Here is a 72,089-nt window from a genome sequence, read left to right as displayed (position 1 = left end):
CATTTGAGCTCTGTTACCACATGCATCTGTCAGAATACAGAGCAATCAATTGAATCACTTCCCCTTCATCTGTCTCTCCCCACAGCGGCTTACAGAGCTTTGGTGTCTGGTCACCCAAAACCATTTTCTCATTGTGACAAAACAGGAGAACTCTCCGTTAGCAGAGCAAAGGAAGAAAACAGATTAACAAGACCAAACTCAAAGCAAGTGATACTATTAAATGATTACGTCAGGATAGTTCAAGGTTGACAAGTGGGTTGATAAATCACCACGTCATGAAAGGAGAATTTTGTTTGCCTTAGTTAAACACTGAATGTTGGAGAGCAATAGTCATTTAGAATTGTTACCATGACTTCAAACACATCTCTGTGACAAAGTGACCAAGGTAACCAACTTTGCAAATGAATGACTAACAATAGTTTTATCATCAGAGACAAACATATATTGTCTTCCTGCAGATCTAGCTATTTGATATAAAGAAACTAACTTCTTTAAAGTTGATGTGTCTTTCTGCCACCACAAGTGTGTCAAGGTTTTCATTCTCATGATTTCACAAGTGACACATATAGTCAAATGACCCCTGTTTCCATTTGGTACTTTCAAATATTTCATAATCCTACAAATGTCTCAAAGGAGTTGTCTGCCATGGAACCTTTTGAACCAATCAATTGCCAATTCTAATTATGCTTTGGAACCTCATTTACCCATATTGTTGGGTAAATACAATATTGCAAACTAATAATTGTCATTTATTTATTCTTATAGTACAAAAAGTGAAAAGTGTGGAAGTAAGGGACTAAGATGGAGAGCATTTACCAGCAGGCAGTTTTTCATATTTATTTTGAGATCAGGGATCAAATTACCTGAGCAATGATTCGTTGTAGCTGAGACTGGATAGTTTTTATGTCTGTTTGTTGCCATAATTTCATTAAAATATTTTGTTAGAGAGAACTCCTAAACCCTCCTATCACTTTCCATAATACAATGGAGTAGTATGGACAAAAGTTAATCATCATAAGACATTTAAGTGTCTTTTTTTATCCATGGCTGCAAAATTATATTCAAGGTATAAGAAAAAGATGAACAGCTCATGTACTGCTAATATCACCATTTCCATAAAAGTGTGCCAGCAATAGAAAGAGAATGGTTCTTTCTGCAGTATTTGTCAGGTTTGGACAAATACTGTACATAAGCACTTCACATAAATGACTCTTATCCCTTTACTTATGTTTGATTATTTGTCTGTCTTGGTGTCCAGTTGCTTTCATCAACGAGAAGGTGGTAATACCAGGGACAGTAGGAGCAATTGTTTTGGTATTCAGGTGTGACTATAGCTTAGAAAGAGGACAGTTTTGGCTAGAAAATTCTGCCAAGGCAGGTGGGTTGAATGCTGGGATTACTCTGAGATTTAATGAACCTCCCATGCACCAGCGATTATTTTACACAAGAGACAAGCTGTTTGCTAACTCAAGTTAAACAATGTGTGAAATTAATTTATAAATATTAATGGGTTTCGTGAGGAAACACCTATAATCCTCCTGGATTTTGTTTGCATAGGTGATGTAGATTAGGTGTGTTGTGTGGTGGCTCCTTCAGGCTGTATATCTCAGGTGTTTATAATGAGAAGGGGATCAATGCATTGATTAAATAACACAAAAGATATATTTAGCTTTTTATCAGCCTCTTAACTCTGCCATCTAGGCTTTAGGTTGGGTCTCCTAATGAGACATAATTAGAGGCACACAGGAGAAAAATGATCCACAAATGCTGCAGAGGGTGACTAATAATCCAGGCTGTATCTCCCACTTACCAGTCGAAAATGGAATCGGTGGCCGTAGGGAACTGTATTTGGAGAGAATGGTTAATTGGTGATGGAAAATTACAAATTCTAAATGTTAATATTAATATTAACCACCTAAAATTTACACATTGTATACTTACAGTACATTTTACAGAACACTGAATACTGGTTATTCTTTATCATCATATTTAGCTGTTTAATTCTCTAAAATATTGTCTGTTAGCTAAAATAGGGAGGAAACAAATGCAACTTTTATTTGCCCCAATCATCACAGCAAATGAAAGGTAACCATTTTATTAATAAGCTCAGCATTCCCTCAGCGTATCGACCTTCTCCTGTGGCCTTTTCCCATGAAGGATGGAAATGCTGCAAGACAGCAGCTCTTAGCAGGATTAAATTGGTGCTGAGTAAAGCCTATTTTATCCCAACCGCTGCCTCAGGACATGTAGATGCTATCATGAAGCCAAGACTTGGCATTTCTTTCCCTGAACAGCGGGTCTAAGGTACTTCACCATGGAAAAAAAAATATATAATGTACGACTACACACACAATAGCACCTCTTTTAACTGACAGTGAACATTAATGAGGTGAAAATGTGGTTATTTCAAAAAATGAGAAACAGTAATGTTACAGATGATCCGAAAGCATAATATGCTACGTTGTCGATTTCATCTGGCAACGTATGGAATTTGTATGAAGATTTGAGAAGAAAAGAAGGAAAGTGGGAAATACAGAGACATTAAGGCAAACACACTGAATGGAATGAACAATAGAAAGTGACACCATACAAATAGACTAGCAGATGAATAGAGACAGGTAGCAGACCAGCATACAGTCTCTTACTATGTGTACCTGTGCTAATAGTACATAAAACAATCTGGATGGAACAAGTGAACTATTCTCAGTGCAAACCAAAGACCTCTTTTACAATATTACAACAGTCTGTTCTGGTAGTCATCATGATCAGCCTTGAGTTTAACAGTTTTATAATTTCTAAGTGCTCATTCTAAACCCAATTCCACCTCTTTTTAGATGTCATAGATATTCTCCTTTAGTTTTGTAAGATTTTTTTTCAGTTAGAAGAATAGATGACTGTATTTTTTGCCATAATTTTCTTTTTCTGCTTGAATAAGTCCCCATCAAAGTAAGGCCTTGTTTCTTCTTTCTTTGTATTCCTCCAGTTAATACAGGGTCCAACATCGCCTGTAAAACTCTGTCACCTCCTTCTGATGCCAGCTGAAAGGCTCAAAAATCTGACCTTCATTAATAGTGGAGGTCCTGTTTTTGCAACATGTTTCACATTCTTAAGTAAATGTGAGAGAAAGTGTGAAAAAAATTAAAGTAGAAACAGAGGTGAACCCTGCAACATGTCATTGACGCAACAAATGCAGTAAATCCACCAAGGACAGGATGAACTCTGAGACATGGAAAGTCAAGTTGTTTGTCCTTTTCAGATGCTGAGGGGTGACTTGAGATGAGGTGTAAACACAAGAAACCCATCAAACATTTTATAGCTGAATGTGAGGAGTTCGGCAAATGGTTCCTCAGCTTGAGGTTAGAGACTCATAGATTGCTACAAGAAATATCTTACTGAAGTTCAGCCAAACAGAGTAACAGTAGCCATTAATGGTAGGTTCTCATCCTAAAATATTGCTTTGTTTAAGTGAGCATTGCTTAAGAAATGACTGTCCCAGCTTTTTATTTATTTAACTGCACTTGTATTTTTAATTAGCCACCCACCTTCAAATAAATATACTAAAATTATAAACTGACTTTTTCAAATTTCTTCAGTGTGGTGTTGGCTACTACTTAAAAGTTATTTTATTCTGAAGATTTTAACTTATCTTTACAAGAGGTTGCCAGTAACTGAGCATAGTTTTGTGTTAATGAAAAAACAAAACTTACTATTCAAATTATTAAGTCTATTCTTTTGATTTTTGTAATCCATTCTTAGTGGGGATAGAGGATATGGAAATGTGATCATTTAAGGAGCAGCTCTGAAAACAAGTAACATATTTCATCAAAGTATTTTTGGAAATCTATTGTTCTGCAGCAGGTCCAAACACATCAAGATGCAAACAGGTAGGCTGTGATTATTTTAACAGAATAAAGATGATACATTTTATTGATTAAAAAAACTGCATGTTTGTTTATCTTTTCCGCTACTTGAAGTGGAGAATGCTTTTAATGTTTGAGATTCAAAACATCAACTTTGTTCATCACTCATGAATAATGAGTCTAATTAATTCTTTGTACAAGACAGCCAGCATATGGTGTTTTACACATCTAATGCCGTAAGAAATATTAATCTAGAGAATTCATTTAACACTCCAAATGACAATTCCTGCCTTGTGCAGGTGACGTGAGCAAGGAAAGGAGACAAAGTGTAACTATAAGTTCCATTCTAACATTTTGAGGTAAATTTATTTTATGTGAACTGCATTGCTTAGAACATTGAGCAGCACATAGTTTGACTCTGCCCCACCTAAGCAGATGCCTTGTTGTAATGAACTAACCTCTATTCAGACTTTGAATCCAAGTCAACTGATGTTCCAAAATGGCTGAATAATAAGGCAGTTGTATTTTCTGGCTCACCTAATTGTTGAGGTGTCTACAAGTTCTGTAGGCTCACATTGCTTTTCATGTCACTCTTGCTGTTTAATTTCCCACTACAGAATAAACTGGATTTATTTGCTTCCAAGGTTATTTTGTATTGCACCAGATGCTTCTGCAACTCTCATTGTAAATCTTCCAGCTTGCTGAGCTAACATGCTTTGTCATACCAATAACATCACCCAATGGCTTCAGTAATTTGCTATGCATTGCTATTTGTTTGTTTCCCAGCTTTGTGTAAATGGTTCGTATTCCAGTCCTACCATTTTATTGTGGAGTAACTCTGACAGGAACCAATGTGAGACACATTGAGAGCATTAAGCCCCCAGCTGCACCTCTTTGTGGTCTTAGTTCACCCCCCCCAAAGCATCAGCTTGTGATGATCACTTTTTGTGGATTGGCCTGGGATGCTGCGAGGCATCATATAGATGGAGCAGTAATGAGGATTGCTTTCCAAAGTCCATCACCTGAACTGGAAAACATGTGTAAAGAGGAGGAGAGAAGCAAAAGGATTGAACTAAAAAAGGATGGAGATAAGTAGAAGAGAAGTGAAGTGAAGGAGGATATGATGGTGTTTGTGTGTTGCCACTGTGTCCCTAGGCTCTGTCTGGACCCAGAGGCAACAAAAGTACCATCTGCTCTGAGCTACTAGAGAAGCGGGGTATAATGCATCGGAGATAGAAGAACACGCTTCATTAAATCCATCAGTTAATCCTGTTTTTCCAAAGAGTAACCATGATACTGATGAAGCTACAGGAAAATTTTGAGACAACGAAAGAGACAAGAAATGTAATTTTATTGAATATTTCTAATATAACAACATAATTATAAGATCTGTTTATGTTTATGCATTTGGCAGGCACTTTTTTCTAAAGTGACTCACAAATGAAGATGTAACAATGCAGTAAATATCAAAGCTAACAATAAAATACTTGGAAGGAAGACCAGCTGTCAGGCTCTACCATAGGCAGGGTTCCCACATGCCCTTGAAGTTCTAGAAAGTTTGTAACTTTGAAAAGATAAACTCAAAGTCCTGGAGAGTTTTGACAAGAGCTGCCAAAAAAAAAACACCTATTCTTGAAGGTCCTTTAATGCTTTTTGGCATTTGTAATTTCACACGGATGGTCAATTTTTTTGTTTTATCCACCATTGCTACCCAATGTCTAAAGTTGAACTAGCCAAAAGACACATACATTACATGTTAATGGTGATTGTAGGGATGGACCTCTGCACCCACATTTGAAATCTGAAAGAAAACTGCTGTAACCTTTGTCAAAAATGTAAACATAGAAAATGATGCAATCATAAAAACAATGGGCAGACTAAAATGAAGCCGAAAGGTAATGTGGATGTCATCAATTATTTAGACAGTTCTTTTTCAACTCTAGCAGAATATGCAATTGTTATTATTCAATAAGGCTAAAATTTGTAGAGAGTTTAATTTTCTTTATTTAACAAAAAAATGATTGCTACAAAAATAAGCCGAAGCTCACAGCATTGTCAAGTGTTAAGTAAAACATTTGTCTTCACATCTGCGGGAGGTATTAATTACTTAAACACATTCTTACAGCGTGAAACATGCTGAGACTAGGAACACATGATAAAACGAACATTGGAAATACTGTAATCACCAGTGCCTACAGGGACTCAGTCTGTCAGCATGTCCAGAACCTGTAACATAAGCACCAATGGCAAAATTAATCTCCTAGAATGAACTAAAATCTGTGTTTTCTCTATATCATTTTTCAAAATGACACAAAGAAAACAAGACCAGCCTTGATGATTAAGCACATGGAATCCAACTCCTAATAACACTGACATCTGGTGGATGTTTGAGAGAGAGATAGAGGGCAGAGCGGGCAGAGCAAGTAAAAATGATGCAAAAAGAGAGCATAATGCCAAAGGCTGGTGGAGGTTTTGATCTCGTTTTTTTGTTTGGGAACTGTTCAGTCATGACTACCAAGTGCTTCACAGGCTGCCCTCTCCATCTCCCTCGCTCTCTTGTCTGATTTTTGGTAGTTGTATCATGTCTATGTCCCCTAAAGCACCTCACCAGCTGCCCTGGTCAGAAGTTCTTTATGTCTTGATTGCACTATATCATGCATAATCGAAATGAAATCCTTGAATAAGGGAATCTGTAGAATAAATATCAATTATTCTGATTGCACTATGATTAAATCTTAATCTTACCATTTTTGTCACCATTGAGTTTAATTTTGTGAGTTAGAAATCTCAAATGATACGCTTTTAATAACACATGCTACGAAAGAGATGCAAAACATTTAAAAAAGTAATGCATGAATAGAATTTCATAGTTTTGTCTGCAGCTCGTTTGCATTTGTACTTTTACTGGTAGCATCTTTCATGTAGTGGTGGATTTCTTCTTTTAGCTTTTACATTTAGGTCAACAATTGTTGGTGGCAAGACAAAGTCATTGTTCTACTTAAGGAACTTGAGCCTTTTAGCAGTAACAGTCAGTTTACTCCTTAATAATAATTTCATTTTATATCCATTTGAATGCACACAATTAGATTAATGTCAGAGGCTACAGACGTATAGATAATGTAAAAATTAATAAACCACTATAGAAATACAGCTTAAATTTATGACTAACTTGAGGACAATTGAAGCCCTTAAGACTTGTGACTTGACCCCTGGTCTGAGATAAGTTTTAGTTAACAGTTTTACATTTAATGAAGATTGAAAGTTAGCTGCTATCTGAGCTGCAGACTACATGTTTGCTATGTATTTTTACTACAAAAGGATGATTTTGAACTAGCCAATGCAGTTTAGATTATAGGCTTGTTAATCAAGACAATCTGCAAATATTAACTCTAGTCACTCAATAATTAGATATAAATGCCTGTATTAAACACCTTTTCACAAGAACAGTTTGGGCTGAAAATGTCAGTCATATTTTTCATTGCTTTAGGAAGTTTAACATTTATTTACTTAATGAACATGGTCTCATTCACTATGTTGTAATTTCTATTTTAAATTTCAACATGTTTAGAATTGGGTAGCGCAGTTGGTAGCACTGTTGCCTTGCAGCAAGAAGGTCCTGGGTTCGATTCCCGGCCCAGGGTCTTTCTGCATGGAGTTTGCATGTTCTCCCTGTGCATGCGTGGGTTCTCTCTGGCTTCGTCCCACAGTCCAAAAACATGACTGTCAGGTTAATTGGGCTCTCTAAATTTTCCCTAGGTGTGAGTGTGTGTGCGCATGGTTGTTAGTCCTGTATGTCTCTGTGTTGCCTTGAAACAGACTGGCGACCTGTCCAGTTTGTACCCCACCTCTCGTCCAGAAAGTAGCTGGAGATAGGCACCGGCAACCCTCCCGACCCCATTAGGGACAAGGGTGAACAGAAAATGGATGGATGGATGGATATTTAGAATTGAGAATAGTATAGAAGTAAATATATGAAAAAATCCTGGTGACACATATTTACTTCCATTGGTTGCTTCTTACCGGGAGCAGTGTATTTCTGCAATTGGCAGAAATAATAATAAACAAATTATATTAAAGGGAAAAATTAGCTTTGAATTTTATTATTATTACTTGATTAGTGAACTGGTTCCTTGGGTGAGTTCCTGCTTTAACATAAAGGACTGAAACAGACCTTAAATTTCAGAGAACAACCATAAAAGAGAAACTGCCTCCAACAGATATTCTTTTTAGGTTTCTCCAGTATAGAAGCTTACTGTCATCAGTCTTCCTTCTCTGCTGCTTCAGGCACAAGAAGAATTTGTCACTAAGGTGCAATAAAGCTTCTCTGCACTGTAAGGGAGTCTAGTCTCTGTTTGAGCTGTCTATTGGTGAAGAATAGCAGTATATTTAAAGTTGTCCTTAATCTCAACTCATGTCTTCTTTATGTCAGGATTCTGTATCGTTGATTTAAATAAAAGAGCAGACACTTATGCAGACAGTACTTTTATCGACTGATTTAAATTTCATAATTACCAAGAAAATTAAGACAAAAATAGATTGTGTCTTTACCTAACAAATGTTATCTCAGTTGATTCATGCGGCACTGCTCTCAGATTCTTTGTTTTGTGAAAATGACTATATCACAAAAAAGCACCTAAGGTTAATTTTGTGAAAGGACTGACCTACACTGATGAACTATTCAGGCTGTCTTTGGAAGAATTAAAATAGATCTATGCAAATAATGTACCAAGTCTGGCAGAACCATATATGACTCAGACACAAGGCTAATAATAACATTGCCTAAAAATTGAGTTGTTTTCCCTTTCTGTCATCACAGCTTCAATCTTAGTTTTTTTTGTCTTGTAGCTTGCTCACCAGGTTTGTGATTACAACTTGCTTTTAATATAGAATGAGACAGAGGTCATGTTAAATATTAATTCTTACCTCTGATTATCTTAGAGTGCTTAACCTTTTAATCTCTTTGCACAAGCCCTGTTTAGGATTGTATTCCTGCTGCTAAAACAACAAAATGTGGTTTAGTTTAGTTTTTCAGGCAATGCAACATTTTGTGGCCATGGAACAGTGGACCACATCCTTACTCTCATAATATTTAGACCTTGAGCAAAGAACAAGACCAGGGATACTAGTAGCTAAAACAGCCTTTCTGCTTTGAGTAGCCAGACTTAGATTTAGATTTAGTCTGCTTTTACTACAGTATAGTCCAGAGAACATGGTTTGAATGGGCTAGGAAACTGAAAAAATCCACACTTTCATTTAGTTTGGTTTACTTTCGCACTACTCCTTTGAAAACAACCAAACCACCTGGACAATATTCAACAAGTGCAAATAAATAGCTCTGAAGACCTCAAGGCAGCTGCCAATCCAAGAACATCAGTGGCAGAATTATTGGCAGGTGTTTAGTACGGGGAAAAACATTGCCTAAAACAATTTTAAAAAGACAAAAGAAAACAGAAAGGAATATAAATGGTGGATCAGGTGCACCATATGCTGAGGCCACAATCTTTGACATATCTCTCCTGAGTGTGAGCCCTGGGGCCATTTTCTGCACATCTTTCCATTTTCTCTCAGCTCTTCTTCCCATCCAGCTACTAACAAAGATCACTTCTGACAAAAATCTCTTTAAAAAAATAAAATTGCTGCAGGCCACAAAGAAAAAACAAAAACAACAGAATCACCAATAAATTAGAGGAAATGCTAATTCTGTATAGTAGATAAAGTGACCGTTGAGGGAAAATAGCCAAGTTTTAGCATGTAAAGCCAGTCTTTATTCTGCAACTGTTACTTTTAAGGAAGATGACATATTGTATTATTTTGGCAGTCCTTTTGGCTGTTCCAACCAGCCAATTATACAGGTTTTTTAAGAAAAAAATGTTCTTCAGTGTCCTTCCAACAGATGATTAAAACCATGCTACAGTCTGGTCTGTTGTTTAGTTCTGGATTTTTTAAATTGTACTTAAACACTAAAATTGGCTTCATTCAGCTCAAATCTCACCTCCTCAGTCTGTAAACAATACTGTATTTATTTATGAACTTATAGTCTATATTGTGTAACTACTTTTGATTGTGCTGCTGTACATATTGGTCCTTTAGCCAAGAGATTTTGGCAAGCAGTTTAAATACCAAGAGGTTTATTTGGTAGATAAATGCAGGTTAAGCAAACTATTCTTTAGAGGGGAACAAGGCATACATTTTTTATACTGTCTGGTCCGTGCCAATTGCCCATTTGTTTCCTCGCTGTAGACAATTATCTTAAACCTCTATTTGCTGACTAATACATTTCACATGGTTACAATGTTTCAGTAGTTATTAAGCCTATAAAACTGCCCATTTTTCTTTTCTTTTAATAGAAAATATCCTTAAAAAAATACATCAATGCTGTCTGTTTCCAAGTTAACTGGAAACCTCTTCCATTTTCCATTCAGAAAATGGACGAAGTACTCTTTTCGGAACATTTTGTTCAATTGTCAATTTTTTTGAAGGGCTTTATTTCAGAGAAAATCTCACAGTAAACAAATCTCAGTCCGCATCAACTTCCTGTGCAGCTCTTGATTTGCTGTTAAGAGCTATACAACATTATTCCATTATTATTCTGATATTTATCACATAAAATGAATACAGTAATTCCAACTAATTTAAAACAAGAAAAGTTTAGTCTGATTCAATGTCAGTGAAAACGTTAGATTTCAACTTCAGATTGCTGCATTATTCAAACCCCTGTTCTTTTCTCAAAGTTGCTATCTAAAATGGTAAATGATAAAAGTTTTTAACTAGTTTCAAACATTATCAGATGGTCAGAATCTGTTTTTAATCTATAATTTACAAAAGTGTATTACACTGCAAGTCTTTGTACAAATTTTTTCCATTTTGACTTAATTTTGAAGCTCCATTCACAGTCATTGATGTTGAGAACCAGAGGAGCTGTCTGAAAAAAGTGACTTATCTCTATAGACGGGCAGGAACAGATCAGATCTCACATTCTGCCTGTTGGATCTCTATCACCTGAGGGGAAAAAAGACAAATAAAGTCAGACAGCAAGAACATTACTGATAGAGACTGATTGATCAACATAAAGACGTGAAGGTAATGGAAACCAGAGGGGCAGAAATAGCTCTGAAGAAATTAATCAGGAGTTTGAGGGACTACTTTATATTCACTGTAAATTGAAACAATGAAAGCAACCGTCACGAGTCCAGATCATTCACACAGCGATATATATGTGCGCCCTGTTTTAAAGGCAGAGGGAGGAACTCTGGTAGTAGTCTACAGAATTTATAACTATTTAGTTTGTACAAAATTTAGTGGCCCTAAGTTCAATTGTATATATTAGTGATGTTACGTGATGTGCCGAGGCTTCGAGGCGTGTGTCGAGTAATGGAGGGGGCGTTTCCGTAAAGTGGGTATCGAAGCTTGCTACATTTAGGGGAGGAGCCGAAAACGATGACGTCCGAAGCCTCGCTGCCCGGCTGTACCACGTGACTGCTTCGGGAAGTGGCTCAGATTTCGGCGCGGGGTTTGACAGCTTTAGAAACCCCACAGGCTCCATTCAAAATGTGGGTTGTTGTAGGCGAGTTGCGGTCAGTTGAGAGAGTGGATAGAGTTTTGATAGTTTGGATAGCAGAGTTTGGATAGTGGTTATTTAGTTTGAGACAGTTAGTTTGGTGTTTGGAGAGTTTAGGAGAGAGATAGATAGATAGGAGATTTAGGAGCGCGAGGACAGGATAGGAGTAGGATGGAGCCGGCGAGAAAGAGGAGGATTTCCGCTATGTGGGAACATTTTGATTTGATAAGCCCTAACAAGGCAAGGTGAACTGAACATTTGCAGATGCATTAGGTTTGCTTATGAGGAACTGTATTTTTCACAGTTTCTTATTTTATGTAAAGGTGAGGTGTTTATTGTGCTCCAAGGAGTTGGGGTACAATAATAACACCTCATCCATGTAGTGTCAAAAAAGAGAAATTGTTTGAAACCAAAAACTGTGGAGAAATTGTTGTTTCTTAATAAAAATGCATGAAATCATCCAAGTTACACAAGCATTAGCCTATTCACTACCCCCTCCCTAGTTCCACAAGCACTTTCACTGTGCTCTGCCTGATTAAGCCCATGCCATTTTTCTAGAGTCACAGAAAAACATTATTACACAACATGCCATATCACATGACACTACTATTTTGGGAATAATTACACACAGAGAATACATTCAAACAATATTTTATTATACACATATGTGTATACATAATTTATGTAGACAAATGATTTCGTCCTACACGTTTTGTGAAGTCATTCCCAAGAGCCATAATAGACAAAAATTCAATGCATCACACGTGTTAAGATACAGCTGGCTGTGATTATACACCTGGCCAGTAGGTGGTTTCGTGTGCACATGAAGCTTCAAGAAATGAACCCTTTCTCGAACCAGTTGGCTCAAGTGGTTCAATGCCTCATGAGGCTTCATCTCACCATCACTAGTATATATGGATAAAATATATAAATAGATAATACAGATATTCAGTGGTTACCAAGAATTTTTTGAGTAAAAATCTGGAAAGCCTCTCAGTATTTGAATTACTCTACACAGTGATCTAAAACCGTGTTTCTCAATCCTGGCCCTCAGGGACTACTGCCCTGCATGTTTAAGGTGCTCCCCTTCTGCCACACACCTGCCCTGAATAAATGGGTGATTAACAGGCTTCTACAGTCCTTATAGCATGCAGGCGCTAATGCTATCATTCAAATCAGGTGTGTGGAGCAGAGCCACGTTAAAATATCCAGGGCAGTGGTCCCTCAGGACCAGTAGTGAGAAACACTGGTCTAAAACATTTCAAAATCTCAAGTAAAGTTGAAATATGTTCTAATTTATGCAATTATACTCCTCATAATTTGAAAGTAACTCTCTTTTTATCTTCTTGCTTTGGTCTTTATGTTGAAAAAGAGCAACCATTTGACCTTGACAGCAGAGTGAATAAAGGCCAACATCTTTGCATCGTTTTTTTTAGGCTTGTTCTGTCCTTAGAAACTTATTTCGGTGGAATTCATTGCAATTTTCTTCTTCTGGGTTACTGGAATTCAACTGTATCTGTGTAAGTACCTGCTGCAGTATGATTCCCGACGGCAAACCCTCAGGGTAGCCTAGTTTTGGAGTGAACATTTTTACCTGGCTTCGGCATTAAGCTCCTGCAATGCATGAATAAGGCTATTTGACAATGGTACAAACATTCAACATGCATTCATTTTGGCAAAGTAAAGCAAGTCATACTTTTGCTTCTTTTGTTTTAAATATAGTTCTTTACGTTTTTTGAATGTTTAACAAAAGTGGGTTAATTCAGATCAAGTCTTCTGTCCTGTACACATGAAGGTTTCTGTGAGTGCTCTTCTTTGAGCTGAGAATCCTCCTTCAAACTGAACCAAAAGGTAGACAAGAAGCACAAGAAGTGTTTCAACCAAGTGCTGATTGTGGAAGTTCTTATAGCTGGTAAATTATTAGACTATAATGTAAATTATAGATAAAAACAGATTCTGACCAACTGATAACATTTGAAACTAGTTAAAAACTTTTGTCATTTACCATTTTAGATAGCAACTTTCAGAACAGATAAAGGGTTGACTAATGCAGTAATCTGAACTGAGTTGAAAGCTAATGTTTCACTGACATTGAATCAGACTAAACTTTTCTTGTTTTATATTAGTTAGGAATACTGTATTCATTTTCTGTGCTAAATATGAGAATAATAATGATTTTGTAAATACTAGAGAACATAATATGGGATGCATTAAATTGAATTGTTGATTAGATTAAAGGACACTCTGTGAAAGTAACACAATATATAAAAGTCTTGATCTCACACAAAATTGTCATGTAAATAAATGGAGTAGGTTGAGGGTAGAGGATTGGTTTGATTAGCTCTGGATTACCTAAACTCTTACGACTCAAGTTATTTATCAGGTTTGCATTCACATATGGTTTTTGTTAATCATGTATTTTGTATCTTCTCATCTACTTCAAAATGTACATATAGCTGTTGGTTTTTTGTGGCTTGTTGATGACTCATAATGGTACTCTTTACATGTTAGTTCTTTTATGATCTTTGCCATAAGGAAGTTTTCATTCTACTGTTTTGTTTTAGTTATCTTTGGAGACCGGCAGCTTCGGCTATATTGTCAAGTTGTGTTCAGTGAAGTAGTTTTTCTTCAAGCCAGCTGTCTTTTTTTCTGTGCCAACTGCTTCCTGGGGCTTTATGTTTAGGATGTGGTCTCTCAAGTGCCTGGCTTCTCTCTTGCTTTGCCCCAAACGTTCATTCAGCTCTTCCTCTTTCTTCTTTCTCTCTTCTTATTCTTATTTCTTTACAATGCCAAAAAAAAAAAAACAATAGGAAAGATATTTCAAACATTCTTACACTGCAACTAATAGTTGTGTAATGGGGGTGAAAAGAGGAATTGCCTCAGCTTTTTCATAAACTGTGAGAAGCTTTTTCTGCTTTAACACCAGTTAGCTGTTTTTCTTTGTCTCTACTAAAACAAAACCAAAACAATTGTTTGCCTTTTTTTCAGGAACAATACAAAAGCTTACACACAAACTTAAAGGTGACAATTTTCTCCATACCAAACAAATCAATCATAAAATAATCTTGAAGTTTGCAGAGGCAATTCAACTGTATAATATCTAGGCATAGTCAAAAATCTGTGGAAATTGTTGTTTGAGTGGAACAAAGTGTTTACGAATGTTGATAATGACTCAGGATTTCTTCATATCTTTGCACATGCGTTCTGTGCATATCATATTTTGAATTCTATGCCTCAGCTTAACTTCATTGTGATCTCCATTAACAGAACAATCTGAGACTGACGATCAATGATGAAAAAAATAAAACAAAACAAAACAGAGAAATCAATTGGTATTTTTCTTCTAAGAGCACGAGCATGCAAATCGGATTTTTCATGAAGTCACAATATCACAAACTAAGAAATATATGCTAAACTGGATTAATCTCTTATTATTATCATCATGCAAACTTCATCATCGGCTTGTTGTGCAGCTCCTGAACAATTTCTGTGAACATTTATGATTTCCATGCTGGTTAAATATAGATTATATCAAGATACAAATTCAGACCTAAACACGAGTCTGTTGCTTACTAATTTATTTATCTATTACAAGTGGTTCTTAAATGGTCTGCCACAGCTAGTCTAAACATGAAACCATTGAGCTCTTTGAAGCATAAATATTTGTGAGCCACTCCAAAGTACGATGAAACTAAGTCTGAGTACAGACATGACTGCAGAGAAATTTAGGTCGGGTGTGATGGGTTATGTTTTGGGTGCCCAGTAAACAGGCTTTTTTTATTTAAAAACATAAATGAACATTTATGTAACCTTTCGAATGAAATAGGTCATCAATGATGATGTAAACAGTGACATGTAACTGTGCATGAGTCACGAGAAAATGCTAAGTAGTTATGCTCAGATTAGCATAAAAGTTGCAGAAACCTAAGAAACTAATATTTGCAGTCTTTGAAGTCTATATCTTTAAATGCAAAATCACACAATGATGTGTGAGGAAAAAACAGTCTGCGAAGAAAATGGTATAGTGGCCATGCCAGCTTTTATTTTGGAGTGTGTATCTAAGTGACTTTGAAATATCCTGATCCCACACCTCAAACTCTACTGATGTGTGGTCTTGTAAATGTTAGGAAAAATCCACCCTGTTGGAAATTTACTAATTTGAACAGAAATTTAAAAATAATTAGACTTACCACTTGTCAAAAGGAAGTAAACGTAGCTAAATAGTCTTATATACTGACTTGTTGTTGGTTCAAACTTTGCTCTAATTGAACTGTGAGTCCTTGACTTTTTTCCGCTGCTCTTTGGTGTGAAGAGGTTTCTGATGGAGCAAGAATGAGTGTGATTGAACAATTTATCTTTCTGCTTGTTGTAGCTCATTAGCTCTACTTTGCAGTTAATTTGTTTGCATAAAGCTTGAAAGTCATCCACCATGAATCAGCTAAAACCAATTGTTTTAGTTTGAGAATCGTGGCGCTAAGGTATGATAATTGGTTTAGTGTCGTCATCCATTCCCCTTCTCTCCGTTATTTTAATGGTTATACCATCTTGGGATTTGAGGTCTGAGTCTGCCGCCTCCTTGCCTTCCCCCCTTCAGTCGCTGACTCCCTTCTTGTGCTCCAACAATCCCACCAGCAACTTTGCTTACAAGATAATGAGGTGTGCAGTGCCAGGGTTGGACACATAGTTGCCATCTCCTACACTTGTCTGCTCAGTGTTTGGGATTATGTTAATTGCTTTTCTGCATCTTCGTCTCATGCAGATATGGGACACACATGGACATGCAGACAGAGTTAGCAGTGCTGCTGAAAATCACCACTGCACTCACACATTGATTTGACCAAAAAAAAAAAAAAAAAAAAGAAATAGAAGAAGAAAAAAAACATCCACATTCATGTCATTTCCATAGGGAAATTATTGATTCAGACTTGGATAGTAATCCAGAATGTATAAGTTTTCGCAATAGCAAAGTGGCTCAATACTTAGATGACCCAGCAGAAATACGCATCTGTTCACTGGCAGTGGTTTTAATGCCAGCAATGACTCTCTCCTGAGGTCCTTGATGCAGCCACTGGAGCTTGGCTTTGCTTTTTGTTTCATTGAAGTATTTACCCAACCTGTGCAATACCCTTGTCACCTTCACTGATTTTCTGTCACTTTCACAGTTATTTAAGGGACCACTATTGCATCAACTCTCCAAAATAAAAACTGCAATTTATTTAATTGTATAATTAGTTTTGGGGTCTCTTTTTAAATTTCATTTGAATTATTTGTCAACTTCCTTTTGGTTGTTTAAAGCTTAAGTGATGAGGAATGATGGGAGGATAGACTCTTTATCTAAAAAAGTTGTAAGTGTTCAAATTTGTTGCTTGTAGATCCAAAGAAGGTTGTCAGTTAAATATCAAAAATTAATAAAAAATTAAGAATATAATAATATGTATGGCACTTTTTTTTTTTTTTTACCTCAAACTAACATCCATTTGTAAACCTTTTTTGCCTCCATTTTGAAGAAGAATTGAATAAAGGCTCTCAAATGTTATTTTGGTTCTATTTTCAGTGATTTGTCTGCAAAAAAGAAAAAAAATCCACTTTGCTACTGACTTTTAGAGAGCAGGAGAGTTTGATAGAACAGACTTGTGATGACTCAGACTTGCCTGAGTAAAATGATGCCACACTACTTGCTTGGGTTATGGCCAACACAAAATCTGACAAAACATCAGGGGTAGAGTTTAATCACGGACTCTAAAATTGATTATTTAAAATTGAGATCTGAAGACCCACCTGTTTTTAATGACTTTAATAACTTAATAACCGAGAAAAAAGAAGAAAAAAAAAACATTTATTGTAACTAACAACTCATTTTAGGAAATGTACTTGAGGTTCAAGAAAAAGTTCTTGCTTGGAATTATTTGATGAAAGACCTGTAGTCCTAAAAAAGTGATGTTCATGAATAGATTTATGATGACAGTAAAATGTCTCTATTATAACTTTGTGTTAAGGAACTTTTATGTTGGACTAATTGCCCCTATTAAGTCAAACTATATAATGAAGATACTATATTAAATGCCATAAAACTTGTTCTGACATTAAATCAGACTGAACTTTTCCTGTTTTAGGTTAGGTAGGATTATGAGAATTATTTTTGTTTGCATTCTTGCTAGACATGAACTGAAGATGTTACTTTAGAGATTTAAAAAATATATATATATTTTTCCAAAATATTTCTTTTTTAATATTTTATAAACTTTCACTTGAAACTGTTTCACATAAGTTGCTGGAATATTGGCCCCTTTCTATGGAAGCCCACAATTGTCTTCTTGATATCTTATTTGACATCTTTAGATTTTTCATTGTGTTTTAGGTGTTGCTTTAAAATACATTTGCGTGTGTGATTTTATTTAACTGGAATGTTGAATTAAGAAAGGCAAAACACTACCATCAAACATTTTTTGCAATCGCTTAAAGACAAAGAGATTTTAATGTATGTAAACTTCTAACTTTGAAGAAAGTGATTTTATCGCAGCAATAGATAATTGATGATAATAACCCTAATGGATGAAACACTTTGATTTAAAAAATTATGTCTTTTTAAATACAATGTATGGAAATAATTTATTTCGGCTGTGTGTTTCTAAGATTTTTCATAAATCTCTATATTACAATCATTTTTTTCCACTACATAGCTTTTCCTGTGTTTTATGTTTCTGACTATTTCAATATACTGTATTTTATTTATTTATTATTTTCTTGACATTGTGCCGGTGGCTTTCGAAATATGCTTGTACATTGAAAAACAAAATATTTATAATTTCATAACAAATGTAGATTTCTTTCCATGTTCATATCAGGTTTTTCAATAATCAATAATTTCCATGTCATGGTGTTGAAAAATCATTATGGAAGAGAGGGAGTGCCATGAGTGAGGCTGCTGAACTAAATGTGCTGTCAGGATGTTGTCTCCAGGCAGTTGGTGAGAATTGCTGATCTGACACTAAAGTCTCACACAATATCCCCCAGTCCTGAGCCAAGATAAATATGAAATACAAAGCCCTGCATGCTACAGGCAATGCTGACAGAGGATCAAGTGTAGCATATTGACCGAGCATGAGCTGCTCCGTCATTTAAAATCACACCAATATAATCTGGAACTACTATTCATTTGTGATTGTTGAGGGGGGGGTTGAACCATAGTGAGAAGGTTCATGTATCGCCTCAGTGTTTTCAAATAATTGGGTTTAGTTTTTCAATTCAACTTGCTACAAGATGCTTTGTGCCCCCGCCCCCCAAGTGCTTCTCCTTCCTATTCCCTGCCAAGTTTGTGAAGATTTTTCAACCCTTTTCCAACAAATTAGAACAGTTATGGAAGACTCAAGAAATTAAAGGGGAGTCTTAATCCCATGTGATTATGATTTCACATAAAAGTAGCTTTCTCCACATTGATTTTAATGTTCTAAATTAAGCTAATGATTCAACAACAATACCTTTCTCCAGTGATGATCTCAAGATCGTCTCTGTAGATAATAGTAAAGGAAACTTTAGGATCTCTTTCTGGGTTTATATCTTAAGTTTTTTAAGTTCATTGTCACAACATATAAAAGTTCCAGTGTGAGGTGAAATAGACTGTTATATAGCTCCAATAATTACTCTATAAATTCAGAGTTAAAACTCTTGGCTGCATTTTAAAGCTGCAGAGTTCCTATGGAGAATACTTACAAACATTATCTATGGCAACCTCATGTATATACAAGCAATGAGAGATTATACAAGACTAAACAGTACATAGAGGCACAGACAATTAAATAGTTGTAGGAACAATGACTTTTATGGATATAACTAATACTGGAAAGAGTAACTTTAGTGAGTTTACAATTAGTTGTCTAATAGTTCTTTTACCGTATATTGCATCTGCATGGCTATAAAGATGGCTGTTATGCTACACATTAGAATAAAAACTCCACTGGCCTTCCATCTTTGGGAATGTCTGTGTTTATCTACATATTCTATTCAGTTTTAAAACCAAAAATATGTCAAATGAGAATCAGTGACATTGAGATTGATGGTTTTATTGGAAACAAACTGATTAGAGTTTTGGAGCTCCATTCTGTTCCTCAGTTTCGCAAAGTTTTGATCTGCTGATGCCAATTTTTGTGACTACTAATTTAAAACAAATTAAAACATTCATTTATATTAGGACCAGAGAAAACATCAAACTGAATTCTCTATAAAATACAATTTTACCATAATTTAAACACAAAAACAAAATTGTTATGAAATTGACATTTTATGACATCTTTGGCATCTTTTTATCACAATTAGGACGGCTAGCATCAGTAACCTTAAGAGAAAGTATTTTGATATTCAGCTTATCCTCCAAGACTGTGTATTGAAGAAGAATATTTGAATACTGTATACAAAAAAAGTTATGACTCCTGGTCACTGATTGTTTTTACTAACCAAAAAAATTATAAAAAATGTTCAAAAACTTACAATGAATCCATCCTTCTATTGTTTATGAAAAGAAAAATCTGCATCTCCTTCACAATTGCAGCCAAGTTGGGTGAACAGAAAAACATAATCCTGGCCTTTATATATCACTTAATTTACAGTTCATTGAAAGTATATTTCCATCTTCATGAAAAATGACAGAAAAAATATGGGGGCAATTGTTTATGCACCATCTTAAGGATGAGTTGATTTATTTGGAATACACACGTCATTTTAACACCATTTTGTAAAAGTGTTCCTCTGCAAATGTCGAAATATAATAATGTACTTTTTGCATGATTTACTGTTCTAATATAAGAAAAGAGGCTTGTGCATTATTGAAACCTTCAGAATAAGTGGAACTATCAGAGCCTGGGTCTTTTGCTCAACTGATCCTGGATAGCTCGTTCACAAACAAGCAAGTAGACATGCGTGCAAACTCACACACACACCCACATATACACACAGGTTGCTTTGAGAGGGAAATGAAGTGAAGCAGAAAATTGGCAGAAATGTGAGAGGTTTGCTCTGATATGATCTATGAGATGAAGCAGTGGAGCTTGTCGCTCCATATAATCCAACATGACAGCAGCATCTCTAGCCACCTATAATCCATTAATCACACAAAAAAAGCTCTCATGCATCCGCACGTAGTTATATACCCAATCATGCACTAATACGAAAACAAAGAGGCACATAGTTACTCCAGTGAGACATCACAAAATCGTCCACGAAAACTGTACCGTCACCTGTCAACAGGCATTTATTTTGTTCAAACTATTTCACTTTCTTTTATTCCACATTACCTTTCTTCAGATGTTAATAAACTAAATTATGTTTACGTTTTTGAGAGCTGACCAAAATCCTATAGTCAATGTACTTGTAGAAAACCTTCATGCCCGTTCTAACTAGTGGTGAAATATACACAAAATAACATACTGCATGAGCTCAGTACAAAGTAACAAATATAAAAGAATTAATTTTGGCTGAATTATCAAATCACCAGTAGTAAATGCTTAATATCGACATGTTTTCCCCACAGTTACACAAAACGGTTGAAGCTGTACGTGTCTTACAGATTTGCACATTTCTAGCCATAAATGTTTTTCTTCTTCTTCTTTGCTTAAGTATGAGCCAAACCATGGGATTGTAGCTCTGCTTTTTTTCTTTTTTCAATAGATCCACTAAAAGTTGACATGAATTAATGCCTTGTGCTGCATATCTCTGCAGTAACCCCAGAGTTGCAAACTTGATCCATTTCCATCTTCGGAAGGCTTCATTTGGGTCGATGTACACTGATACCAGCAAAATGACAGATTATGTGATTTTTGTGTTTTATTTGTAGGTCTCTTCATTCCAGGCTTATTCACTTTGCTAAAAGGTACAATCAAAATCAGATTCTCATTCAAATTACAAAGACAGAATTTACATTTGAAGGATGAATTTTTTCAGTGAGAAAACTAAAATGACACAAAGGGCTGCATCTAATCTTGGAAACCTGTCAGACAGATTTAATATTGCCACTATAACCTGAAAACATATTTTTTTCAGATTACAACTGTAATATCAAATCAAACAAAAAGGCTAAACATTTTGATGCTGCTAAATTGACTGGCATTCAGTGGTTTAATCACCTTCTGAGTGACAGCCCTCTTTTTGATCACACATGAAGATTTCAGTCCTCTCTTTGAAGGATGCAAGAAGAGATTATAGAGTCCTCGCAACTCAAGATTTCAGAGCCAGAGTGCATAGTTGCTTTCTTTGTCAAGTGAAGCAATTTTTCTAACTTGCAAGCTATGAGAATTGAATTTTATGTGAAGGAAATTTATAGACGCTAACAGAAAAAAAAACAAAAAAAACTTCCCAAACCCCCAGTTTTCTAACTCTCTAAGGAAATGAACAATGGGCATTCAAAAAGAATACACATAACTGAATTAAACTGCAGAGCAGCTGCCCAGGTTATTTGCATATAGTTACAGTAAAGGAAATAGCTACAGTCTTCCAAAGGGGCTGTTCCTGTACAGTACTAATTAAATACTGAATGACTCATTGCTTATAAAAAAAAGGAGCAACTCAATCACCTCGTTTTCTGTTAGTAAAAGTAACTGAGGATTTATACAATAAGATCACATTTTGATTTGACTCTATTGTAATTGTGTCCCTTTTTGTCTCACTTAGCCATGGTTGCTACTGTTGTAAAGTAATAAAACAACACACATGTTGTGACATATTGATTATTTGGAGAAAAAATGGATGATGAAGCTCATTATGCTGTTTTGCTGATTTTGGTAGGAGTTTAATTTTTTGGTTTGACATTTGATCTATTCCACAAAAGATTGTGGAGTAGATCAAATGATCAATGATTGTCAACCACTTGAAATGACAATCGCTTGTCATTTTCAAAAGAATAAGGCGAACAACCAAATGTCAATCAATCAATCAATCAAATTTTATTTGTATAGCACATTTCAGCAGCAAGACATTTCAAAGTGCTTTACATCATTACAAATACAGAAACACAATGCAACATAGAATCAATAATCAAAACAAAGCATTAAGTCAAGTTCCATCAATAAATTTGTAATTGATTACATTTCAAATACAATTCTAAACAGGTGGGTTTTTAGTTGAGATTTAAATTTAAATTTATGTCCACATTAGGATAGTGATATACACACTATCAACTATCAACAAGTGATACTTAACGTATTATAGTTTTGCAGTTCCTGATTTACTCATTTGTATATAATTTATTGTATTATGTTTGTAAAATAAAACGTCTGTTGAGAGCTTAGATTGATATAATGATTAAAAAGATTGTTTAGTCAGAATCACAGATGCAGCAAAATAAACAGGCAGCTGTGTTTGTGTTTTTTACGAAATGGAAGTACAAGGGAGCTAACAGATAACATTTCACTATAAGACCTTAAACCTGTGGCACACATCAAACCCAAAACCTGAAGTGGTAATGAAAGTTGTAAGGACTCCCATCAGCTATCAGCAAGCACAGTAGACTGGACTCAGAATCGTAAATGGATACTTCTGACCAAGGGAGAACGGCGGTAAATCTCCCTGTCGCTTTGGTGACTGGAGATGTGAAAAGTGTCGACCCCAATATAATGATTGTCTGAACAAATTAAGGGATTTTATTTGTAGATATGTGCAAAGAAAATTTCATGTTTTTAAATAAGAGAGAGGCAAATATGTATGCAGCCATTGCTCTGGTTACTGACTTCAAAATGTTCATCAGAGTGCCACTGCAAGAAACAATTTCTGTGTTGGTTGTTGGGAAGTTTCGTTACTGACCGCAAATTATCCAGGAATATTGTGGCACCAATGTCTTTGAATACGCTTAGATGATATCAAACCATACTACCTCAAAGTTAAGCTCCAATTTAACTGAAAAGCTCACCTCTTATACTACTACAGATAAAGCTTGGCATTTATCAAGTCAAAAACCCTACCCCTGTAAACAGTCACAGTTAATCCAAATGGGACATTGGTGGACAGACACACTGAGAATGCAGCGAGTAAAATAAAATGTTTTATGTATTCCGATGTTGACCGAAGTGTTCGGAATGGCTGTGCTGGTTCACAAAGGTGCAGTTGTGCAAGACTGAATAAAGGAGATGAATGTGACAGCCTCTCTAGCAGTCAGCAGCCCCAGAATATAAACAGCAATAAGCAAATAGGATCAGAGTCATAATAAATCCTTTGCATGTATCATTATGCACTTAGTAACTCAGTGTCATCGCAATGTAGACGTGTTTGGGAATTTGTATTTTCACTCTGGCGAGAGTGAAATAATTGGAATCATGACTTGGCGCCACATGAAATCATTTAATTTTAGAAAGTGGAAAAGTGCTGTTTTTTTTATTTTCTAGTAGCAGGCATAATAAAACTTTTATATAGACTCTTTAATGGTGGACAGTATTTGAAGGCAACAATTTTGAGTGCAGATATCATGTGGCTCAAAACAACCAGGAAAAATGTCTCTCAAAACCTGGAATCACTGTGGGTATGATGCAACATTTTGTAGGCAGGCAAAGACTTTCCAAATACTTAAAGGTAAAATCTACTGGCTATAATCCTTGTTCTATTGGTCAGTTCAATCTTTCAAAATCATTTGAGCAAAGCTGACGGTTTCTTATGTTCACAGAACTTTTGTTTTAATTAAATTCTGTTTAATGTCCTGCATTTGCTGTGTAAAATCCATGAGGTTTCAGTTAAGACAGTTTGACAAATGCATTGATGTTGCTTGTTGCTTCTGGAAGTCTTCTTAGAACCTGGTTGTTATAACATTGTATTTTAGTGTTGCCAATTTAAGAAATAGCCTTGTTTTTGAATCTCCTAAAGGAAGTACAGGGAAAACTTGGACAGAAAATCCATTGAAATTACAGCCTGCAAATTCCTCAACTTCATGCCAACACTGCTAACCACTTTTTCATAACTGTAAACAAAATAAATTTGAAGGCTAAACTTCACCATGTTCTTGTTGATGTCTAAATCTGACCAAACAGCAAAGGCTTTCAAAAATCATGGCGCTACAAACAGCTTCGGGTTTCACCTCGAGGTGTTGTCAGAAGACAAGAGGTCCATTATCAACACTTTTAAAATGTTGAATAAAGCCGAAGTCACAAGGAGTTTATTGCACTTAAAACATTCAAGTGTGTCCTTCAAATTGTTCAACTTTGGGATGGTTATTTTCTAATCAAGACTTCATTTCCACTTATTAACAGATTTGTGGAGAGCTAAAGAGGCTAGAGATATGCTTGTCAGGATCCATCCCCTTGAGTGATTGGTGTTGTGTGTGTATATTAGCGTGTGAGTGACTGTAAATGTGCATGAGTGTACTGGGGCATAGATCATAATCCTTTAATAAATATTTGTGTCACTGTGACTGACATTCCCCGCCAGTGCTCCGATAAAAGTCTCTGTTTGGTGCTGTCCTTTTGTGTCCCAACATCTCTCTATCTCAGAGAGACTGTTTGTTTCAGTCAGAAACAATAGAAAGCAGTGTTGGCAAGAAATGTAGTGGAAAGGGTGCAGAACCAGAATGCTGTGCTTTTCATCCCACATTCCGAGGGGAAAATAATGTGGCAAAACGTTGGGGTTTAATTTTTATTTTGTTTTTTTATGTAGAAAATGTTTCACTTATCTTTTTCATGCAAGAATACAAATGTGGTGACTCTTTTGGTTAATAAGCCTTTATTTGTTATGAATTATAAAATAAAGTCAGAACTCATAGGAGAAAAATGTTTAAACTGAAATGAAAAAGTCTTCATAGAGCAAACAATATTTTTTTGTTTTCTTTCCTCAATAAACAACGTTACTAGTGAATGTGAGTCTCTATAAAGAGCTTTTCATATTTTATGTGTTTTTAAAGGTAATTTTACATGTCTAAATGTGAAAACATCAAGTCCTGTTAGATCTTTGAAGCATGTCTGGTGCTTATGATGTATCCCTGTTTTGTACAATAGTTATAAAGTTTCTTTTTTCATGACATCAGGGTTGCATCTTCTTGTTTTTGCTATTTAATAATCACTCTACAGTCTTGGGATGAAAGTTCTGGGCTCAAAATGTTGTCTAAGAGTTAATCAAACAGGTCAAATAATTACTTGGTGAATTAATCAGGTAATAAGATTGCCATGTCTTTTGAACTTCTTTTGCACTCTGAGGTGAGAAACTTCATCCTTATGAGATAGAGTGAGATTAGGAAACAGTATTAATGGGTCATTGCCATATGGAATTCACACATCTGCTACTTGCGCTATATTGCAGCAGTGTTGCATATTTTTATTTTATACTGAGAGTCTTTGTGTTGCTCTTGAACTCTTTTGGAAATTCTTAGGGCGTTGGTAAACTGTCATTTACTTTGAGCACATTATTTTTGAAATGCAAGGTTGATACACAACAGTGTTACAGGTGTAGAAAAATATGTACATAAAACCTTTTGTTTTATTAAATTACATGCCACTCAAAATGAAAATGAGTAAGCAATAGTGATGTAACTTTGCTTATAATTAAGCCTTAGTTTGCTGGCAAGCCAGAAAACATTTTACAGAGATTTCATGAGTTTGAAATTGTGATTGTATGTAGTTTGCTCGTAATCTGAGCAAACTACATAATACACTTAATAACCCTTAGAACTGTTGGTATTTCTATGACAGAGAAACAAATATGCAAGGACTGATGAGCTGCATTACCCAATGCAATTTGTATCCTGGAAGGTAGTATTATACTGTTAAACATTTCATATATACTAATTTGTTGACAATAGCTGTAGTATTTATGATCTTACATGTGTTTAACAGTTTGTAAAAGGTACTTTGAACTTAGAGAAGAATTCCAAATGCATATTGTGTAACAAACTCTAATAAAATGTAAAAAAAAATATCAAGGTTTGAAAGTTTTACCACATCACAATTTGAAACTATCCTTTAATTAACAAGGTCTTTCTTAACAGTTAGTAGAGTCAGCTGTCTTTATATAAAACAATACTCAAATCACTGATGGATTCCAAGCCTCCCTAAATACCTCCTCCTTATTAGATGTACACACGTGCTCCTGTTTTCAAATATATGCTGATGTACCCTGCTTTTGCAGTGGCTCAGCACCAGACTGCATTCATTCTCTTCTAACTAACAATGTGTTACCACGCTGACTTTCTGCACTGTCTTGCCCTTGCATAGCATGAGATCTAAAAGCATAGGCTTTGAGCATCACTAATGCTGCAGCCAACACTTTAAATTAGGCACTCTGAGACCAGGAAAACTTTCAAAGTTCTGGCAATTTGGGAAGAGGGTAGATCCCAGGCCTATTTTGAGGACTATACTGGAGCACTCAAGTACAGCTGTACTTTATACTTTATGTAGTGACGTCAAGACCGCCATTCTGAACATCACCAGTGTTTTCTTGACCAGATGTTGACACTTGAAGGCAATCTCCCAACATTTGGTTGTTTTATTCTTCCTCCTATAAAACCCCTGCAATTTGAGCGACCGTAAGTATAAGTTTGGTATGCTTTGATTTGTTAACTCATGGATCTTAAACAGTTGTACATGTACCACTGGCTCTATTGTAGATGGTCTTCAGTGAAAATAATTCTGATTTCAAAAGTGCTTTAATGAAGAAACAAAAACACCCGAGGAAAAGTATGTTTTCATCATTTAAAATGTTTCTCCGTATCCTGGTTCTTGGACTATTCTCCAAAGGTAAGACATGGATGTGAAATTTTGTGTGGGACAGATGCCTACTTCAAGGTGGAACATAAAAAATTACTCATTGTTGAATTTCAAAAAACAACAATAAAATACTGATGATCCTTGGCTCTTGCTGTTGAGACAATAAAGAATAGATTCCTTCCTTCAGCAGTATTTGAAAAAGTTGTTGAAGCCTATTGATACAACAATAGACTTCAATGATTCTCCATTGCTCCATCGTTGCTAATATTTGCTTAAGGCAATACTGGAGGGTGATGTTTTAGAGCTCAGTATATGTGCCTGGGAGATTTTTTTTCTCAGTATTCTTTTGTCTTACAATCATATGGGTAAACAGAAGCAAAGTACTGTATGAATGTGTCTTTGTTTATTTTAAGTTAATACATTTATTCAAGAGAAAGTTTACTTCATTCAAAGTTTAGACATTTGTAAGGAAAGTTAAACTCTTCCCCTTCAACTGCTTTATTGAAATTCTGCTGGCGACTCTCTGACTCTTTCAGGTAAATTGAATTGTGAATGTGTTTCAAGACCTTGTCACTCAGCAAAGCAGACTTATCCTGAAGTCAGCTAATAGCCTGTCTTTAAAGCTACCCTACTTCAGTTCTTACCCTGTACACATGGAGATTTGATGTTTAGCCCTCCAGCAAAGCAAGTTATTTTTCTTTCTGTCTCAGCTGTAGAAAATATCCCAAAACTTTTCTCTGTGCTAAAGATGCGCTCCATGTTCTTGTTCTGGAAACTCACTTTTACATTCTATTATCATTAAAGGCTGCAACATTTTAATCAACCAAAAGTTATAGACTGCATTTGATGTTATGTCAAAACACACCAATTAATCAGTGTCTATACAGTTAGTATTTGCTCCAATTATACATGAGCAACATAAAGAGCCAGATTAAAGTTTGTTAATGGACACAGGGATGAAGACCTTAATTTTTGGAGAAATATCCTTTGGTCTGATGAAATGTAGCTGAAGTATTCATCCATAAGGATCACATTAGAATTGGACAAGAGAAAGGGAAGCTGGCAAGTCTGAGAACCCCATCCTGGCTGTGGCACGAACAAGTTATGTAAATATTTTGTTGCAAAGGGGAGTTTCGTGCTTCACAAAATAGCTGTCATCATTAGAAACAAATAATATGTGGAAATACTAAAGCAATATTTCAAGATATTAGCCAGCAAATTAAGTTTTAGGTGAAAATGGGTCTGGCAAACGATTACTGAATCTAAGCTAAAACACTTGCAACGTGTGCTTTGGAATAGTCATCACACAGCCATGATCCCTCAGAAAATATATGGGCAGAGGTGAAAAGGAGCAAACAAGGCGACCTATAAACCGGACTCCATCTGTGTTTATTCAGAAAATTGCGCCAAAGTTCAAGCAACTTTTGGGGAACCACAAAAGTCAACCTTTGGAGAACAAAGGAGTAAAAACTCTGAATCCTATGTTTCACAACTACAAACCCTGTGACATCACAGAGTTAAAATATCACTTTTTAATTTTGATAATCCTCATTGATCTAAAACAGTTTCATTTGTAAAATATTTTGTGAAGGGCACTTCTTATGTGACATTTCTGCCATTTTTATACACCCTGTTAGGCAGAGCAAATTTCTTTGAATCATTTTAATTAAGGATTGTTTTTTAAATTGTTATTATTATTCCAGTAAATAAGTCAGGCAGTTGAAGGCACTATTTAATTTCTAACTCCTCAATTGTTTTATCATTAACCTTTAAGCTCTTGTTCATGAAATGGATCTGCAGCGGGCATTTTTCTTTTTGTATTCATGCTGGCCTCTTGGTTTAGGTCCTACTACAGATGGTCCAGAAGCTTTTTTTTTTTTTTTTTAAATGGTGTTATTTGTCACACTTCCCAGACCTTCTTCTCGAGTGTCGGAGCGGTGGCTCCTCTGCGCTCTTTTAAGGAGTGAGAGGTTATTTAAATTCTCTTCTTCATAAAAACTGCACATTTGGATGAACGGAATACAAATGAGTATTATTCTCCTCTGTTTTCACTTACCCTCCTCTCTGCCCCTACCATCTATCAAAGGTACGTGACGTGACGACGACAAACACAGACTCCATATGACCTGGGACGTGAGTCAGACTCTGAACAGATTCTTTCAGAGGGATTCTCCATTCATGTGTAGTCATCTTCAGTTTTGTTGTTTTATAAAGATTTGGTGAAATGGGATTTCATCTCTCTGTCCCTTTTCTATCCAACATTAATTCTCTGTCTGTGTTGTTTCCGTCTGCCTTTGCCTCTGTCATTTTGCTGCAGGCAAAATGAATAAAATATGGGAGACTAGTGGAAAACATAAAATGAGATCATTAAAAGTTGAAATAATACAGGAAAAGGGTTATCCTTAGAGGTTGAAGCTTAATGATTTTTCATCTAACTGCATAATCAGGTCATAATCTCTCTAAGTCCAGTTCACTGGTTTGTGTACAGAAGTGTTGATGCAAATTTTTTTCTAAAGCATTTAACAAGGGTCTAAAACCACTTAAAAATCCAGGTAAGGGGTATTTTTTTAAGACCTACAATTATTACAGTTCTATGAATATAAAATGGTGTTTTCATACACACTTCAGGATATATAAATACAATAAAAGGGGGAGTTACTTTCTATCTATAAATTCAAACGACGATCCAGTCAGAAAGAGTCAGTATTTAACTACATTTACTCAGTGATGAAAATATCACATTAAGAAATAATTGTTTTTATTGAAATCACTGGAGCCACAATCATTGAAATCCCTTTTTCTTAAGACAGTTAGTAGTCTCCAATAAAATTATTCAACGTTGGATCATGAAGAGAAAGTGTCCTGGGTCCTGTCATGATCTCTATTCTTTAATAATTCAAAATTGTAACTGACGTTAATTTTCTTATTCACAAGTTTGTGACTATGCTGCCCATATTTCTTTAGGTATCTCTTTCTGTCATTGAGGAACTTTGACAGAAAAACCTTTTTCAACTGTGTGCTTTAAAGTATCACCAGCCTGAGGATCTTATACTTACTGACTCATAAGATAATAGAAGAAAAATGTGATAAATCAAAAATTGAAGAGAAGCTTTTAAAGACAATTGTAAGAATAAAGATGATTGATATCCATCACAGAAAGTGTAAAACAGAATTGGTGAGCTATCAACTCCTTGTTTCTTGTTAAAAGCCTGCCAGCTGAGTTCTGTACAACTCGATACGATTAATGGGTTTTGGCTCAGGCAGGTGAAGAGGCAGCTGCTGCAGGAAAGGAATGGGGAGATAGAAGTGCATAAAGTGATTTCCATTTCTTTAAAATCCCACTTCAGCACTCAATAAGTCCTTTTAAACTTGCTCTGTAATATTGAAAGTCATAACTTTTAAAGTTTAGCCTCAAATTACATCAACCTGTGTCTTTAGTCTTTGTTGTTTAATCTTACACATGACAGTAATTCAAGACACAGCCAGACACCATCAGTCCAAACCGATCTGTTGTGTTTACCATTGAACCACCAATCCTTGAAAGCAATAACGTTTTGATGGGGTTCAGCAGGAGGAAGACTCTGTTTCAATTAGCATCACAAAATGAGAGTAAGCTGCAACAATGACATTAATTGGTGTTGGTTAAACTTCAGCGTTTCCACACATAAAAGCTAAGAATACACGTTTACATAAAAAGGAGCTGACGCTCTTCACACAACACTGCCATCTAGTGGCCACAGCTTTCACTAAATTGATGTAACATTGTCAACAAATTGAAAGCCCATGGTTTCTTTTTTGAAACCACAACTTTTAATAAACAATTTACATATTGCCTTCAATTTGTCATTGAAGAGGATTTTATAGCTGTAAACCTGCTAAGATATGGACATGCAAATAAACAGACTGGTTTGGCGAGTGTAGCATTAATCAGAGAAGAGGACAAAACTTAGGTGGGAGAATATGCTGACAAGACAACTATGAGTTGTACCCTACACAAATGTTGCATAAATCCACTAGTGGTGATGTTTTGCTTCTTTAGAGAAAGGAAAGCTTCGGAAAGTTGAAGGATGGAGCTAATGCAATCCAGCAAGAAAAACTCTGAGGCTGCAGAAGTTCGCCTTCAACCTGGACATGGACACCAGTGCAAAAGCAGTAACAACGAAACTGGTTTAGAGCAAAGCATGGCTGTGTTTTAAATTGATGATACAAAAGAAATCTGTATAGCATTTGAGATCATTTTATGTACAGGAAAATGCCTGTATCATATTCAAACATTATTACTTCTGAGTAAACTTATATTTATTTTATTTGATAAGATGACATTTCAGAGTCAATTTTGATATAATAAACTTTTGTATTTTATTACTTTAATTGCAAATCTTTACATTTAATATAAAAATCCATGCAGAGGTGGTGCAGACATAGTTAAATTAGATGTCAAAAACTTGCGAAAAGCAGCCTTGGGTTCTTTTAGTAAACTATCTTCAAATCTGAAAACGAAATCATTTGTAACAACAGATTTTTACAAAAAAATTCAAATAAACTGCAGAGTGTCAGTTTAGTAAGAATTTTATTGGCAATCTACCAGCTTTCATAGATATTGTTTTATATTTTTCTTTGAACAGCTACACCTAAAATATGTTTTGACTAATGCAGAAAATACAGTGTTCCTCACCATGCAGAGCAGATTATTTTAATTTAATTCTCATTCTCATCAACTTTTTAGTTTTACTTTGGCCTTGATTCACTATGATCCAGCAGCAAGTGAAGTTCAACTTTAGTGAATCTACCTTATATCTGCTATTCTTGATTGTCAGAGGAACTTTCTGTTACACTCTTTAGCTTCCAGTCGCCATTTTGCTTCATCCCTAAATAAGTAGCAGTTCATCTTAGGGCATAAAATGGATTAGTCATGCTTTGTGAATGAGCATATAATTATGAAACTCTCTTGCTACATACACAGTGGCATTTGTGTGACTTATCCAAAGAGAGCACAATATAATAAAACCAGAGATTTGGTTTTGAATAATGAGATTTAGAGCCAGTTTGTCCTCTGAGGGTTCATCAGCCAGAAGTTTTAAGTCTCTTGAGTGGGCCATAATGACACACAGTGATTTACTGTGGAGCTATAATCTGTCTATGAAAAATTAATTTATGACTAGCCTTTTCCACGAAAGGATCCTATTGTCTGTTAATTAACCCTTTTTTCCACAATGGAAGTGTATATGTGGACTTGCGAAGTGTATGGAAGTCTCTTGCAAAAGTATTAATTCTTAAAATATTTCAAATTTTGTATTATTCATTGTCAAGAGGAAGGTGAGAGATACCAGACCCAAGAATGCAGATAACCTACAAGATGCTGTCAAAGGAATAATGTCAGAACCTTAAGCTGATCACTCAACCAAATATTGTGTATAGAAATTAGCATTCTTTTCAGAAGCCTGACATTTCTGTTTAAAATACAATTTTTATATTAATCTTATAAATACTGAATTTTGGGTTTTTGTTACCTGTAAGGCATATTCATCAAAATTAAGAGAAATAAAGGCACTCTATGTGTAATGAATGTGCATAATAGGAGTTTCATTCTTTAAAATAAGTGACAGCACTGTGTTATATTAATAATTTGATATAATAATTTGATATATTATTATTTGCATGTTCTCCCTGTGCATGCGTGGGTTCTCTCCGGGTACTCCGGCTTCCTCCCACAGTCCAAAAACATGACTGTCAGGTGTAAAGAAAATAATTATTGTTTGGTGCTTAATATAGCTAATCCACGACATGTGTAAAGGTATAGCCAACACTTTAATTTGGAATAGTTTTCTGTTGAACATTTGGGAATTCAGCTGAAGAAGCAGGCCAAAGCAGGGCCTTTTTTCCTCCCCCGCTGACAGACACAAAGCTATAAAATTTACACTCTGATAGGAGTTACAGACTCTTTGGCGCCTCTCTCCGTACCTGGCGCGGCCCAGGACGAAGTCGTCCGCCCTTTTCGCCTAGACAAAAACCAGACATCGGGGCTGTGATGAGGGGAGTTTCTAAGTTTCTAATTGGTCAAAGAACGAAACGCCTTGACTGCATATATTAAATAGGGAAACTCCTCTTTCATTAAAAAGTACAAGTCAGCAAGCCAACGGAGAGTTTTTTACCATCTTTTCTCCACGTTGGGCGCCTTTGTCTGTCTCTGTGTTCGTTTGTCTTCCCTTGTGTGTTTTTATTTTCATGAGAAAATGCATATCTCTGTTCCTCTGCAGCTTTGTTGTTCATTGCTTTGTATGAGATTAAACTCTGTGATCTGTGACGTCAACACGTTGTGTTGTTTCGTTTTACCAGCACGCCGTCGCTCCACGTCGCCCACTGAGAGCGTCACTCGCCAAGGACTCGGAAGATCCCGGGCAAGATTAAAGAGGAAAAGAGCCAAACGTTTTGTCCAAAGCTAGCATAAGATGATACTCTTTTTTAATACAGGTTAATTGGTCTCTCTAAATTCTCCCTAGGTGTGAGTGTGTGTGTGCATGGTTGTTTGCCCTGTATGTCTTTGTGTTGCCCTGAAACAGACTGGCGACCTGTCCAGGGTGTACCCCGCCTTTTGCCCGGAACGTAGCTGGAGATATGCACCGGCAACCCTCCCGACCCCATTAGGGACAAAGGGTGAACAGAAAATGGATGGATGGATATTATTATATTGATATAATGCTATTGTATTATATTATTAATTTTCATTAGATGCACCTGTGCTCATGTCCAAGAATTGAGACAAAAAAAGTTAAAGTCAGATCAGTTTACATTCAATTTGAATGTTTTGCAGACATCTGTTTTCTTAAGTAGTATTTGTGCCTTCTGAGCCTGCTTGTATCACATGTCCTACACTCATTCACTCATACAATGAGTGAATGAGTGTAGGACATGACAGAACAAAACAAAATGGCAGCTTAATTAATACACATTGACATGCTTTGGTCTTTTATTCCAAAGAATTGATCTTTGAAGGGTTAGCACCACTCTAGATTTTGTGTAATGAATGGCATAAAGAGAATATGAATACATTTTGAAGGTGGCTCATTCATTATTGTCCACATGGCACAAAGAGGAGACTTAGGTTTCAGTTAGTTCGACTGACTAATCTGCCAAACACTAATTTTCAATTTGATGTCTGGACCGAATCACATTGGGCAGAGCTGTTAGCTGGACTGAATGGAAAAATGGGATTTCCATGAAGCATTTCCAGTAATTTAAAAGCTCATAATTTCATACAGTGACTGATACAGTTCGGCACCATTATATTGGTTGTGAATGCATTCATAAAATGAGCATTCATGGAGCTCTTTCATGTTGGTTGCTTGTAGAATTGACCAGTTGACATTTTTATATGATTTTGCACCTACTATATGTGATGGGATGAGTATGTACAAGAAAACTAAAAGAAAAAACATCTTTAAAAATTTTTCTTGAAGGGAGATGAAAACTGAGTAGAATACAAAATAATAATAAAAAAAAACAGTAAATAAAGGTTAATAAATAAAGGTTGAATCTCCCAATTTTATAGCCACTGAAGAAACCCCTTTGTGTCCTGCACTTTGGAGGATCTTGCTATATAAGCTCAAAGCAGTCTTGTCCAATTAATTGCTTTATTGGTGTTGCTGAACTGCTTATGTTGTCTTCATGAATATTTCATCTATGTTTAAGATAAGAGCAATATAGACTAAAAGTGTTTATTTGGTATTTAGCTACTGTAGTGGAGTTTATTTGTTACTGTCAGTTTAATTCTTTAGTATTCTGAACCAAGTCTGTGCTTTTAAAATTTATTTTTTTAATAATGGTAAATGTCATACATTAGACCCTGATTGTAAACAAAACAGATGGAGATGTGTATCATTTGTTCATTACAGTAAGCATTTGCTTCCAGGATGACTTCCTACATAGAAACTACAAGTTTTGTCAAAAAAGAAGTTATTGTGAGAAACAGGAAGTTAATGACTGAGGCAAACATGAGAACATGCACCACAAAACAACACATTCTGGAATAACACTGATGAAAAGTGGACCAGGAACTATGATTTTTGAAACCTGATTCCAGAGTGGATACAGAACGTAGGTTCCATGTTTCTGTTTCTAAGAGTCACATCGTAACTCTGGTGGAGGTTTTGTGGAGATGCACTGTTCATGTGGGAGAACTTGAAGAGTGGATGACATAGTTGTGAACAATTCACACAAGTAGTAATGGACTCTTATGCAAGATCTGCAAGAAGAAAGCCGTAAGACCTGCTTAAAGTGTGCTTGGAGCAATATATGTATGCTACATTTATATTAGTACATGCCAATGCTATAGCTATATATATATATATATATATATATATATATATATATCAACTGGACACACCCCTGTTGCATCCCTGCACCTGCCTCACCGGGGGCTCATCATCAGCGAAGTAGCAAAATTGCTTCCCAGCTGCCTGCCTGTCTGCCTACTCCTGGGTGTACCACTCTGTGAAATCACTGCTAAGCACCGCTGAGCCTGCCAGCAAGCATGTATTATTGATTTATATTGAAAACTGTTAACAAGATAAAGTGTGGACTTGTACTGCTTTTGCCAAAAATCGCGGCAACAGAAAGTGCCAGGTCTGCCTTTACTTTCTGCTGCAGGTTATACATTCTGAAAAGTTACTTTTGTTTACATTTTTTTGTCTTCTGTAACAAACATAATTGATCTCATATTCATATGATGCATTGATTTATATTAACTTATAAAGGTTTGTTGCACGCTATTGGACATTTCAGTTCCAGGTAGGATTTTTTAACTTTTCTCAATAACGTAAACTCCTCATTCAGTGTTTTAACAGATGAAACAAAATGTCATTAACTTCCATAAAGTTTAGAGTGTAAGCACAGTTCTTTCACTGTTATCCTGTCACAAAACTATCAGGAAAAGGCAGAAACATGCGAGCTGTCTACAAGGGCTGGGGTAATAGCAGGGTGCCACAATTATAAGCACCCCTGCTGTTAATATTGTTTAAAGGCCCCTTTTGCCAGTAAAAAGAGAACTTAGTCTTTTCCTATTGTATTTCAAAACAAAGATGGGTCTTTGATCATCCCTCTTCACACAATCTCTCTAGATCATTCATTATCCTCTCATGCTCTTCAGCTCAACCCACAGGCTTTCTGAAGGATTCAGGTGTTGGAAATTAGGTATTTATGGAAAAAGGTTGCTTTTGTTTATCTTAATTTTTATTAATTTAGACCAAGTTTGAATTATTTTTATCTGTTAAAATTTACAATTATCAGTTTTTGGTTAGTGGTCACCATATTTCTGTTTAAATGTCCTGCTACTTCAAGGAACTCTTGACTGTTTACTTTAAGCAGGAACTTTTAAAGTGAAACAGGTTCTTATTATACTTAAGGTGAGCATGAGATGTTTTACCACATATTTAGTCTTTGTTTGACACCAAACCAACCAGAAGTGTTTGTTCCTGACCAGCTCAATGTCAAACTAATCTAACCAAAGCACACAGTTGCAAATAATTTTCTGGTATAATTTGCAAACGCCCTTCCAAACAACCACTACTCATATAAATGTCATTTAGTAGTTGCAATGAAGACTTACTGACCTAAAGATGTCACACTTTGCCAACAACAATGTCCATCTTAGTTTGTCACAGTCCCAGTTATTTCAAATATTTTTTTCATTATTACATATATGGGTGCATCTGCCTCAATTCAATTGCATTTTCTCTATTATTTCATATTTTGAAAAGTTTTTTTTTTTTTTAAATAGGCCTCTGTGTCACATCGATTGAGTCTCAAGTTGATTAACAACTTAAAAAAAATATATATATGAAAATGCATTGCAATTTGATAGAAATTATTAAGTTGCCAATAAACAGTTTAGTAAAAAAAAATTGTTTTTAAGTCAAATTCATGTACAAGTTCAAATTAAAGAATGTTTTCAGTTGTTTAGTGTGAGGATATGCCACTGAAAAAACTTATAGTCACATCTGAATAAACTGCTTAGAAGTTGATCAATACAACAACTGATTGAAAATTGGAATAACATTCATTAAAACTAAGCTGCAGGGATAAAGCCCTGATTTAGTAATGTTCAAGCTACCTCTAGTGGTCAAAAGATGTACTTACATGCATACCTAATAATAAAATTCTAAATACTGAGACAGTAAAGACTTGTGTGTGTGTGTGAGTGTGTTTGTGAAAATACAATAATCTGTGTTTCTGTGTGCTTTATTGCATTTTCTGACAACAAAAGAGATTGGAGAGCATTGCATTGTTTTATTTGTATATTTGTCTCACAAAGCCTGACAAAGTGTTAAAATAAATATTTAAAAAGACAACCATTTTGAGGGTTTAGAGTCCTCTACAAAAGTTTAGCTAAATGACAGAAACGGTTAAAGGTGGGTTTTTTTGTAAAGTAAATTTAGTCACCGGCTTCTGTTGCTCCAAATTCTGCGTTCCAAAAAGAATTTGAAGCAGTTTGGAGAAACTGCAGGTTTATTGTACTACAAAAAAAATTTAAATAGCGTTCAACTGAACTCACTCTTGCTGCAGTTGCAGGTTGAAAAAAAGCAAAGATGAAAGAATAAAAGATGTACTGTAGCATTCTTTGAGGCTAATAATACGGTTCTTTATTCACTTTAGCATATTATTATAAACCAAGATGTCTATAAACATTGTCTATGCAATTAAAAAACTAAGAATTTAGTTACACAGTAACAAGAAACAAAAACATTTCACGATTACTTTGTTTCATTCTGGTAAAAAGTTTCACTGTTGGGCTTTTAAATAAATATATTTTTTCTTTTTCATTATTTGAGGCTGAAACACACAAACTTATCCTCAGCTCTTCGAAACAACAGAGCAACCCTCAGGACCTGGTTAGACATAAACTGCAGTAGATACATCAGATACTGTTACGGAAAACGAGTACATTTACAGCTTTGATCAACGATTTCCTGGCTCGAGAATTATTAATCGCTGCGATTACGAGAGCTTGCCACTTTGTACACATCAAATTCGTTTTAATGGCTGCACCTGTGTCCCTCCTGCCTCCACCCTGCTGTGATAAAAGGTTTGCCAAATGTGCAGTGACACAAAAGTGAAGGCAGTAATGGCAATTTGTCAGCTGAGAAAGAGCATGGACAGATCGTTTTTGGCCTTCTGTACGTTGCAGAATTTTTTTAATTACTTTTTCTGCATGAAATAATTCTGTCTTTCGTAAAATAATTTAAGGTGAAGCACAGTAACGACACTGGAATTAAACACAAGACAGGAATAGAGGACTACAAATCTTTATAATTCAGTTATTTCAATAAATGTAATAATGATCATTAATACACTACCACATTCTACTTAGGGGTATAACTATTGCAAATATTTTTGTTGCATTTTGTTTTGTCCTACATGAATTTTTACCTTAGATACATTTTGGGGACTTTTTTTTTTTAATAGGTTTAAATAGATCTGTTCTTCTGACACTAAATGAGAGGTTTGTAAGTGAACTTTTTTATGTCATCTTAATACTGAAGGTTAAAAAAATTGTGTTAAAATACTCAGACATCTAGAGAAAAATCAAACCTTCTAAACTGGAAGATTTAATACAATTTTCATATATTTCTTGTTTAATTAAGAAAAATGTACTATAATCTCTAACCAAGAAAAAAACCTCCCAGGTTTTTTTTTTTTTGCCTGCTTTCTCCCTGTAATTATTCTGTTCAAACTATTGAGAATTTAGTTTTGCACTCTAGATTTCCTGCTTTTGAAACCTACTTCTGCATGTAAACAACTACTGTGGCCATGGTAATAACACTGTTAAAAATGACAAACAATGCTAGAATTGCACAGAACATCAATAATATACAACAGTAATGTTGTAACTAAATTACAATTACAAAACAAGCAATAAAAGAAAACAATTTTAAAAGCATCAACTTGCAACTGGAGTATTCTAGAACAATAAATGAAAACAAATAACCAGACTGTTGCTAAGATATTTTCAAATTTCAAATATGCCTTGTTTTCCAATCAGATAACAACAAATTTAACTTCAGCTTCAACATTAACTGGGGTCTCCACCTGAACAAACTAAAGAGTAAGTGAGACTTTCCAAGAGGTTGTGCTATTTATGTTTAATCTTACTCATAGTGTTGTACATAGGTTTTAACAAAATTGACATGCAACTTTCAAATATTTAGTAAACTTCTGAACGAGTAGTATATCCGTGTACAAGACATGTCAGGTGTATGGGTCATGTAAATATGTTAGGTTCTATTCAGAAATATAATGGCCATTTTATGCTTGTTTCAATGAGCTTGAAGCCTCGTTCTTGTGTACAAAAAACAGCTGTTTGTCTATTTGCATTTTTGTCACATCAGGGAGTTTAGGCTTAAAGGTTTTTAATTATATAGAAAAAAAAATTGTGAATGTGACTCCAGATGCCCACTGTGCATCTAAATCAAAGTTGTTGTTTTTTTATGTTTGTTTTTTTATTTTAGGAGGCACATTTTAGCTTAGTATTGTATGAACAAACACTACAATATCAGTATAGTTTAGATAAAACTGTTTCTCCTTAGATTTTTTTTTACATCATGTGTGGTTTCTCAAGTTTAAACATCCATTTCTTAATAAAGGAAGTGAGACATTAACACAGACACACAGCCTAGAATTGAAAAAAAATATGTCTATTTTTTTCCCTTGTTTAACCAGAAAAAATGGATGAAGCTGAGGATCTGCAACTGAAGTCTGAAACACAATCAGGGGAGAGAGAACCAGGTGGCCAGGACCCAACCTTCTTATATACTAAAGTAGAGATAGCAATACAAGTCAAAAAAAATATTTTGTCTTGTCATAAGAGGGCAAAGTCATTTCAGAAATTCAAGAATAAACGGTAATCAATTGAAACATTACAATTATTCAAGGTTTATCAAGAAAAAACATCTATTAATTATAGTCATGTTTAAACATTTGACATCCTACAGGCATGTAGGACGTCAAATGACTAACTCATGTCAAATAATGAGTTAGTCACTGAGACCTTCTATTATCATTTTCTGACAGATTAACAGGATAAATACTGATACTATTATTAATGTATTTAAAGCTTTCATTTTATTCACTCATATTTCAATATAACCTTTGAACTATTGGCAAAGATTGGAGATCAAATAAAATGAATACTCAATATGCTACCAAAATCATAGATACATTTGGCAGTGCAGATGTAGCACAATGATCACATGTATTTTATTACCTTGCCATCTACACAGGCTTGAAGAAACCTTCAAACAATATAAACTCAGAATGACTTCAAGACACTGTGCACTGAAAAAGAAAAAATCTGTCTCTGTGAAAGAAAATGAGGTAAGACCAAGCTAAGTAACTTTAACAACTTTATTTTTTTAAAGCACTGGTTTAATCCTTCAATACTAATAAAATTATCAATACTAATCAAATTATTATCACAATTTGCAAATTGTGATTACCTACAAATCCTTCTTAACTCATGAAGCTAAAAAGAAAGATTGGAGATAAACATCTTACAATTTTATTGAACTATTCCATTCTTCAGAAACTGAGACATTAATTATCACAAACACAAACCGACTTTACTGGCTTTCAAAAAAAAAAAAAGTATTTAATAAATCTAATCCCGTTTAATCAGAAAAAAATGGATGAAGCTGTGGATCTGCCATCAACATTAGAGAGAGCATCAAGTGACCAGAACCCAACCGTCTTATTTACTGAAGAAGAGATGGCAACACTAGCCCAACAAAACATCCTGCTTCGTCAGAAGAAGGCAAAGTCATTTCAGGAATACAAGAATAAATGGTAAGCAGTTGAACCATAAGAAATATTTGAAGTTAAGCATGTAAACAATATACTAATTGTTATCATTGTTACCTGGCTGGACATCTATCACTGTTGCGTCGGATGAACTGAAGGTAAGATGGTTACTTTGTCCTTTCCACATGTGATGGTGCAATATAGAAAAGATGAGACACAAACATGGAGATTCCATTAGCATTTAACAGGAAGGTTAAATGCTAATTCTTCTTCTGTGTAATGAACATACTGCGTATTCAATACTTCAGGTACCAAATACTTCAGGTATCACTAAGTAATTGCAATAAATAACCCTGAGATGACATCACAAATAGCCATAATATCCATTTAAATCGAACGATTTAAAAGAACATTCATAAAGACATTATGAATATCCTTTTCATTCATAAGGACATTAGGAATGTTACAAGTGGCTTGAAAACAATATTATTTTTTTAGTTAGTGCTTTAACTCAAATACCTTGTCCCTTTTTCCCAGACCTTCTGTATTTTTAACTGGCAAACTTAAAATATATGACTTTGCTTTTAACTATTTTTAATAGCTTTTACAAGTTTTATTCTGCACAAATAAAACATGCTTTAATATTTAAGCATTTCAGCTTTTAACTGTATTCATTGCTTTAAAAGAATAAGAGTATTTTATCTCTTACATTAAAAAAAGTAACTACAAAACCATAATGCTCCTTTAATGCTGTCTCTTTACTAAGCTTTAAACATAGGCAACCATTACTTACTCATCAAATGTCATAACAATATGGTTTCTCTGGCTTTTGCAATAACCCACAAAGAAATGTCCAAATGGCAAATAAAAAGACCAAAATTATGTCCTTTGTGGGAGAACCGTTTCGAAAAGTGCAAAAATACAGAATGAATTCTGTAATCATTTAGCTGTTTGTCAGCTAGCTTAACACACGTACGAAGTCCGCTAGCATTAGTATTTAGCCTGAAAAAATATGTCCTGTTTTACACGATACTGATCACAAACTGCATAACATGACTCACTTTTTGACTCTCGGCTCAAGAACTTCTTCAACTCTAAAAGGTAAATAACATAAGTGCATCAAAATACAGTTTTACTGACCTGTGATATAGAAAAGATGACACATACTTCTTCTTCTTCTTCTTCTTTTCCTTTTTTATGGCGGTTGGCAAGCAACTTTTAGATGTGCATTACCGCCATCTACTGGAATGCTGACACATACTTTGAACTTACATTAGCGTATAACAGGAAGGCTTATTCTTCTTCTGTGTTGCCACCCTGCTCTATGCCACCAATGCGACAGGCGCCCCTAGTGGCTATATGTGGTATTGCACTGAATGACTGAAATAACACTAAAGAACATGTCACAATGAAAAATTAAGGATAGAAAAAGAAAAATAATGTTGGGGTGCCTATTTTTATACTTTACGTTTTATTTACTGATTACTGTACCTGTTTTTCACCCCTCTACATCATGTTCAAGCATTTATCTCCATAACCAATCAAGAATTGGTCAGACAGACTTTCTATTATAACGTTCTGACAGATACACGGAATTAATACTGCTGATTATTTATAATATATTAAATGTTCTTTTTTTTCCTTTGCATATTTTAATCCAATATTTGTGCCCCTGGCTCACCATAGATTAGAGGACAAATATAGCAAATTCTCAATCTGCTAGCAAAATTATGGATAGCTTTGGCAGTGCATTTATAGCATGTTGATCAAATGTCTTTTTTTCACCTTGCCATCTACACAGGGTTGAAGAAACCTTCAAAAAATATAAACTCAGAACTACTTCAAGACTTTATGAAGAGAGGGACAAAAAATCTGTTACTGTGACAGAAAACAAGGTGAGACCAAACTGCGTAACTTGAATAATTCTTAAGTATGAGTTATTTTTTAACTGTAAGGTTTTTTAAAAAATCACACAGCATGGACACTGTCTCCCTCCCTTGGTGACCAATCGTTACTATGTTCTATGTGCTGTATTAAATGTCTATGGCTTTGTATTTTAAGGCATTAGTTTAATCCTTCAAGGAACATTTCAAAATTGATCATAATAATCTAAATAATCATACAGCATCAGTCAGTTCTGATTACCTGGAAGTCCTTATTAACTCATAAAGCTAAAAAGAAAAGTTGGACAAAAACACCTTACAATTTTAATAAACTATTCCTTTCTTACTTCAGAAACAGATACATTAATTGTCAAACACAAAAACACTACTGCCTTTCAAAAAAGTATTTATTAAATCTACTCTTTACCTTGTTCACCCAGAAAGAAGTGGATGAAGCTGAGAATCTGCAACTGAACTCTGATACTCAAACAGGAGAGAGAACATCAGGTGGCCAGGACCCAACCCTCTTATTTACTGAACAGTTGGCACAAGCACACCAAGGCATGTTGCATTGTCAAAAGATGGCAAAATCATTTCAGGAATACAAGAACAAACGGTAAACAGTTGAATCATCAGAATTATTTGGAGTTCAGCATGAAAATAATCTAGTAATTGTTGTCATGTTTAAGCAATCAGGTCCATATGCAATCAATAATTAGTCAGACAGACATTTTATTATAATGTTCTGACAGATTTATGAGATTAACACTTATTAATTGATAATGTAGTAAAGGCTCTTCTTTTTTCCCTTGCATATTTCAATACAATCTTTGCTCTCTTGGCTCTCCACAGACTAGAGGCAAAATAAAATGAACTCTCAGTATGCTAGCAAAATTTGGATATATCTGGCTGTGCAGTTGTAGCATGATGATCAGATTATTTTTTTTTACCTTGCTATCTACACAGGGGTGAAGAAAACTTCATAAAATATCAGCTCAAAGTGAATTCCAGATCTTGTGAAGAGGAGAAAAATTATGTCTCTGTGACAGAAAATGAGGTGAGACCAAGCTGAGTAACTTCAATAATTAGTATGATTTCGTATGTTAAATCATTAATCTTCCCAGGAACATTTCAATTTACATTAATGAGATAATCATATTGAATTAGTCTATTCTAAATGTCTAGAAATCCTTCTTAACTCATAAAGCTGAAACAAAAGTCTGGACATAAACATTTTACAATTTTATTTTAATGTCACTTTCTTTCTGAAGTCTGATACACAAACAGGAGAGAGAGCATCCGGTGACCAGAAACCAACTCGCTTATTTACTGAAGAAGAGATGGCAACACTAGCCCAACAAAACATCTCGCTTCGTAAAAAGATGGCAAAGTCATTTCAGCGATACAAGAATAAATGGTAAATGGTTGAAACATTAGAAATATTTGAAGTTCAGCATGAAAATTAAATCTACTAATTATTATCATGTTCAAAGATTTAATAAAATAAGCTATCAATAATTAGTCAAACAGGCTTTGTATTATAATCTTCTGACAAATGAATGGGATTAATACTGATGTTATTAATTATAATGTATTGAAGTTTTTAATTTTTTTTCTTGCACCCTTGTTTCACCACAGATAAAAGGAATACTCAAGCAAAATTCTGAAATTAAATAAAATGTATTTTTAACATGTAAAACAAAAAATGTCATGATAATAATCAAACTCACAAAAATGTTGTATTATGGATTTCTTTGGTAGTGCAGTTGAATTACCAAGTGTTTTGTTTTATTTTTACGTTGACATCTCACAGGATTGAACCAACCTTCCAAAAATGTCAAGTTAGTGTGACTTCAAATCCTTATGCAGAGAAGGAGAAAATTTCGATCACTGTGACAGAAAATGAGGTGAGACCAAGCTAATTAACTTCAACAATTCTTATGTATCACTTAAATACTAGCTTAATCCTCCCAAGAACATTTAAATGAATATGGCACTGATCGCTAATAACGTCACTGTTGCCTGGATGTTTGGGTGACAGTGCAGGAATCTTGCCAAGTTTTTGCTCAGCAGTTGGTGTAGGTGAAATTATTGATTCATCAATGCTCAGCAGTTCATTTTTCTAATTAGATATCAATTTGGAAAAGCAAATGAGTGCAGTGAGCAACACTTGTGAGCAACTCGTACCACTATATTAGCGCGGTGTCATATAAAACAGTTTTTCATCTTGAGTTTACTTGTGGTTAGCAAGCAACAATTTGGTGGGCATTAAATTTGACATATTTATAACCTAAATCAGCCAATCACAAACAAAATTAGCTTTTCAGACACACATATGTTTCCCCAAAAACACCGCTCTTGTTTGTACGAAATGAAAATGGTTAAGGTGCAGTGATATAGATTTGGTAGTTTAATGTAATTTGTGATCAGTGCCATTGAATCTGTCAATTATGCACAGGCTCAACATTTAGATATTTATGAATTATGCCATTCATCCTTTTTATTGCAGTTGTTAATGATTTTACAATTGTTCTTTACATAAATATGTGCTTTCCTGTGACTGGTAGTATTGCAGTTATTTTGTGGGATGTTCTTTCTGACAGAAATTTGTGCCGTTGCGCATACAAAACACAGGTGTCAAACGGGTGTATTTCACCTTTAAGACCTTTGATTTTGTGAAAAACATTTTCACTGTCAAAAGTCAGGATGGAAACATTATCAAAACCATCAAAGACCACCTTCTCAGGCCAGGTATGTAAACCTCTGACACAAAGCATTAATTCCACATCAGTCATTCACATACCGTAATTTTTACTCTGAAATCATAAAATAAGTGGACCCAAACTTATCACAAGCTGAGCTAATGAAATGAAAAAATGTTTCCCTACATTTTGGCTCCAGGAGAATCATACAGAATGAAAATTCATTTCTCCTCCGACCACTCCGGCCTCTATGAGCAGCTGCTAGTCTTTAAGTTTAAAAGAGACTGTCAGCATTCAGAAACATTTGACATTATGCGCCTCTTGGAGGTCATCCGTCAAACACCTCAGAATGAGGACTCTCAAGCCAGGTCAGAAGTAGAGAAGAACTTTCAGACTGCAAAGAAGACATCTCTGACAGGGTAAGTAGTGAAACATTTAGCAGTTTGTTACTATTATTTCATGTTGCCCAATGTAACTTGTTTGTTTTTCACTTCTGCAGATGTGAGGTCTTTCTCAGACCCGTGGTGTATCTCAAGAAATATCCATTGCCTAAGAACGTTGCAAACATCAAAGACATAGATATGTCTGTTCAATTTTTGATCTCTCACATTTTTTTGTTGTTCTCAAATGTTTAAACATGGGGGTGATTTGATTATATTAATCCAATACCATGGACTTATATTACAACTAAGACTTTTGCCTGCTATTAATTGTCGTCACTGAAAGCTATATGGCTCTAAATGTACCGTCACTTTTACCATATCAATGATTTTTTTCAGAGATTTGGAGAAAAAGCCACTTAAGTGGGGGAACTACTCTTGGCGATTTCACTTGCTTCTTTATCTAGAGGAGTACGCATTTTCTACCGCTCTTGAGAAATGCAACCAAGAAGATATACTTGTTGTCACTCATCAAAGTGAAAAACGTATACTGATTTTAAAGGTGACACGTCCATCTGAGACACAAAGTCTAATAAATTACAACCTTGTGTCACATTAACAATAAACTTAAATCTTTTTGCTAATGTTGCATCAGGCAGAAGATGTCTCAAACATGTCTAATGTTGTTCTGACTGGATGCAAGGCACTGGTGACTCCTTTGAAGCAGGGTGACAGGATATACAAAGGATGGGTCGATGACGTGGATGAGGAGCAAATCTACATTAGATTTGAGAAAATGTAAGAATGCAACAAAAGTAATTGGAAAGTAACCTATTTTTTTCTTTATAACCTTGTCTATTTTAAGACTATTAATTTAGTCTCCCTATGCAAAAAGAAGTATCAAGTTAATAAAATTAGTTCAAACTATTTTCCAACAAACGAGTGAGTTTACATTTTAAATGTAGGCTTGAATGTGCAGACACTCTATACCGTTTGATTGAGGTTAAGATATTTTCCATAGCACAAAAATCATAAATTTCTGTAAATAAACGTTCGTAGAGAGACACCCCAAAGGACTCGTATCTGCAAAGTACAGTAAAAGATGGCTCTAAAGTGCTGGCTAATGGTAGCTGAATATATTGCATATGTGCGCCACAATTTTCAGATTTCCGAGTCATGAAAAAAAAAACTGAATTCCTTTCAGTTTATGGTACTTTTCATTGGTTTATCATATAAAATACTGATAAAATAAATAGCAGTTTGTTGTTCTAATATGTCAACAGTGGAGAATTTCCACAGATGTGAACATGTTTGCAAGCTACAGCATATTTTAACTTTTTTGTCGTGTTCTTGTTTGGTACTGACTCAGTTGCTTTGAATTTAAACTCAGCTTTCCAAAAGAATACAACGTAGGCATGAGGTGCAGTGTTGTGTTTTCACTTCAAAGAATACCACTACGTATGCAACACAGAGCAGCAGCACTAGCGCGCAAGCATTTACTAAGGGACTTACTCTTCCCTGTTGGGCTATGTTCTGCATACAATTCATGCCTTGCACCTGTAATCCCAAAATGCACCAGGTCAGTATGTAATAAAGTTAACACTACCTTGAAAATCAAGTTGCTTTGCCTGCTTTGCCACTGAAGTAACTACAAATGGTTTCTCCATCTCCAGTCCACCAATGATTGTAAACAACCCAGAGCAACAAAAGGCTATTAAACACATTTTAGCCCGTTCTGCAAAACCTGCCCCTTACCTCATATTTGGTCCACCTGGCACAGGTACGGTATGAGGTTTTGTATGCCAAGACCAAACTGATTGGCATGTAATACAATATGCATTTCTCTTATCTGTGGGTCAGGCAAAACAGTAACTTTGGTTGAAGTCATCAAGCAGATTGTGTCAACTCAAGACTCCAAAATCCTGGTTTGTGCACCCTCCAACAGCGCAACAGACTACCTCTGTGAGAAGATCCTGGAAGAAAACATTGTACCCCACAAAGTGTTTCGCCTTTACTCCATAAGCTACAAAGTGGAAAAGATCCCTCAACATGTGAAGGTCTGGATTCTGTCTGTTTTTATTTTGTTTATTACGACTACAATGAAGGAGAGAAAAGACAGCATGACTAACAATGTTCAATATTTTAGAGGGACAAATACCATAAAGCATTTTTTTGTAAAAGTTAACTTCTATTACATTCATATTAATGTGTACTAGACATGCTTGTATGTGCCGTCTGTTTTAACTACAGATGCACTGTAGCTTTAATGTTGCAACAAACTCTTTTGAGATACCGACCAAAGGGGAGCTGATGACATACCAGATCATGGTCACCACCCTTCAAACTGCTGGAAGGTATTATATTCTACTGGAGATGTCACAATCAGAATACTTCTTTGTCCCAAATACTAATCAAATGATACCAAACATTTATAAAAAAATACTTCACAAGTATGCTGAGCCCCACTTGTTACTGAAATTGTAAAATATTTCAGTATTTTTTTTGCCAACTTTCTGCTTCAGAGAAATTATTTCTTTGATGATGGCACAATTTTTACACAAATTCTCACATATTCAGAAAGAGTCAGAAAGGCTAAATTGATTTAATGAGTTGATGTTCAGATCTGTGGTATCTCTAGCTGATCTCAAATTTGTCATCTTTGCCATGTTCATTCTGAAGGTTCTTATTGTAATTTATTTGATCCATCTGAAGGCATCAAAGAAAGTGGGCCCATTTGCAGCAGGTTGAAATCTTCTGTGAGAAATTCCTTGTTGAAACAAATTAAATATGATGTTTATCCAAGCTGCAACGTGTGCAATGATTAACCTTAAATTACTGTATGTAAACATACACTTCTTTTTTTACAGGCTGGTGACAGGTGGCATTCCTCCAGACCATTACAGTTACATCATTGTGGATGAAGCAGGCCAGGCTATAGAAACAGAGTGTTTAATTCCAATAGCTGGTGAGCAAGGTGACTTTGTTTAAAATACTATATACTAAGCACATATTTTATAGTGTATTCAATGGATTTCTGACAGGATTGCTGAAACCACATAGTGGCCAAGTGGTTCTGGCAGGTGACCCGAAACAGTTGGGACCTATTATTTTATCAAAGATAGCAGAGAGAAACGGCTTGGGTGAGCACCATGCATACAGTGTTATCGATATGTAAAGGTCTAAGTGAATTAATCGAAATACGATTCAAAACATGCCAAACATTTCTGGATTAAAAAAACTTGATAAGCTGCTTTGGTAATTAGATAATCTGACTACCTTAAGAAAATGGAATGAAACATATTATCTTAGCTGTAGATGCTGCAAACTATAATTTCTAAGCTCAGTTTTGCCTTTTTTAAGTGTGTGAAACAGTCAGAAAACTGTGACTATTCACATGTTTCGAGTAGGAAAATAGTGTTCACTATTTTCAGGTGTGTCCATGCTGGAGAGACTAATGACGGATATCAGACTGTACAAACAACACAAGATCAACGGCTTCAACAGTCGCTATATGACTAAACTGCTGAGGAACTATAGGTTTGCTTTTTGTGACATAAATTAGTTCATCTCTTTGCCAATTTGAATCTGGTTCATTCCTAATTCATCCCAAACTTTTACCATTTTCAAGAAAACCTTTTGTATCAGTTTATGGGGATACATAAAAGGCTCAGTCTTAAGGTACTTTTACACTATACAATATAGATTTACCAATCCACATTGTTTCTAATCATTTCAGGTCTAATATCTGTTTTGAACCAATCACATTTCCTTGTTCTAGAAAAACAAGTAGATTATAATTACTTTTAGATCAGTGGTTACCAGAGTGGGTAAGCAATAATTCCAAAGTTTGTGCAAATTATTAGTGTGAAACATCCAATATGACCAAAACTGCAGAAGTAAAGTGGCACAGGGGTCAAATGATCATCACTGTCTTCTTTGTCACTACTGTATATCCTATCAACAAAAAGCTTCCTTCCTCAATTCTCTCCAAATGTTTCCACATCTTTGCTTTTTCTTAGGTCTCATCCTGCAATTCTGAAAATACCCAATGAGTTGTTCTATGACTCCGAACTCCAGTTTTGCAGTTCCCTTGAGGATTGTTTATATAGTAACTGGGAACTTCTGCCAAGGAAGGTAATTAGAACCAAGAGAAAATATCTTGCCATCAATTTCTCTTCATCTCTAATCTTATCTTGTTTCTCTGAGGATCAGGATTTTCCTCTAATGTTCCATGGGGTTGCAGGCATGAAAGAACAAGACCTCAACAGCCCATCTGTTTACAATATGGCTGAAGTGGATGTATTGAAGGAATACTTAAAATCCCTAATCAAATATCGCCGCAGAAATGGTCTAGACAAAATTGGACCAAAGGAAATTGGTATTGTTACTCCATACACAAAACAAGTAAGTATTTAATCTTTATGTTCATTATTAACCCTCTGATGCATAAGTGGGTTCTTTTGGACCCGGTGAGATCATCTTTTTGCAGTATCTTTTTAATGAAAAGTTTTCATCACTCATATTCCAGGTATTCCTCAACAAACATGCCATTGATATCATGCAATTCGAATTTCTAATTTACTTTTTATACATTTTAAGAAATAGCATGTTTTATATTACTACCCTATTCTTCCATAAGTGGGTCCAAAATGACCCGCATTCATTTCCTATGGAATTTAATCGGAATCTTTGCTTCTTACCAACTGTGACTATCAGGAAAAATTTTTTTTGTGAATCATACACACTGAGTCCTAAGTCTCACCCCTGAAGGATAATATTTCACAAAGCAAGAAGTTTTACATATAATTATCTTTATTTTTACCTCACAAATGTGTGTGTGTGTGTCAATCATCAGTGCTGTGACAGTGTTATTGTCACAAATCAACCTATTAGCCTTCTTTGAAGTTAGCTAATACTAGTTATCTAATCAAGCTAGCTAACATTACTGCCTATACTTTATTGTGCATGTGTATTATTTGTGTGCATGTGTTTTATGTGTGTCTGTGTCTCTCTCTGTGTGTCTGACACCCTGGATAAGAAAACCAAAAGAGAAAATGTGGCCCCCGGGGAAGACCCAGGACATGCTGGAGGGACTATGTTTCTCAGCTGGCCTAGGAACGCCTTGGGATTTCCTCAGAGGAGCTGGAACAAGTGGCTGGGGAGAGCAAACTGTGGGCCTCCCTTCTTAGGCTGCTACCCCGCAACCTGACCCCAGATAAACAGAGGATGGATGGATGGATGGATGGATGGATGGATGGATGGATGGATGGACGGACGCATCCATGATACACAGCATAATAGAATGCAGACAGTAATGTTAGCTAGCAAGAAATGGGCTCTTTCTACCCCCCCCCCCCACCACACACACACACACACACACACATACATAATGGACGCTGACATTGTTCCAACACAGTATCATATTAAACATGATTTTGAATCCAAATGACAAAAGCAGCATAAAAACACGTTGATTTCAACTCGGGTCCAAAAAGACCCACTCATGGAAAACTGTATAGTCAATATGTCATGCATCAGAGGGTTAATGTTTTCATGACTTCTATAACTGAGGGAAAGCTCTGCAAATTATTTGTGTCAAATACTGTAAAGACTTTTTATAAGGACAGTCTTTATTACCAAAGCAGCAGAATGTGTAATTCTCTTTGCCCTCATTGTCCTGTTTTATGTTCTGACAGGTGGAGAAGATTAATGCAGCCTTTCACAAAGACAAGGATCTAGTCAAAGAGGACTTGGAGAATGTCCTGGTATGACACTTTTCAGAAATTACTACAATTTTGCTAATATATTAAATAAACTCTAAATTTGTTTCCTTTTTCTGAAGGTTGGCACAGTTGAGATCTTTCAGGGTAAAGAGTCAGATGTAATCCTGATGTCCACGGTGCGCAGCAATCCCGGCCTGACTGCACCTAATCAACATTTCAGCTTGGGCTTTGTAAAGGATGAGAAGGTGAGAAATATCTCATTGTTCTTAGATGTGTACTCCTCACATGTTTTTTAACTCATTGCCAGAGTGGTGGTAGTATATATAATGCAGGAGCATCACCAACCTTTACTCTACTAAAATTATTTTTCTCTTCATTTTTCTCTCATTGTAATAGCACAATCTTACAATTTCTTTGACACCATCAGAACTACTGGAAAAACTTTAAAATACTTCTCATATGTGCAACTTTTTTTCTTTAGTCTTGAAAATGATGTTTATAAGTCTTTTAATAGGATGTATTTGATTTTCTTCTGAATCTTCCTCAAGATTTGTTTGAAAAGAAGATCTTGTTTTAACATTTATTTTTACTTTTCAGCCTAGTGAGCAATTTACTTCCAACACAATCATTAGAGTTCCCTCTACATTTATTTGCACTCAATCTAAAGACGTGCAAAAGCCTGAAAATAGTTGCATTTTTTATCGCAGTTACATAATCTCACCCTGTAGCAAATTTAAGGACCATAAAATAAATCTACATTTATTCCGATTCTTTTTTAAGTTTATACTACTTTGATAAAAGATACATTTATTAGAAGACCTTTGTCATTGGGCTGTCAATATATTAGACCCTATGTATTTACAATCTGAATCTCTTCAGAGATTCAACGTGGCAATGACGCGAGCCAGAAGCCTGCTGGTTGTGGTTGGAGACCCCAGAGTTCTGGAAATAGATCCAGTGTGGAACAAGTATGGCTCTGTATTTTCTTACAAGTACAAGTAAAAAGATTTGGCAGAAATCAGTCTGACATGCCTTGTGTTCTAATCTTTCTCTCTTAGGCTTATCCATTACTGTTTAAGAGAAAGAGCATACCGTGGCATCAATATTTATGATCTGAAGGCAGGCACAGAGGTCGCTTACCCCTCGTCAAGCTCCGGGTAAATGGCAGATTTGCAGATCCAGAGACACTGTTGTCTGCCAATTATTTTAATAATAAATGTTTGTGTTACAGCCCTCAGCAGAAAGTGAAACCAAAGGTCGCATTCAGCTGGTAGAATCAAAAGCATTCAACACAGAAATAAACTTCATCCAAAGCATGTTTCACTATTTCATTCTGACTTAAGGTAATCAAGAATCTGAAGTTTGGTGCATATTTAATGTAGCATATGCAAGACATACAAAACAATGTACCATTCAGACAACACAGCCGATCATACAAGTACAAAACCTTCATACAAAATCATTAATAACATTTCATGTCACGGAGACTTTCAGACCCCAAAGTGAGTATATTCTTCAGTTATCCAACATTGAGGTTTTTACCTGCCTTCCTATCCTTCTCACTATGTGAGATGTTAAATTAAACCCACATCCTGGAAAGAAATGAAAGAAGCTATTATCTTGTGGCTTTTTTTAATCTCCCTATTAGCCCATTTTGAATTTTAAATAGGCCATGTCAGATGCACAGTTCAGGTAAATACAAAGACATGGAATAACTGAAAGTTAAACATTCAGATCAATTTAAAAGAAGTTATGCAGTGGAGTAGTAAATTATTTAAACCCAAAAATGCTTCAATTACATTTATTTTTAATTGTATAAAAATATACTTTATTGTTAAGGAGTATGGATGCTTTTACCAAGATTAGAACAAACCAGAGAAAAGATTAAACAGAAAAAACTACCTCAGGGTAAAATTACCTCAGTATTCCTAACTCTTTTTTCGCTTGCTGGTGTTTTATATAAATAGAAAAGAAGAGGTAACAGTCCGGAATATTTTTTATTTTTTTAAGAAAAAAGTTTTTTTTAAGTATTGTCTTGTTGCTTTGGTTATTTTGGTTTTTTGTTGTTGTTGTTGTTTGTTTTGTTTTGTTTATAAGGCACCAGAGGATTTACTGGGTGATTTACGCACCGAGTAAATCAAAAGAAACAATTCAATTGAATTTATCTATCAACAATTTCCCCAATGATATAAAAATAACAACAACTTTAGAGCGGCTAAAATTGGTGGAATACGGGCTACTCAATTTGACTTTAATAATCATATATTGTACAGTTTACAAGTACTCTTATTATTGTACAAAGTCGCCCTTGCAGAGGTCATGGAGAGACAGGGTGCGCCCCTTTACTTCTCCAGAAAGCAGAACTGTCCACCGAGTAGGTGGAGTTTATAGCCATTTTACATTTGAAGCAACTCGTAATTATCAACTACAGACTTACTCATATGAAAACAATACGATAGCTTGGTTGCATACATAACGACATCGTCTCAAACAATGAATAAATTCAATGATTCGGCGTAACATGTGCCACCTGTTACACATGGCAGTCAGTGGTTGTGACTTACGGAACTCAAATCCCTCTAACAAGCTGGTCTCGACGCTACACCTTCGGCAAAAACTCGTTTTCCTCAGGAAAACTCCTCTTTCATATTTTGGTCATCACTTATTCGTAGGTTGTTCGGCGGCTGACTGTTATGAACTCACCCAGAAGTTGTGACTCTCGTCTTCTTATTGGTTAATCCGGCTGTTTACAGGTGTGTCACTGTTTCAAAGTAACCAATCCGAAAACGGGAACCAGCTTCATATTAACGGAAAACTCTGTAAGCGTTTGCGTTTTTGTTAACATTTCTCTACACTTTTTCGCAATAGGCGTAAAGCTTGGCGATAAATATCCATAACTTCGTTTTAATATATACAGTCATTTTCTGTTTAACCATGGCTTGAAGACAGGTGGCTTGCTGAAGCTCTTTGTTTGTTTAGACGGGAACGCGCCTGCGTGCCCACGCCCTTTATTACAGGTGCCTTCGATGACCTCATCCCCCAGGAGGACGGACAGACTTCAGGTGAGGTCGAGTCTTATTGTGAATCCCGTGGGTGACCTGACTGTTAATAGTGTAGTATTTTGTAGCTGTGACAAATTCCACCGAAGTGGAGTTAAAAACCGTATTTCATACAAAGCTTTAGAAGAGAACAGGAGCTAGTTTTGTGTGCAGCGAAGCACTTTTTATTTATGCCAAAACATTAAAGTGGCGTAGTAAATTTCCACTCGCTTTTTTTAGTCTCGCCAAACGGATACTATGAGCAATTCAACAGCGATAGGAGCCGAAATGGAGGAATTTTTTAAAACGGTAAGTTTGCACCTAAAACTGAGTTAGTCACAACATCATTGAGACCAGAAGCTTTGGCCACATTCTGGTTGCAGTCATTGTCATTTGTTAGACTTAGCAACAGCTGCTTCATAAAGCACATGATTAAAGTTACATTTTACAACAGTAAAACTTAAATGGCCTGCACGGTTGCCTCGCAGCAAAAGCTCCATGGTTTGAATCTTGGGCAGTGGTCATTGTGGATGGCTTTTGCATGGTTCTTTCTGGTTACTCTGTAGCTCCCACACAAAAACATGGCAATGGTTTGTTGGTTACTCAAAATGATCCTTTGGTGTGAGTGCGTGTGTGTAAGGTTGTTTTGGGTATTGGCAAGCTGTCCAGACCATGGTGGTTTTTGATATAAGAATTGGGGGCAGTTGTATAGGGCGGCATTTAAGAGGGGAACAGTGACCAAGAACTACAAAATAAAATGTATGTTATGAATCTGTTGTGCCCTGAAAAGTTTACTACTTGTATTCATTTGCACATTATATTCTGCTAAGTATTAGGAGACTATAGGCTACCTACTTTCTGCTTGAAAAAAATTCTAATTGCTTGCATTTTAATTGATTGGGTGCATTGGAGTCTCAAATGTGTCAAACCTATTCCTTTTGCAGCTTAAATATGTCATAATTTTATATATAATTTTCAGGTTGCTAATGTCAGCTGATCTACTTTAAGTTCCTAATGTGAAGTGATGGACCACCATACACAAAACTAATTTTAGCTATTTGTTTTCTTTTACTGTCACAGATTCAATGTAGTTTACCAAGAATGAACACTTGCAAAAAGAAATGAGGAAATGCAAGTTTGTATATGTATAACGTCATTTACATAAACAGTAATTTAAAGTTCTCTACAGAAAAAACAAAGAACAGAAATGAAAACATTGCCAACATTGGTGTTTGTTTTTTGGCTTGTTCTGACATTTCAAGTAGCCTAATGGTGGTGGGATTTTTGTGTGTAGGTGGGTGAGATAAGAAACCTCATTGAAAAAATTTCCAGCCAAACAGAGGACATGGAAAAAATACACTGCTGCATCCTTTCCTCTTCGCACAAAGGTAAGACTTTCTGGAATATTTAGTGAAGCATTTAAATTGTGTAGCAACTCAGTGTTCTGTTAAGCTCCCTAAAGATACACACACAAAAAAACAACAAGAGCAACAGAAATATGAGAAGTTTAACAGAGCTTTATTTGTTTACAGAAGGGATGCAGAAACCAGTATAGCAATGCCCTGTACGCATATCTGTGCTATTTGGAGATGAAAAAGATTATGTAGCACATGCTTCCAGAATTTAAGATGTGAACAACCAGTGTTTTTGGGATATTTCTATACATTTTCTTTGCATTGGCTAGATTTTGCTTAAATACACTGTTTTGTGTTGTTACACAAAATTACTGAATTACAGTTCTACCATAAAGAGAAATGTAGTCTAAGCTTTTTAGACTGGTTTAGACACAGAAAATGCTGAAAAAAAGAGTTCTTCACTTTATAAAGCAAATTTGTTCAATCTGGGTTTTTTTTAGGAAGTAAAGATGAACTGGAGCTGATAAACAACGAGACCAGAAACAACGCCAAGTTGGTCCAAACCAAATTAAAATGTAGGTGTTACAAAATGGAGTCAAAATTGCTCTCTGCTGGAACCCATGTAATATTTGTGTACATTTTTAATATTTCCATTTGGACAATCATTTGAAATAGGTGCAGCTTTGCTGAACACCAAACTTCCTTAAAAACTTGGAGTGAAGTCAGAATGGTATCATTTGATTGGCAAATGAATAGAAGAGGAAATAAAGTGTATCACTGTCCACTACAGCTCATCATCATTCAATCATAAAAAGTTCTCAGAATATTTTGCCTTGCTATGTAAATTGTGAAGGGAAACCTGGAGCGCATGTTAGTTCCTATCTGATGTGGTTTGTAATTACATTGGATCTGTCTTGTGTATTTCAGTAATGCAGAAGAACTGTTCATCAGAAGACAACAAAACTAATAACTCTGTAATTTGTCGAATTCGGAGGAATCAGGTTGGTACCTAATACTTTAATTTTTCTCATGGATATTAATTTCATTTTTTTTAAATCAAATCATTGCTTCTATACTTATGTTCTGAGAAACTAGTGCCCTCTCACTAGCTTCTCAGTCTCTTTGAAAAAGAAAATTATCCACAGAATAACATCTTTGTTTACAATGAGCATGAGGTGCTTTCATACAAAGACATCCTTTGTTTAAGGCCAAACCCACCAGAAGCATTATTTGTTTAAAAAGCTCAAATTTGGTCTCATCTGACCAAAATAAACTATTGCTGTCAAAGTTCCTGTAGGAATTAGAAAACTCCACATTTATATTTGTGATGTAGAAGAAAAATGGTTAATGAGTTCAGTGAAGTTCAACAAACATCAGCCTTAAATGGCATTTTCTTATCTTCCACATTTTGTAGAAAAACAAAGAAATTGCTCTGTGCCACAGCAAACAAAATAAAAATACATTATAGATTTTTTTTGTGAGATTATGCTGTAACAATAATCCTGATGTCACAGTTTAATTGCATAAAAAATGATAAATTAACAAATATAAGCCTTGTATCATACCAGGTTGTGATTGTAATTGCATATGCCCTGCTTTATGTCATAGGCTGTCATTGTACTAGTCATTGCATTGCAAATTTTAACCTTGGCTTCCAAATAAATACTTTTGCCGACTCCCTTCTGCCAGCACTCACACCTGACTCGTTGGTTTTCTGAAGTCATGAAGAGTTACCATAAGATACAGATTTCCTTCAGAGAGAAATGCAAGGCCCAAATTCAGAGACACCTCGAGATTGGTAAGTCATTATTGCAATAGTATTTGCTTTTTATTTTCAGTTTCAATGCTTTTCTTTGAGAGCAAACTGAGATCAAAGTCAAATCCCTCATTTGTGTTCATAGACTTGGCCAGTAAAGCAGATTCTGGTCTTGTTCTTTACCATTTCTAGTCATAAAATTGCAGGATTGTTTTATTTAGCATGTAAATAATATGACTTGCATCCACTCAATTTCCTGCCAAGATTGTTTTGAGTTTTGTTACTTTATGTATCGCTGAGCCGGAAAAGGTTAACATATTAAACCACATTCCAATAGAGTATGTGTGCGGCTATGTTTTAGAATAGTATTTTGTCTTAATTGAGGCTTAGAATAACACACTAATTGTGACATTCTACGGCAAACTTCCAGAAAAGCGTATAATTTTTCACTTCTTTTGCTGCAATGATTCCATTGTTTTGTGTAAAAGATTTTATTTCATTTTGTAATTTCTAATTTGCCTATATTTTACATGCTAAAGATTCTAAGTACTAATTTCTCATTTGTTTCCCATAGTGGATAAAGTCACAACAGATGACGAGCTGGAGGATATGCTGCAACGTGATAATCTTGCCATTTTCGTATCTAATGTGGGTGAAATCCCAGATATTCTTCCAATACAATCTTGTGGTATTTGAATAAAAAAAATATTTATAGATGTATGTATATAAAAATAATGTCCCTTTTTTACCCTCTAAAAAAGATCCACTTTGATGCCCAATTTTCAAGTCGTGCTCTCTCTGAGATTGAAGGACGTCATCAGGACATCATCAGCCTTGAGTACAGCATTAAAGAGCTACATGAGATATTTATAGACACAGCCATTCTGTTGGAAATGCAGGTAAAATGTCTGCCCCAAAAATAAATGTTCATTGAGAACAGATTTAAAATATAACTGATGAAATGACTAACATTGTGTCTTTTTAAAATTTCCACCAGGGAGAGTTAATCAACAATATAGAAAAGAATGTCACCAGTGCTGGAGGCGATGTACATGCATCAAAAGAAGAAACACAAAAAGCACTTGAATACAAGAAGAATCCTTATAAGGTTGTATCTCTCCCAAGCTTCTTCAAGTCTTTTAGGAGACAAACCAATACTAAAGCTGATGATGAAAGCTCTTCTGAAGACTGCATCAAGTATTCCTGATACACATCAGAACCTTGGAGAATTATTTTTATCAATTGTTTGCAGTTCTTCATTCAGTTACTCACTCAGCCACTAGGTGGCAATGCAACAACATTGAAATATCAGGCTGTACCTCGTCTAAAGTTTCTTCTTTTGTTTAGTTTTTTTTTGTCAAAGAAGTTTTCAAAATATATTAAGCAAAAAATAATGTTAAGCCATATGGATACTGAAAAAAGATTGAGTGTTTATAATTTGATGAATTTAAAATTGATTTAGAAAAGGTAACCTGAGTGTCCAAAATGTTGACTTGTAAAATTATGTTTTGTGCATACTACTTGTTCATAATGAATGCTGTGAAATAGAAGTTTTTAAACTTTGTGTTCTGCCTCTTCAAAATTTGTGGTCTCCTGCTGTTATTAATTAACAAACAGTTTAAATAAAATGTGTGAGAAAATCTGCACAGTATAAAAATAGCTTTAGTAGTTGCAGTCAACTTGTAAATTAGAAATGTACTGATCAGAGTCTTACTGGCTTACGTCTCGTTTTGCCTTTTTGTGGGTCTGATCTGCTGATTGTAAAATTTTGTGTTTTTAAATTAACAATGACATGTAAATAAACTGCTTTAAAGTATAAGGAACCAAAGCTGGCATAATCAACAAAACGGGTAAAAAAAAAAAAAAAGTTTCTTAATAAAATAATGACGATGGAAGAAAATAGAACATAAGTAATTAGGTTAAATATTTTCGATCTATAAAAAGTCTGATGCAAATTTATATTTTGGGATCTAATGTAGTACTAATAACTGATTTAGTCGCTTTACCTACGTAATATGCCTATTAGGTTTATTATGTCCAAATTCCTTTTATATTGTTTATGTTCATGTTATTTATCCATATTGCTGCTTCAGTTTGTTTTGTTTTTTTCATTTTTTAATGCACAAACTGGAAAGGTAATGTTCACTTATGGTGTATTTAATAAACAGGGAAAAACATCAGATTTTTCGGTGTGTGGCTTCCAGTTTCTAATCACAAGCTGCTCAGTTGGTAAATTACTTAGAAACTGGATAGCATCAAAAAGTGTTCCCAAAGAGTGTATGCATCATGTACATGGAGTAACTTCAGTAAACACACTTTGATATTGTGCCCTTTGTGAAAGTGCAGTCTCAGATAGCATTGGATTTAATTTGATGCTCCACTGAGAATAAAGTTTGACTAGTGTGGCTGTAAATATATTTTTTAAAGGTTGAAATGATTTTACTCATGCCTTAACATAAATGAACTGTTAACAGTGTAACATTTCTAATAGTGCACATTAAGTACCACATTGTCTTTAATTCTTGTTAATAAATATAAAAACTGAGAATTTACATAAAGGCTTCACTTGACTTTTATCCTCACTACTGATTCTTATTTGTGATGTTGTAGGACACTTGCATTAGGCAATACCTATAGGGTTATAATTGAATGACATTTGTGTAATTTGCTGCTGCACTTGCTAAATGTGCAGGCTATTGGAGTGATAAGAGTGATGCCATATCTATGTTTAATGTATTATTTCCCACATGGTCCATATGTCTTAAAAGCTATTGACTGGCTGTTACTTGTGTGATTTGTAGTTACTTAAAACCATTTTGTTATCACACTTTTCTCTTTGATCTGATTAGAGTTGAAAACAAACAAGCCTGCATTGTGGGAATACTGCCAGGATGAACCCATTGACTTTTCTCTCAGACTGCATTTCACATCCAACCCCTCCGGCCCTCCGCTTGTGCTACCTCAGGATAAAATTTCACAGCACCTTTGTACTTTGCTGAAACCACTGATTTCCAAATTGCTATGGAAAAGTGTGGGTGTATAGAAAAAAGATGACTGTGAATATGGAGATAAAAAAAGGAAAAGATGTGAGGATAAGAAAAAGCCAGACATACAAACATGACTTATTTATTAGATGTGCCAGAGTGGTGAACCCAAAAAATAGAGCTTGACCACAATTTAAAAGGGCTGAGTGATGTGTGGCTGTGTAAAATGTGGGGGCCTGGCCCTCCTCCCAAAGACCAATTAACCATTTCCCCAATCTGGAATGAAATATGAGGAAAATCTGGAAGAATTAGGGGATGAAAAGTCTCATTTTCTGCTTCCTCATGGAGCCTCCATGGCCGGCTTACTTCTTGGCTTTTCCCTGGGCAGCCACAGCCTCCATGGCCTTCTTCACGGTTTCCTCATCACCGAGGAAAGACATGGGCTTGACCGGCTTCAGATCTGCATCCAGTTCGTATACGATTGGGATTCCTGTTGGAAGGTTCAGCTCCATGATGGCTGCATCAGACATATCTGGAAAAGACAACACAAAGAAACCCTGAAATCAGAAGTATGAGTATTTGAACTGATATAAATATATGGCAAGATAACTGTACTAATTGTCATTGTTCCTGACAAATTGCCCCCAACTTTATTTTGGTTAAATGTGCACAGGAAGTCTAAAGCAGACCAATTAAAGTGTATAGTGCAGCCTTAGCACCTCACACTGACTTTGATGTTATGACAGACTGTTTAAATTAAAATGTATTTGTTGCACATAGTGAAAATAAAATTATTTGAAAAATACATTAAAATACTAGATGCTTTTTGTGAATAAAATAAGTATTTTATTAATGACACATTTAAATGTCTATTTTTCAAATAATCTGTTATTTTTAATGAATCAGTGACAAATTTACGTAATTGTTTAATTAACCATTCAGTTTCTTCACATTTATTATGTTTTAAATTAATTACATATTTTTATATAGATATAAAATAATCTGCCTTTCTTATTGTTAGACACTTCTTCTATTATTCCCAGTGAATGAAACTCCCTTATTCATCCCTGACCACTGCTTAAAAATGTACAACCTTTCGACATAAAGGTCGTGACTGTAATGGGAACCAGACTCATGACCCTCTACCCTGCACTCCAGTGCAAGAGTCTTTGCAGACTATTTATAAGCACTGGAATCAAAAGCTTAGTATCTCAAGGTCTTTTCTTCTATGTAAATCTATTCATAGTTGTGTTGTTCTCTGGAATTAAATCTCTGGAAACTATTTAAGAGTTTTAGATTTTATAAATAAAAACAACACAACTGTGCCCGCTTGCTCACTGCAAAACTTACCCTCTAGGTGCTTGACTATGCCACGGAGGCTGTTGCCGTGGGCAGCGATGATAACATTCTTTCCTGCTTTGATTTGTGGAGCAATAACCTCGTTCCAGAATGGCAAGGCACGTGCAATGGTGTCCTTCAGAGATTCGCATGTAGGCAGCTCACCAGGCTTCAGGTCTTTGTAACGCCGGGACTGGAATTAACCAAAACAGAAGCAGACTGTTGCACTTGTAGGGAGCTATATGATGGTTAAGTTTAGGTGTCTCACCTCACTGATGATTTTGTGGTAAGAGTGGTCCTTATCCATAGGTGGAGGTGGGATGTCAAAAGATCGACGCCAGATCTTCACCTGCTCCTCACCGTGCTTCTCGGCGGTCTCTGCCTTGTTCAGACCAGTAAGGCCTCCATAGTGGCGCTCATTCAGGCGCCAGGTGCGAATCACGGGCAGCCACATCTGGTCAGTGACCTCCATTATGGTCCACAGGGTCTGGATAGCGCGTTTCAGCACTGAGGTGTAGCACACGTCAAACTTCAGGCCTGCCTCCTTAATAGCCTGGGCTCCACGCTTGGCCTCTTCCACACCTTTCTCACTGAGGTCAGCGTCAAACCAGCCGCAGAAGCGGTTCTCCTGGTTCCAGCTACTCTCTCCATGGCGGACAATAACTAAGCGGTGGACAGCAGTCATATTTAATAGTTTTCCTTGGATTTTTAGCTCTAAACTAGACACAGAGCCCTCAGCCCTTCTAAGTTGCTCTTTCACACACTCACTGGCTTCCCAACAGTGAGTCCAGACCAACATACCAAAATCTTTTTATAGCGGATCAGCCCCCCAGCATTCCACCTGTGAGGGCATTTCACCCTCTGATGGACACACAAAGCAGACCAATAAACCAGACCACAACTGGGCTTATGGGAGAGGCTGGGAAGGCCAGAGGTCAGGGATAAACCAAAATAGCAACATGACTTTTAAAATGAGATCTGTGCAACAAAAGTGTAAAGAGCACAGTTGGTGGCACATAGTTTTCTCATCCTAAAATGAATGACTAAAAAGCTGACAATAAAACTACTGTGAACAATTCTTAGTGACTTTTACATTTGCCATCCATTTGTTTGCTAAACCTTTGACCTTTTATCAATCTATACATGCATCATCCACCTGTCTTTCCATTTGTCTGCCATCCATCCATTCTTTATTCATTCATCATCGATTTGTGTAAAATCTGTTTCTGTTTTCTGTCAGTCATTGGTCTACTGTGCATACATTCATATTTTTTTTGTCATTCGTCCATTTATCCATCTGTCCTTCTTCCTAACACTCACCCTTCTTGATTCTTTTGTCACCATCATGAGTCCATTCATCCCTATATCTGTCCATTTCAGTTTTAATTTATTCATCCAGGTTCCATTGTCCATTTTTTTGTCCATAGTATTTTTAAATCCATTGCATTTTGAAATTTATAGTTTTATATTTTTATACCATATAAACTTTTAAACTTTATGATTTTCCCTCCAGGGATTAAGAAATTAACTACTATAACGTAATCCATTCATTCATCTGTAGTGCATTTGTCAATAAAGGAAATCATTACTTATAGGTTTAAAACTGTGAATGTGAAATTTTGTACAAATTCTGAGTTGTTTCAAAATCTCTAGGTTTGCAACATAAATTCACCATGAAATTCTTGACAAATATTTAGTCTGATGTTGTATCTTTCTATCAGTCAATACAACTGATAGTGTTGTATCTTATTATGACCACTAGGGGTTGATCTTGTAAAGAATAAGCAAGTGATGTTTTTACCGGTATTATTCCTTCTTTTTTTACTTTTAAAAAAGATGAATTGCAAAAAATTGTATCAGGTTTAATCAAAAAAGTTTATAAAAAGAACACTTATTCTTTTATATAAGAAAAGTCAAACATTTAGTTTACTCTTATATGTTCTTGTGTTGTATTGAACAAATGCAAGTGTATACAGTATTCTACAAGAACAAGTCTTAGAAGCTAAATATTCTGCTGCATTGAACAGGAAATGTAATGCCAGGAAGGAGCAATGCGCAGAAACTCCCAGAACGGACATAATGGAGCTGGCTTGGAAACTGAACCACAAAATCCAAAAGCTGAAATATGAAGCAAAGTGTTCTGTCATCCTCCTGTGAAATTATGATCCACTAGAAAGGCAGAGGTCCAAAAAAAGAATATTAATGGAATTCTAGGATTAATGCCAACCTGCATCATGTGACCTTGGATTGTATTGTATATAAAAAAAACTGCATTGTAAGGAAAAAAAACTCCTTTGCCTTAAATTTCTCTGGTTATATTTTTTAACAACCATATTAAATGTAAGTAATATTGGGAAACTGGTGACCGCATTCACCCGTTTGCTAGTTACAGGTTTTGTTTCAAGTTGGTATAAGAAAATGTAGCCTTTTTCATGTTTTTATTAAATTACTGATTCACTATCAGTGTTTGTTAATACCTGACATTCAGTACTCATCATCTCTCTTGACCTAACAAGCTACAAGTTTGTTATTACGCCTTTAAGCATTTTCATATGGTTGAAAAGGCGACTTAATGATCTGCTGTCTCGGTTGTATCACCCAGAGTTCTGTAAGCATCTTGTCTGCAACAAATTGCCTCGGTGCAGATTGTGAAACTGCTGTTTGAGATGGAAAAAGTGGACACAAGGGAGTTTGCGTGATCACAACTGTTCCGATGACTCAGCCTGCGGAGTCATACAGCTTTCACTGTATATAGAAACACAGAACTGCCTTGGAGGGCTCTACTGGCCTTTGGTGCAAGGAAGAATTACACAAACAGCACTGGTTACAGATCAAAGCACGGTCAAATCCCATACACCGCACTCACATTCAAACTATGTTCAGTGATATTGATGCAAAGCGCTGCAATGAACAGCAAAAATGTATGATGCTGACTGGGTGAGATGAGACTTCATGTGCAAAATGTTGAGCAGGTCATTGCACATTATATGCACAGATTCATGTAATCATTAGGCATAGGAAAATAAAAAGTATAAGTCGGCATTTAAGGGGCATCTAATTAACTGCATGTATAGCCAAGCAGGACTTGACAAAAATAGTTTTTGCAAAATGAAAGTCAACAGACAGCAAACAGGAAGACTTGCCTTAAAAAATTTAAAATATGCCTTTTGAACATAAACATGCAGCCCACAGTATGTATTTATCGCGACAGATAGAAAACAAAGTAGTATGAAAATGTAAATGGGAGGACAATTATGTGCAGTATATTGTTTTTTAATCAAAATAAAAATGTAAATGGTGCGGTCTGAACTTAAATTCAGCTTCACTTTGTAGAATATTTTACTGCAAGCAGCAATTACTTTGAGGTAAATATGGAAATTTATATTCTTGTCCAGTCCTGCAAAGCTGTCCGACCCCTGGCATACTAGACGGCGTTAATCTGTAAACATTAACATTTAAGTCTTGCCACACATTGAATTTATGTCTGAAGTTTTAATGGGCCACTCCAAAGTGATATATTGTGTTGCTTGTGAGAGGACCAAATGCAGGCAGCGGGCAGAGTAATTGCAAAAACATATATCTCTTGATGATAACTTTTAAATTTTGCACTTTTAGTATAATAATTTTACACCAATTATTTCTCATGGATTATCTTTAAGGATGATTTATTTACAGTGATCTATCATTCCTTAAAGAGCTTTAGACAATGTTTTTTTTTTTTTCCAATACAAGTTTAACTTGGTTGTACAAGGCTACTAGTGAACAAACTATACCACCACCTAAGACCTGAGTAGCTTCTTTGTTTATTTAGAATTGACAACTTTGCTCACTGCGGCTTCAAAAAGTCAAGGAAGGCACATCTTGCTCTGCTCCAAATTTCTGCTGAGGGAGGAGTTTACAGAAACAGCAGCCTAATGAAAACTTTTTTTTCCTCTCTGTGATGAGGCTTGGGTTGTTGTATATCTATCCATCCATCCATTTTCTTACACCCTTATTCCATTGGGAGTGGGAAGGGTGCTGGTGCCTACCTCTAGCTGTCAACGGGCGGGAGGCCGGGTGCACTTTGGAAAGGTCGGCAGTCCATCGCAAGGCAGGTTGTTGTATATACGCACTTAATTTATTGTGTGTGGGCAAATCTTACCAACAGAGCTGTCTTCCTTCGTCACAAGCAAAACCCTTTGCCTTGCAAGTTGTAGTTATTAATTAACAATTTATGGTCAGCTGAAGTCAATTCTTCCTAAAACAACTGACTGGTCTGAGGGAGAACCAAGCTTGAGCTTTGTGGGTCACAAAACAGACAAACTGAGACGACAGCACTCTTAACAATCTGTCTCTGTAAATGTCAAAGTAAGGATAGACTTTGAGCTTTGGATATTTGTAGCATATAATGCAAAAAACACCAAATTATATTATATTCCATAATTTTTATGCCAAATTCAGTTATTCACCTTGAATTGGCAACTTGGCTTGATTTTGGACTTGACTTGCTTGATCTGGACAGCAGTCAGGATTTTGAGAAAGGAGGATGGCATCTATACTCACCTGAAGGCTTCTGGGAGTTAGTAGAGAGTCTCTGACCCTAAGGAAGTGCTTCGGTGGTAAAGAAGCTGAAAAGAACCAAACAGAAGTTGGCAGCATGCAGAAGCACATAAATTATAGTGTACCTTTTAGGTTTTCAGCCAAATTGTTTGGATATGTCTGACATATTCAGCAGAGAGTGAGAGCAATTAAGTATGAAGCAGCTGAAGTGACAAAAAAACAGAAACAATAGGAAGTAAATCAAACCAGACATCAAGGAAAGGCATATTTCAAAATGAAGGAGGAAATAAAATTTACTCTAAAGAAAACCATGACTGGAGACTAGATCATAGATCAGATTATCAAAGATTTAAACTACACTAAAAGTATAGAAAATTAACCTCCAAAAAGTCTTGTAAACCAAACCAACACATATATAGGTTTGATCTAAACTATTCCAATGTAATTTTGTGTGTATGTTTAGACTTGGTGATCTACTGGAGTGTGATGATCTCGTATGTCTCTAGCAGCTTCTGACAGTTTGTTTGTGAAGGATCACTGTGTATTTTGCTTCATCTATCATTCCTGTTGCCTTTGTTAGTGTATCCCTAACTGCAAAGAAAAGTATCCAAAAGGGGCATCTTTTCAACAAGATCAAATTTGGGAAATACACTATTATTAGTTGACCTTCCAACAGATTTTCCCATCTGAGCTGTGGATCTCTGGTTCAGCTTGTGACCTCAGGACATTTGATACATGTCTTCCTATCCTCTCTATTTGCTTGTTTCATGTCTGATAAATGTTGATGGGTCCACTGGTCCCACCAAAAATATCTTACGGAAAAAAAAAATGACAATAACATTGACTTCCTCCACAGTTAAGATGAGGCAATTGGTTGTACTATTTTTATTATTTATGGGTGTGCCAGTAAAGGAGGCTGAATACACTTTTCATTTCATCTATCATTTTTGCTTTTACTTCAAAATTATAAATTACTTTGTGTTTGTGTACATACAATCCCAGTAACTTGTAGCAAAGCTTGTGGTTCTAAGTAGACATGTACAAATTACAGCTGAAAAGTTGACACACACCTGATGAATAAGTTGAAAGATGACGTCTCTCTCAAGTTTTGGATTTTCTTAAGAGACAATTTGCCTTATTTAAACCTTAACATGCAGTTTAAGCAGAAGTATGTTTTATTAATAGTTGCAATAATGCTTTGCTTTCTTTATGCATCCATATTATTAACAATATGAATTCTGCTCTGGGACAAAAATGGGAAGAACCAACTTAGTCTTAAAAAAATACATATACAATAAGTATTTTTGCTGCTTTCACTATGTCATCGTTTACCTTCTCTTTGTGAGGAACCTTAACAATGAACGTTTTTGAGGTCACAGCTGTAATTCTTGTCTCTACCAGAAGAAGGCAAACTGTCACGACTGATGCATCAGGAGAACCCATCTCCTTATGCAGTTTGTTTCTTGGATATTTTAGAAGAATATAAATAATGAAGACATCAAACAGCTGTTTGTGATGCTGTAAAATCCAGTCTCAAGATTTCAGATAAATCTGGGTGTTACTTGAGTTTTTGTTTCTTTACCTAAAGAACCATAATGTGTTTACTGTCTAAAAAATGTAATACCAATTTCATAGGAGTCTTTCTCCTCCTATGCCTGTAGCAGCTCTCTCTGATTTTATGCTACTGCAGTGAAAGCCTAGAGAGGCTGCATTGTCAGTTTGGAGAAAGTGCTTGCGTCAGACTCTGTCCTGCTATAAAAGCTCAGCCTGCCGCTGCAGCAAGCAGTCGGGGCTTAAAGCTGAGCCCTCTATACACCTCCCCACCCACACAGACACAAAGAGAAGAGGGAAGAGCAGCAAGTCCCTCCCAACACTCAGCCATGAGTAGCATCGGATATGACCCCTACTATGCCTCCTCGTTGTACAAACACCTGTATGTGGAGCCCACCTCCCGGGTGGTGGTGAGAGGGAGGACCCATGCCGGCTACTCTTCCCGTGCATCCCCTCAATCTTCCTCCCGTCTGCAGTACTCCTCCCCCAGCCGGGTGTTGTTCTCCTCTTCCTCCCCGGCCTCTTCCTTGGAGCGGGAACTCAGCCAGGCAGCCCAGATCAGCTCCGACTTCCGAGCCGTACGCACCCAGGAGCGCAGCCAGCTGCAAGACCTGAACGACCGCTTTGCAGGCTTCATCGAGAGGGTGCGTGAGTTGGAGCAGCAGAACCGTGCTCTGGAGGCAGAGCTACTGCTGCTGAGGCAAAAGCATGCTGAGCCATCTCGTCTCAGAGCATTGTATGAGCAAGAGGCCAGAACTCTGAGAGCAGCTGTGGATGAAGCAAGGGCAGAGCAGCAGACTGTCCTTGGCCAGAGGGAGAGGCTGGAACAAACCCTGAATTCAATGCAGGGTCGATATGAGGAGGAGATGTTGGCTCGGGAAGAGGCTGAGGGCAAGCTGATGGAGGCCCGTCGTGAGGCAGATGAGGCTGCCTTAGGAATGGCCGAGCTGGAGAAAGGTGTTGAAACCTTGCTGGACGAATTGACCTTCCTCAAAAGGATCCATGAGGGCGAGGTGGCTGAACTTCAGGCTCAGGTCCAGCTGGGGGTCCAGGTAGCAGTTGAATCTGAAGCTGCTGCTCCGGATCTGTCCGGTGCTCTCAGGGACATCCGATCCCAGTATGAGAGGCTGGCTGCAAGGAACATGCAGGCGGCTGAGGAGTGGTTTAGGGGGAAGGTGGGCTCTCTGACGGAGACTGTGGCTCAGCACAGCAGTGCAGTTAAAAGCTCAAAGGATGAAGCAGGAGAGTACCGCCGTCAGCTGCAGGGCCGCATACTGGAGATTGATGCATGCAGAGGCCTCAATGTATCCCTGGAGAAGCAGCTGCACGAGATGGAGGAGAAACAGAGTGCAGAGATAGCTGCTATGCATGTAAGTACAGGCATGCTGTAGTGTGATGCTTATGCAGATCTTGTATTATATTTAAGGTACTCACCTTGCTTTTCTATTTAGGACACGATTGGAGAGTTGGAGAATGAGCTGAGGGGCACCAAACAGGAAATGGCACGCTACCTTAAGGAGTACCAAGACTTGCTGAATGTCAAAATGGCTTTGGATATCGAAATTGCAGCATACAGGTGAGATCTAAATACAGATGCATAGATCATCAGAGTGTTGATTAATCAAGTTAAAGTAGTCCTAGAAAACTGTCTTTATTTTTAACAGTTTTTCTCATTTAAAAGAGCAAATTCGAAACTTTGAAGACTCAATGTTCAACTTCTATCATTGTGTAATAAGGGCCAACAGTACCACAATTCAACATGAAGTAAATAAATGTTAATAAACATAATAAATTATTTTAATAAATATGTAGAATTGTATATATTGAATAATAAATATCTCAAATTCCTTAAACATTTAATTTATTTAATAAATCATTAAATGTGAAAATAATTGCTTACAATTTTGATTTGTCATATTTTTAAAAAATAATTGTATGTATTATCTAAGGATTATTATGAATTTAATGAATTGGTCAGCCATATCTGTCAGTGAGTGGGCGGGGCTAGCCCTTCTATGGACAAAATGAGTGTAACTCAGTAACTGTACAGGTTAACTAACATTTGCTAGGTTCTATTTAATTTGACATAATGACTCTTTCAAAAAAATGCATGAAATGAAACAATTATTGTCTAATATTAATAAGGTAGATGATAAACACATAAAAATTATTTTATTTTATTTTAAATTTTTTATTTTTGATTAAATACGTATACACAATAAGTTCTTAAGTATGTATTTATTCATGTATTTGAATTTCATTTACATCACATATATAAACATTGAACAAAATAATTTGCTATTGAAAAAACTAATAATACATGCTTTTAAATTATACCATGAATCAATTCTAACAAATAATATTTACATTTAGTTAGAAAATATTAAAAATCTTAGTTTCAATAATGACTAGAGACAACTGTCCTCTTTAATTATAGCACATCTAAACATTTATTTATTGACTTAATTGAATTTAGCCTCTTCCATGTTTTTTTGGCTGAAACAGGAAGCTTCTGGAAGGGGAGGAGTCTCGCTTCAGTGTTGGGGTTCCTGGGGGCGTGGCCTCCCTCTACAGCCACAGTATGGCGACACCCTCCTTCGCCCGGCCCATGCTCTTTAGTCTGAGCTCTGGTACCTCGTATCTGATGACCTCCCGCCTGCTCAGCTCCAGCACTACTGAGGGCATAATTTCTGCCAGCCACGCCCAGCAAGCAGAGGCCAGCCCTCCTGCAGAAGAAGAGGAGGCTGAGGAAGTAAAGGAAGAAGAGGAGGAGAAGCAGGAAGAAGAGGAGGGTGGAGAGGAACAGAAAGAAGAGGAAGAGGAGCAGGAGGAGAAAGAAGAGGGAGGAGAGGAGGAGAAAGGAGAAGAAGAAGGGAAGGAGGAAGATGAAGAGGCTAAAGAGGAAGAAGGTTAGTGCTTTTATTTTCAATATTTATAAACTCAATAATTGAGACTATGAATAATTTGAAAACTTGATGCGTTTTTTCAGGTGATGATGGAGAGGAGCAAAAGGAAGATGTTGAACAGGCTGAGGGAGAGAAGGAAGAGAAAGATGAAGGAGGAGAAGCAGAGGTCAAAGCAGAAACACAAGAGGAGGAAAAAACAGAAGCAACTGAGGATGAAGATGAAAAGGTCAAAGATGAAGAAATAGAGAAGGGAGAATCTAAAGAGAGTGAAGAGAAAGAGGTGAAGGAAGAATCAAAAAAGAGTGAAGAGAAAGAGGAAAAGGGAGAATCTAAAAAGAGTGACGAGAAGGAGAAAAAAGAATCTAAAAAGAGTGAAGAGAAGGCAGAGAAGGCTGATGCCAAGAAGGAGGACAAACCTGATGTCAAAGAAGCTGCTCCAAAGAAAGATGATACCAAAAAGGAGAAAGTTGAAGGAAAAACAGCCAAGCCCGAGCCTGCTGAAGATAAAAGCACAACAGGTAAAAAGTGAATTCTTTGGTTGCGACAGTGAAAATCTCGGCTCATTAATCAGATAAGACGCTGGCAATGCTGCTTGGTAACATGGTGCTCAATAAAACAGTCTGATAGCCATTTACAGCAACAAGTCAATCTAAACTGCTTCCCAATATCAAGAATAAACCATTAAAGTCTGACCGCACAGTTCCTCATGTCTGTAAGATGTATAACTGCTGAATGCTAACTTGAGTGTTTGTGTTTTGGGTGAATAAATAAAGATATGTCTCTTGAAGCCACATGTGTGGGTTATTTTTTCCTCTCTGTTCAAATTTTGAACTTCCACAACCATCAGAACTCCTTCATTTAAGTACATTTCTGTTAGTATCTTTCAGATCATCAGTTAGAATATACAGTATGTTAAAAATGCATTTTAAAATAGTGAAACTTCCTGTTTTAATGAAACAGAATATCTGAGCTCCAATTATAAAAAAAAGACACCCAGGTTTTGAGTTATTGGTGACTCTTTGAAAACCTAAAGTTGGAAGATTAGGTCAAGCTGATGATG

At 35.9% G+C, this 72,089-nt stretch overlaps 4 protein-coding genes across 5 annotated transcripts; 3 read left to right on the top strand and 1 right to left on the bottom strand.

The window, feature by feature from the left end:
• The first annotated feature begins 45,771 nt into the window (after positions 1-45,771).
• On the top strand, positions 45,772-52,723 carry LOC116724914 (putative helicase mov-10-B.1). Its single transcript, XM_032570707.1, has 15 exons — positions 45,772-45,878; positions 45,959-46,042; positions 47,209-47,452; positions 47,532-47,619; positions 47,700-47,896; positions 48,090-48,193; positions 48,707-48,804; positions 48,881-48,979; positions 49,271-49,376; positions 49,859-49,973; positions 50,052-50,243; positions 51,536-51,604; positions 51,682-51,807; positions 52,442-52,530; positions 52,621-52,723. The coding sequence occupies exons 1-15, from the start codon at positions 45,772-45,774 to the stop codon at positions 52,721-52,723; spliced, it is 1,821 nt and encodes a 606-aa protein (XP_032426598.1).
• Positions 52,724-54,409: 1,686 nt separating this feature from the next.
• Positions 54,410-59,891, top strand: LOC116725002 (syntaxin-2-like). 2 transcript variants are annotated; one of them, XM_032570833.1, is made up of 8 exons: positions 54,410-54,624; positions 55,895-55,988; positions 56,456-56,530; positions 56,883-56,956; positions 57,645-57,753; positions 58,286-58,359; positions 58,473-58,610; positions 58,709-59,891. In XM_032570833.1, exons 1-8 carry the CDS (start codon positions 54,589-54,591, stop codon positions 58,916-58,918), a joined length of 810 nt encoding a protein of 269 aa, XP_032426724.1. In that variant the 5' UTR covers positions 54,410-54,588; the 3' UTR covers positions 58,919-59,891. The 2 variants fall into 2 exon arrangements, with proteins under 2 accessions (XP_032426724.1, XP_032426723.1); XM_032570832.1 differs by lacking the exon at positions 54,410-54,624 and adding an exon at positions 54,631-54,909.
• Positions 59,892-60,821: 930 nt separating this feature from the next.
• Positions 60,822-62,837, bottom strand: pgam2 (phosphoglycerate mutase 2 (muscle)). The gene is made up of 3 exons (XM_032570831.1): positions 62,302-62,837; positions 62,046-62,226; positions 60,822-61,227 (listed from the first exon to the last, which is right to left on the bottom strand). Exons 1-3 carry the CDS (start codon positions 62,830-62,832, stop codon positions 61,058-61,060), a joined length of 882 nt encoding a protein of 293 aa, XP_032426722.1. The 5' UTR covers positions 62,833-62,837; the 3' UTR covers positions 60,822-61,057.
• Positions 62,838-68,346: 5,509 nt separating this feature from the next.
• On the top strand, positions 68,347-71,820 carry nefla (neurofilament light chain a). The gene is made up of 4 exons (XM_032569913.1): positions 68,347-69,493; positions 69,575-69,699; positions 70,629-71,032; positions 71,113-71,820. The coding sequence occupies exons 1-4, from the start codon at positions 68,453-68,455 to the stop codon at positions 71,556-71,558; spliced, it is 2,016 nt and encodes a 671-aa protein (XP_032425804.1). The 5' UTR covers positions 68,347-68,452; the 3' UTR covers positions 71,559-71,820.
• The last annotated feature ends 269 nt before the right edge of the window (positions 71,821-72,089 follow it).

The sequence above is a fragment of the Xiphophorus hellerii genome, chromosome 8, assembly GCF_003331165.1.
Source record: "Xiphophorus hellerii strain 12219 chromosome 8, Xiphophorus_hellerii-4.1, whole genome shotgun sequence".
Taxonomy (NCBI): Eukaryota; Metazoa; Chordata; class Actinopteri; order Cyprinodontiformes; family Poeciliidae; genus Xiphophorus; species Xiphophorus hellerii.
Note: the sequence above shows the minus strand (reverse complement) of the source record. Positions and strands in the feature narration are given on the sequence as shown.

Excerpts from the sequence above, each read along its gene's own strand:
- LOC116724914 (XM_032570707.1), top strand. The coding sequence starts at position 45,772 with ATGCGCCTCTTGGAGGTCATCCGTCAAACACCTCAGAATGAGGACTCT. Across the intron at positions 50,244-51,535 it reads TTACTCCATACACAAAACAA|GTGGAGAAGATTAATGCAGC; the intron begins GTAAGTATTTAA and ends ATGTTCTGACAG. Across the intron at positions 51,605-51,681 it reads AGGACTTGGAGAATGTCCTG|GTTGGCACAGTTGAGATCTT; the intron begins GTATGACACTTT and ends CTTTTTCTGAAG.
- LOC116725002 (XM_032570832.1), top strand. The coding sequence starts at position 54,859 with ATGAGCAATTCAACAGCGATAGGAGCCGAAATGGAGGAATTTTTTAAA. Across the intron at positions 54,910-55,894 it reads TGGAGGAATTTTTTAAAACG|GTGGGTGAGATAAGAAACCT; the intron begins GTAAGTTTGCAC and ends TTTTGTGTGTAG. Across the intron at positions 56,531-56,882 it reads GGTCCAAACCAAATTAAAAT|TAATGCAGAAGAACTGTTCA; the intron begins GTAGGTGTTACA and ends TGTGTATTTCAG.
- pgam2 (XM_032570831.1), bottom strand. The coding sequence starts at position 62,832 with ATGTTGGTCTGGACTCACTGTTGGGAAGCCAGTGAGTGTGTGAAAGAG. Across the intron at positions 62,227-62,301 it reads ACCACAAAATCATCAGTGAG|TCCCGGCGTTACAAAGACCT; the intron begins GTGAGACACCTA and ends GGTTAATTCCAG. Across the intron at positions 61,228-62,045 it reads CATAGTCAAGCACCTAGAGG|ATATGTCTGATGCAGCCATC; the intron begins GTAAGTTTTGCA and ends TGTCTTTTCCAG.
- nefla (XM_032569913.1), top strand. The coding sequence starts at position 68,453 with ATGAGTAGCATCGGATATGACCCCTACTATGCCTCCTCGTTGTACAAA. Across the intron at positions 69,700-70,628 it reads ATCGAAATTGCAGCATACAG|GAAGCTTCTGGAAGGGGAGG; the intron begins GTGAGATCTAAA and ends TGGCTGAAACAG. Across the intron at positions 71,033-71,112 it reads AGAGGCTAAAGAGGAAGAAG|GTGATGATGGAGAGGAGCAA; the intron begins GTTAGTGCTTTT and ends GCGTTTTTTCAG.